Below are 60,948 nucleotides of genomic sequence, written 5' to 3'. Positions count from 1 at the left end.
CTCTAATGTAAAAGTAAGTAAGCAAATAAGTAAGTAAACGAACAAATAAATAAATAAAGCTCTCAGTCGACAGAAAGCCTCCAAAATTATTATATTTTCCCGTTAGCAAGAACCTATGAACGTTCTTATTCAAGAATAAACTGCTTATTTTTTTTTTTACAAGAAAATAGATTAAACAAAGATAGGATATACATGAAAAACAAAACTTTTCAACATCAATCGCACGGAAAGAAACGATAAAATTGCATAATGCCCCTTCCATGTCATATATTGTTTATAATACATACAGTAAGTAAAAATTGAAAAATCGTACATTATGGTTTGAAAATAACGTACCAAATATATTACGTGTAAGTTAACTCACTGACAAGCTCGTTATTTTTCACCGGAAATGTGTCAACATGAAAGTAGTAAGACTGTCAAAGCTGTAATGAGCTTTTGACAGCATTGACAGTTCAAAATAGATTTGAGAAAACTGTAATCATCGCCCGCCAGTATTCACATTCAGTAAATCAAATAAAGGAAACAAGCTGCACCACCAAATATTCAATGTTGTTATAAACGAATTAATGACGTTACAGTTGTTATGGAAACAAGCTGCACCACCAAATATTCAATGTTGTTATAAACGAATTAATGACGTTACAGTTGCTATTGTAAACAAGTTAATCACTCGCACAGATACTTAACAACAGAGGCTGTGAAAAACATTTGCATTTAACGGATTTTTTTACCTGGAAACTTTTCCTAGATGTCATTTCCATTTATAATTATATATTACATGCAAAATTAAGACGCGCTTTCCCCCGAATATTTGGCTGCCAAATTTGCGGTCGTTATCGTAAACAAATTAATGGCGTTGACGCAGATAAGTAACAACAGAGGTGGTGAACAATACTTTCCCTTTCACTTTATTTTTACCTCATGGAAACTTTTCCAAGGTGCCATTTCTCTTTATAATGACCTTCTTATAATTATACGCTGCTTGCTAAATCAAGACATGTTTCCCCTCAAGGCAAACACCTTATTTGAGAGGTATTCATCGTTCGCTCCGAAAGAAACATTACTAATTCGCGAATGTTTTCGTCGCTAACGACCGACAAATAAGACTGAATTGCCAATTGCTTCATTGACAAATCAGCTGTTTTGACACTTGACAGGTGTCTACGACTAGTGCTTTGATAAAGGACCCTCTTTTGGGACATTGATGTTAAAGCTCGATTTTTATTGGGACCTCACTCTCCTCGGCTTCGTTGGTAAGATATAATTTTTTGTGTTAGAACCTAGAACATTTAGGCCTGGGCTAGAAATAGGCCCTAGAACATTTAGGCCTGGGTTAGAAATAGGCCCTAGGACATTTAGGCCTGGGCTAGAAATAGGCCCTAGAACATTTAGGCCTGGGCTAGAAATAGGCCCTAGAACATTTAGGCCTGGGTTAGAAATAGGCCCTAGGACATTTAGGCCTGGGCTGAAATAGGCCCTAGGACATTTAGGCCTGGGCTTGAAGTAGCCCTAGAACATTTAGGCCTGGGCTTGAAGTAGGCCCTAGAACATTTAGGCCTGGGCTGGAAATAGGCCCTAGAACATTTAGGCCTGGGCTGAAATAGGCCCTAGAACATTTAGGCCTGGGCTAGAAATAGGCCCTAGAACATTTAGGCCTGGGTTAGAAATAGGCCCTAGGACATTTAGGCCTGGGCTAGAAATAGGCCCTAGAACATTTAGGCCTGGGTTAGAAATAGGCCCTAGGACATTTAGGCCTGGGCTAGAAATAGGCCCTAGAACATTTAGGCCTGGGCTAGAAATAGGCCCTAGAACATTTAGGCCTGGGTTAGAAATAGGCCCTAGGACATTTAGGCCTGGGCTAGAAATAGGCCCTAGGACATTTAGGCCTGGGCTTGAAGTAGGCCCTAGAACATTTAGGCCTGGGCTTGAAGTAGGCCCTAGAACATTTAGGCCTGGGCTGGAAATAGGCCCTAGAACATTTAGGCCTGGGCTAGAAATAGGCCCTAGAACATTTAGGCCTGGGCTAGAAATAGGCCATAGAACATTTAGGCTTGGGCTAGAAATAGGCCTGAGAACATTTAGGCTTGGGCTAGAAATAGGCCCTAGAACATTTAGGCCTGGGCTAGAAATAGGCCCTAGAACATTTAGGCTTGGGCTAGAAATAGGCCCTAGAACATTTAGGCCTGGGCTAGAAATAGGCCCTAGAACATTTAGGCCTGGGCTGTAAATAGGCCCTAGAACATTTAGGCCTGGGCTAGAAATAGGCCCTAGAACATTTAGGCTTGGGCTAGAAATAGCCCCTAGAACATTAGACTTGGGCTAGAAATAGGCCTGAGAACATTTAGGCTTGGGCTAGAAATAGGCCCTAGAACATTTAGGCCTGGGCTAGAAATAGGCCCTAGAACATTTAGGCCTGGGCTGTAAATAGGCCCTAGAACATTTAGGCCTGGGCTAGAAAAAGGCCCTAGAACATTTAGGCCTGGGCTAGAAATAGGCCCTAGAACATTTAGGCCTGGGCTAGAAATAGACCTTAGAACATTTAGGCCTGGGCTAGAAATAGACTGTAGAACATTTAGGCCTGGGCTAGAAATAGGCCCTAGAACATTTAGGCCTGGGCTGGAAACAGGCCCTATTTAGTCCTGGGCTGGAAATAGGCCCTAGAACATTTAGGCCTGGGCCAGAAATAGGCCTTAGAACATTTAGGCCTGGGCTAGAAATAGACCCTAGAACATTTAGGCATGGGCTAGAAATGGGCCCTAGAACATTTAGTCCTGGGCTAGAAATAGGCCCTAGAACATTTAGTCCTGGGCTAGAAATATGCCCAGGCTAGGGCTGTGGTAGTAGGTTAGGGCTATTCTTATAATATTAAAACTACAGAACAACTCCGTATGAACTGTTACCTTGGAAATTGATTTTTCCTATAAATTTAGTGTTGCTGATGAAGGAGGTGGTGTTGTAATTGTGGTTAATTACTATTAACCTCATATCTACCCAACATAGTTGGGGACCCTTTGGGAACGTGGGGTTTTGGAAACTTTGGGAGAAAGACAGACCGCCATGTTGTTGTTACAGAATGGTTGTTTTTCCACTTGATTTCATTTTCCCCCAACCAAAATCACTGTTTTCCTACTGTGGTCTCAGCTGATATTGTGAGACAAGCATTTCTGATGGAAATGAATAGCATGTACATCAGAATCCATTAAAAAAATTATATTTTCTGACATGTTTTGAGCAAATTAGTACTTTGCTCAAAACATGTCAGAAATACTCTACACAGTAAAAAATAGGAAAATGGTATTTTCAAGTTCAAAATTCAATAGTGGTTTAAATGAAAATACCATTTCTTAATTGATTCAGATGAATATGCTATTCATTTCCATCAGAAATGCTTGTCTGACCATATTTGCAGAGACCACAGTAGGAAAACAGTGATTTTGGTTGGGGAAAAATGAAAACAAGTAAAAAACAACCATATGCAGTGACATAACCTTCATAACCTAACCTAGGATGCTGGGTCCTACCTGACGCAGAAGTGACCCCCCCCCCTCCTGACCAGGCCTGAAAGGTATGTTCCCTCACTGGGGTTCTTCATCACTGGTATACATTACAAAATTTTTGTTGTGCCAGTTTTAGAATTCACAGTGATTTTGAAAGATATTAAAAAGATCTTGGCAACAAATACATCATTTCTACCCTCATACACAAATACATGATGTTTGAATGACCATGTCATGAAATTGAAAAAACCTGGAAACATGATGATGACAGCATTGTGCTTTTGTACCAGTTAATGTTTATGTGGTAGATTATAAAAGTTTATTGTAAAGCACATCATTAAATTTGCAGGGATGTCACATTTTACACCCAGTGAATACAAATGAGAAGAGTAATAACAGAAAAGGATAATTTTAAAAGTGAAACTTCCATATCTTGTTTTTTATTCAGTTCCAAAGGTTTGTTTAGATAAGAAAAATGTATGAAAACTGATGAAAAAATTGATTGAACTGTGTTTGGTATTTTTTTTTTTATAATGTCAACAGGTTGTTTTTACAACAGTGAAACAGTTCAGTGAGTATTTCAGTCAACGACATTTTTTCTTCTATACCAACATCAAAATCTCTGCAAATTATTAATAACAGTTAAAATGAAGGTCGATTGAAATATCCTTGCTTCATGTTTGCATGGTCCCGTGGGTCTATAGTCAGGCCATGTCTATTCACTGAATTCCTTGTGCTAAGGATGATTGTAGTGCTCTTGCAGCTTCAGAGAACCACTTGAGATCAGTACCATATTCTCACATATGTATGACTGGCAGATCATATTCATCTTGCATTTAGGGCAATTGCATAAGGTCAGCGAGATGTTTATTAAAAACTCAGTGTGCTTGGCGTTTGTTTACTATAACACTCAGTTTTTGTATGACAGTGAAACAATTTGATGAGTGTTAAGATTAATTTAAGACATATTTCTTCTTTGCTAAGATCCATCTACACAGGAGGCCATTGAAGTATCTATGCTTCATGTTTTCATGGTTCAGTGGGTCATTAATGGATTCACTTAAAGTTTTTTACACCCAAGAGGATATTTGGATTCTTGATCTTGGAGATAATGACACAATAAACTATGACATATTCATTTTGTTTTTAGAGCAATTACATAAGGTCCTGATGTCTAATCCAGATGTGATGCCTTCCTCCAGTTGCTCATATTTCATTAAGGCTATTTCGTAAATGGATTAAGCCTTACAACAACAAACGCTCACTATTTCTCTTGAGGACATAAAGGTACTGGATCTCCCTGAGGTAAGAGTAGGTGAATGATTATTTAGCACTTTCCAGTTTTTTTGGATACTGATAATTCCAGAATTATTAATCATTGAGCTGGCTAATACACATACGATAACCCAGGGCCCTGGCCCCTGTGCTGTGCTGCCACGTTGCCCAGTGGTATGAAAGGCATTTCCTTATTTGCACCAGCTGAAGAGGACAACTGCATACTACATCATCACCTAGCTGCTGCTTACCGTGCCTGCTGCTCTGAGGAAGGGACATAATAAGCTGCTTAGACTCTTAGCCATTTTGCAGGGGAGGAGGAGGAGGCTCAGCTCACGATCAGGGTATGGGGAAGGGCTGGGCCTTCCGTAACACCTATGATGTGAGCATAAATGCCCCTGAAGGCTGGGCTGCAGTTCCCTTTGAAGACCAGAGGGCCTTGAAAGAGACTGCATAGCAGCTTAGTATACAGACTGCGATTGTCAGAACATTTATTTCCCACAGTTGCCGCAGTGATGAGTCAGTTTTTGTGACAGTAATGTACTCTGTGGAGTTTCAAGTTATGGATGCGTAGACATACTGTACATATAGGTAATTCAAGTAATTTCAGAGTACATGTATTGAACTATGTGAATCCAAGGCATCCATATTCGTTGCTCAACAGTGGCCTCCTTAGAATCATATACCAGCGGATACAAAGAGCTTACTGTATTCAGGTTTGTGTTAAAATTTTTGAAAGGCTTGTAGACCTAGTTATTTTTTAATTTAGGGACCTTGATTTCAAGTAATAAGCTTACATTCCATTATTTCGGGCAACAGTTTGCTACTCTATAATGTCAGATGTGTATTGATTAACCATATGAATATTTACTCTGTTTATTTTTTTATTTCTAGGAGTATGAGGATATGGTAACCTGAATCATGACTAGTAAACGGGAGTTGCTTTCAACTATAGAACATCAGAAAGAACAAATCTTGAAGTATGAAAGCAAATTAAAAGGTAAAGTAGCATATTGATTAATATTTGCAGATTACTAAAAACCAATTAATAGATCCCTTTGATTCAGTTTGCATTAGCTGTATGTCATTTTGATGCACAGCTTCTGAAATTAGGACCTCATTGAATACTATGTGCTTTTCTTTTGTTTTTTCCTAGACTGTTTAAAGGAAAACGTGTGACTTGGTTATTACAGGTATGAGAAACTGAAGAAAGTTATGATGAACGAACTGATAATTAAAAGAACTGTTGCAAGGTAAAGCATTAAGGAGAAGAAGGAAAAGCTTAAAAGTTGTGACAGTTAACTTCACCAAAGTCTTCCACTGCTGAGTTCTTTATTTCAGTATTTTATCCTAAACAAAGAGGGACTTCATGCCTTGTTAAGAGAGGATTTTAAAACAAGGCAGGTAAGTTTATTGCCAACTCAACTAGGCCCTCTATCACTAAACTCTGCCAAGTCACAGGAGAATTTTCTGTCTGGTGTCACCAAAGACAGATTGCTGATAGCAGAGTCACTGTTCAGAGAGTAACACACTTCTGGGTTTAGCCTATATGGGAATACACCGAAGTTGTCCATGTTGGGAACTGCAGCTCTATATAAATTGGTCATTTATATAAAGCATAAAGAGCAAAGGACCAAGCACCAATTCCAAGGCATACCAATTGAAATGTGACTTTGCAGTGAGATGATGTCCTCTTGATGTCAACTCCTCTTTTTTTTTTTTTTTTTTTTTATTGAACCAGAGTTCTGTGTAACCTCCTGCTTCATCTATGAAACCTAGACTCCTAACCTTTGTTATTACTGTAATCTTTTATGTAGTACCATGTTAAATGCCTTCTGGAAATAGAGATAAAGTACTGTACTGTATATCAATTGCTGTACTTTTGTCATGCATACCAAATGTATAAGCATGATCTTCCATTACAAAATTGATGCTTGCTATCTAGAATTAGATTATTTGATTCTAAATGTCTCATTATGTCATCTGGTATGGTAGATTCAAGTATCTTCCAAGGAACCAAGGTCAAAGAATGCCATATTTGGGCTGATAACTCAGTTTCAGATCAAAGCTACACTCTTACTAATGTTAGGATTCTCAAGGTCAAGATTGTCTTGCACACGCTCATTTTAAAATTAATTTATGTGTTACTCCATTAGTTAATGCTAGTGGTTGGTGTTGGTCAAGTTTGGCTGTGCTTCATTTAAGGGGTACTATTCTATATTTTGGGTACATTCACAGTAGGGCTAGTAGTAGTTGTAGGCAAGTGATAAGCTATGTCACTTATGACCCATCTTATTCCCCCTCTCTGAGTCATCATTAGTATTTGACACTAGCCACAAACAGTGAGAAAACCACTGCATTCATGGTTAGCAGCAAATGGAACAACCGCTATATCAAATGCAACTCATAATTTATAACCAATTTAACCAAATGTCTCCCAGGATTTTTGGACCATTCTTATGATGATGTGGCTCTTTTAAGATGACAGATACAAACTTCAGACTTAGAGGACTTTATTGCACTACTAACTTTGCTTCCTGTTTCATTATAAGTAAAAGAAGAGATTTGTCCCATGGTGTGGATAGGTAAGATATTGAAAATAATTTGCTTGTTCCATAAAAACAAACCTTTTATTTTACTAGGATTGCACTTTCTTACCCTATCCAGTTGGCAGGTTCAGAATAATTACTTGCAAGAGGGGAAACCTCTGAGAGAAGAACTCAAGCCTTCTTTTATAGTAGAAGTATAGCACATTACAAATTCCACCTTTCAGATATTAAGTTTAAGTAGTATAAGTGGATCATGTTAACAGAGCAAAAGTTATGTGAAATTTTGTATTTTCATGGGCACAAAATCCTATTTTGAATTGAATTTTTTCCCCAGACATAGTGAGGGCATACAAGGGACTCATAAAAGAAGAAGAATAATTACTTATGAGAGGGGAAACCTATGTATTGGAGAGTAATTACCTGAGAGAAAAACATAACCTTTCTTTTTTTAGTAAAAATGTAGCATAATGCAAATTCTACCTCTCAGACATTGAGTCGTGTAATATAAGTACAGTACTGTAGTTTCTATTTATGGAGCAAAAACTATGTAAAATTTTGTATTTTTACAGGATCAGATTCTATTTTGAATTAAATTTTTCTTTCCAGACGTAGTCAGAGCATACAAAGGACTTTTAAAAGAAAAAGAAGCACTGGAGGCTAGTTTGTCAGCCCTAACCCCTACAGTTTTGCCCGGTGACAGTTCTGATGCTAAAGAAACTGTGGAAGATGGAAATAAGTCTCCAAAGGATGATCCAAATCAAACGAAGAGCGAAAGAAAGGTATGTTGTGGTGGTGATAACCAGCGTTGGCAGTTTGCAGTGCTCTCAGTATATCAGAGTACACTATAATGGTTTGTTAGATAAGGAGAAATCATAATTTTCTAGCCAGTGGAAAAGTTTTCTGGTTCAAACTTTTATAGAAAAAATTACTTAATATGTAGACAAACATCTTTGTAATTGTTTTGAAACTATATGCTGTAAGGTGATATTTGAGATAAGACCAACCTAACTTCTGTGTTGTAATGTGGTAGTACTGCTGATCACATAAATATGTAATTTTTTCTGGATCTCACTTCAGATGTCCTCACAGCAGTATTTTTTTATATGGTAATGTTTTCATCATTAGTTGATGAATATTGAAGCCCTCAAAGATTGACAAGGCTTATTTGCTTGATGAGAGGTTTTTTTTAAGTAGTGTACCTAGAATATCAAGATAGTTTGTCTGTCCCCATTTTTCTGGGAGGTCCTCCTGTTCACAGATGTGCCAGTTGAAGGGTGAGGACCCCACCCTCAAGACCTCCAAATTTCAGGGCTTTTTTCTTATTAGTCAAAAAACATCAGGTCACATTTCTAGAACTGAAGGTATTTTTTCCAGGTCTTCAAGTCTTTATTCCCCATGTGAGAGACAAGATGGTTGGGGCAATAATGTACAACACAATGACAGTAGCCTACTTAAGGAAATAGGGAGGCACAAAATCTGAGATTGTGTCAGTGGGCTGTCACTGTATCTTGAAGTTGGCCAAAAATGGAAATAATCTCAAGGTTTGCTTCAGGAAGATTCAACTCATTCTCACCCCACCACAGCAGGAGGAATTTGGTCCTGGCCTCAGAATGGTCTATGCAAATGAACATCTGTAAGGTTCTTAGTTGTTAGGCACCCTTTTGCTGGATCTTTTTTCAGCTAGCCTCTGCAAGACCCTAAAACATTATTCTGCACTCCCAGACCCAGTATGTACACTTGACAGCGACTGTAGTGGTGCCTTGTTTATTGCAACAATAATGGTTCACCAACCTTTTATTTATACTGACAAACATTTTCATGAGTCTTCCCAGGTGTTAGAAGCTTCTGTGAGCCTTAATTTTGTTTATTTCATAGGAACCTGGATGTTGGGTCTTTCTCTGTTTATATAACTTGAAGAGAAATCTTGATGTTGACTTGGTGCCAAACAGCATTTGTAAGTTATTACCTTAGAGATGTAACTCACAAGTGGTTAGAGTTAGCGTCTTACCCATTAGGGCTGGTAGTAGCAACTGCAGTTGAGGTAAACTCTTCATCTTCATCAACTGTTGCCTACAAGATGTAATAAAACTGAAATGTTGAAGTGGTCATAACCTGATTAAGGATCAGGTTTACCTGCCTTGGCCATTTTAGGTAGTTTCAGTGAGCTTAATTGTGAACATTATCACAGGTCGGTTGAACACATTCTGGTGTTCTGCTCCTAATTTATAAGCAGCCGAAAAAATGTGATCTTCACCTGAAATCTCTCTGAAATGTTAGGTGGAGGAGTTATGCTTGAATCTCTTATGGCCTTTTTAAAAGAAATTTGTCTTTTAACAAGATTTAGACCATTTGTTTTTTAAGTATTTTTCAACTATTTATTGTTTAATTTATTTTTTAAGATACAAGTGAGTTGTAATGATTTGCATAATTTTTAAGCATTATTATGTGCTTATCTGTGTATAGTAACTATAATTATTGTTGTATGTTTATAAAAATGCGTTTATATTTTAATTTTTTCGATAGTGCTGAATGACCTTCTTGGTCCCAGTGCCAGGCCTTTAGGCCCAACTTTCTTACATTTATTCATCTTTGTCACCCCAGTCCTCTCTCATTATACAGTATTATAGCATCCTTGAAGGCACAGACTTCTAGGCTCTTGTGTCAATAAGCCTTACATACCTAATAAGTAGGGCTATAATTTTTCTAGGATTGCCAAATGGCAAAGTAAATTCCTCTTATTTGACTGTGTCATGGTTTCAGTCTTATTAATATGACCCCATGTTTCTGTTGGAGCCATGGTGTGATTGCTTGCCTCAATTATGGGCATTCCAAAAAAGCTGATACTAGTTCCAGTCATCTAAGTCTGGGGTTTTAGCAGCTCAAGCCACCATAGTAGCTGCTGCTTTTGTATGGTTTGTTAAACAAAAGACAGAGGTGTCTGGGATATTTTTGCAGTAAAATTGAGATAAATTTAAAGCAATGGGTTGTATACAAAGAAATCAAATTATTGGATTTTTTTCTGTTGTTCACATAAGGCATGCTACTCTGAAAGTTTTTCTGGTTCATGGTATATCTTGGAAATTCGATAAGCAGCTTTTAAAATTTTGGAGAATAAATATTGGTTGTTTTTGTTGCCTAAAAAGCTATGTTCTTAAGAAATTTTTGGTATAATTACAGAAATGAGCAAGTGTTTTTGTTGTCACATTATCGTTAATGAATAAAAGGAAATACAGTAGATTTGTATTTGTATTTTTATGTAGAACCTTTATTTAAAATGTAAATTTACATGTAAAGAAAGTTTTTACAAAGTCATGGAAAGTTATGCTTTGGAAGATATTTTTTTAAACTTTCAGGATTGTAAACTTTCAGCATTGAGCAATATGATGTTTCATGATTACAACAATTTCATCTTGTAATGAGTTAAATGCTATAATATTGTACTTAAGAATATACACACATCTTGTAATTCATGGCAGGTAAAAATATTCTGTTCATATGTGAAGGTTAGTGAAGATCAGGATAAAGACCAGTAGGAAAGTCAAGAAAATCACAAGAGATGCGTGGTTAAGATCTAGACCCGATGGGATTTCAAGCAGAAAGTTCACAATGCAAAAGAAGAGGGAGAGACCTAATTTCTTTAAATCTTAAATTGGAAGCTCTATGTAAAAATCCTGATGAGGATAAGTTGAATACTTCTTCCATTTTAGATAATTACAGTAGTATATATCATGATATTGTTCAGTTTGTCTTGAATGGTGCTTGTCCTAAATCACTTTTACTTTCAGGTTTTGCTGCACAATGAGGCCATATAGTAAAGATTCTTTAATATGCATAAACTTGTCAGTTCCACAGTTGTTGAATAGAAGATCACTGAAGATGTTTGTTAACATTTACCTGAATGGTGATTATACCCCTGACTCTTGTATGCTTTGCAGGTAGATGATGCAGCAAGCACTTCATCTGAGAGTGACGGGAATAAAGAAGACCTGCAAAAGAAAGTAATAACGTTAACAGCTGCATTAACTACATTGTCATCTGAAAAGAATAGAATCGAAGTATCTTTTCAAAATGACAAAAAGAGACTTCTGGCAGAAAAGGAAAAGGTATGTTGAGCTGTGCTTACGATTAACATGTAACATTTTAAAAATCAACTTTCTTAAATCAACTGTTTCTCAAGTTTTCATCATGGTGTAAGATTTTTGCTGTACTTCATTTTATTACGTTGGTACCTAGAACAACTTTTTAATTAAAAGAAAACAATATTCCCAACTGGGTATCTTGAGTACTTTTGTTCTGTCATGTATCATACTTTAATTTTAAATTGCATCGCTTCGGTAACAGTCAATACCTACTGCACAATCAAGTTGCCCTCAGTGATAATCGTATCATTTATAGAATATCTGGCAGATTATTTGGCTTGGTCATCAGAATTTTAGGGTTATGATTCTTGCCTTAGTAGTAAGTTATTCACCCTGAACAGGGTTGTGATTAGACTGATTAGAGCAGGAAAAACAGGATCTTTGGGAGGTAATGCTGGTCATATGATATGTATGGAACTTTTATGTTGTACAGTGTAATAATTATCTAACTCAAAATTTAACTACTTATTTAAGTAGTAGTGAAATTGATATGTTAGAACTGGTATAGTGCATTCACTTAAGTTGCATATATACATGCATTTCGAAGTTAGCCCTCAATTTATGTTGGTGTTTAGTTCCAAATGGCTTGTAGGTTGAAAGTCACTTATATTCACATGCCTTAAATACAGTGTTTGATGCACTGTACAGGGCTTAGTGCAATCACAATTACTGCTTAGACATTGGCTTTTAACAAATGCAAGTTCATCACTAAAACTTCATTGGATTTCCAGGCTGCCAATTTCGTAAGAAACGCATAAAAGCTTTTCTTCAGTGAGACGCGACATAGTGTCTCCGTGATCTATCCCTGTTTTAAATCTTTTGAGAAAGACCAAAAAGGAAATTGTTTTATGTAGCTTAAGAATACTGCAGCTTCATAAAATGGACAAGATTGATCACAACCTGTAGTTGCTGCCATCAATTTTTCCAGCAAAGTGATTGAAAATCACTGTTTTCTTTTACCATCTTTGAAGGGATATTAGTTATTACAAATAAAAAATATATTTCCTTTTTAATTTCTTGAATTTAGAGTGAGTGAAAGAATTTACTATTCCAACAAGATGAAGTTAATGAAAGAGCCATTAGTATTACCTTCCACGTAGGTATGAATAAAATAAGTTGTGTGTAATAATAGACGCGTGCAAATCTTTGAGTAGATTTTATGTGTCATGTTGTAATTACAGTTCCTTGTAATGGCTATGCTTTCTCCAATTGGCATACATGAACACATGAACACTTGTTTTCAGCTCACCAGAGCCACAAGTGAAACACGTATGGCTCATAATGTAGTCATCAATTGATATGAAACCTGTACCCTTGTATTGTACCTATTCACAGAGTAAAAAAAGTTTTATGAAACAAGTAAATTTTTTTTTATGTTGCTCTTTGCATTGCTTGAAGAAAGCTTTTCAAATTCTGTAGAACAAAATAAAAGACAGTTTTCATATTTCTTACGGAGTACTTTTCAGGCATTCCAAAAGAACAAAAAATAGAATACGAGTTTCATAGGCAAGAAACTTAATTTACTTATGTGCAGGTGCAAGAGGGCAGAGTACTGATTCCAAATTACAGGTGACTACAATATGAGCCACATACTCTTCATTTATGGCTTTGGTGAGCTTGAAATAGTATGTCAATTGGAGAGGAGTTTGAGCTTTCAAAAGAGCTCATGATGACACACAACACTGAAAAAATTTTCAATTTATTAGTGTTCCTTACTGATACATCAGAAGTATTTCATGGCTTAAGTAAATATGTTTCAGTTGGAGAAAGGTCTGCAAGATGCTGTCAGTGCTAAAAGAGAAAGTGAGGCATCTTCTGAAGAAAAGTTGCAGGACTTGAAGAGTCGCCTCATTATAGCTCAACATGAACGAGATCAGGATAGTCTAACAACAGCAGTGATGCTACGGTATGTATTATTTTACTGTACAGGTACTGTACTGATTTTCATTTTTAGTATTGTGCATTGTTTGACATTATTCAAGCTGGCTGATATATCCATAGAATAAGTTTAGGCTCTGTTTTACTTATGCCTGAAGGAGTGTAACGATTGAGCACAGAATTCGAACATATGTGAGAATTTATTATTCTTCAAAAAAATGTTTAAACATTTATATAGAACATGCCTAGGAGTCCATTAACTTGCAAAGCTAAGTCCTGCAAAGAGTACCCTCATGTTCTCATGTTAGAAAAGAAAAGAGCAGAGACAATAGCAAGGCATTAAAGAATGAAGATAGATAAACATATAACCAAAAGTTCAAGGGAGTAGTTATTCATAATTTTCCATGTACGAGGTTCAGTATTGTGATGATTCATCTATGTAACTTTCATTGAGGCCATGAGGAGCATACTCTTTGTTCAATGATTTATTCATTGTCTTCCAGCATGTAGCAATTTGAATGAGTACAGCATCTAAAACTAAAAACTAAAGAAAACTATAAAGTGCAAAGGTCAGTTATTTTCAGTGTAAAATAAAATGCCATTTAGTATTTATTATGAGAGAGTTGTTTTAAAAATGTAAGAAGAATGGGAAAAGCTGTATACTTTATAGCGTATACAGTATGCACCTGTAAAAGATTATGATGGAATTATTAGAGAACCAATATAGAGGGCATTAGGTTTTTATTTATTTATAAATGATTTGTTTAACCAGACCTCTGAACTCTCTTAGGGCGTTATGTTTGATATATAAGATATGTAGGTGGAAGAGTCACCGGTTTAAGTAAGGTTGGGTCTTAGACAAATGAGTCTTTATCTTCATGGATGGAATGATGCATGAAGTCAAAAAAAAAACAGACTTATTGTACTGTACTGTGGTTGTAAATGTGTAGGATGAGAAAATAGCTCGTTAATGGTGCGTGGAATGGTTGATGTTTGCAGGTGACATGGTACTGATTCAAGATACTGGAGAGAAACTGCATTGTCTAATGATGTCAGTGCTGTATTCAGTGAGCTGATATGAAGGTAGTATGACTTATCATTTTAGTTACTTTTCTTGACTTTTTTTAGTGAGCTGGAGAGTAAACTCGCACTGGAGCGCAGTGAGCGTGAAAAATTGAAACTGCTTTAGAAGAAGCACGGCAGAATTTGCAGCAGCCAACAGTACCCCATCGAGCCCCTGAACATTATGAGAAAAAAATTACGGACCTTCAAAATGAGTTGGAACAGGTTAGATTCATAAAAAGAAATTTTGAGGTATGTTTACTCAAGTTAGTTAAGTAGTGGAGTTTATTCTTTTTTTGTATCACTGATATTATTTTTAAAACATCCTTTTCGTGTGTAATATAATTTATATATAAATATTACATGTTTAATTCATTAAAGATATATTTTGTAGGTTAGATCACGTCTGAAAAAAGCTGAGCAGCAGTCTGAAGAACCTCCATTATTACGTAAAATCCAGGGACAGATGGAGGACATGCAGATGCAGCACAGAGAGGCAATTCAGCAGGTATGTTGTGAATAGAATTTTTAATTTCACTTCTACAGCTGTCCCAGACTGAGTTTATCTGTGGGTTATGACTGCCTGCACAAACAGTAAGAAAAAGTTATCAGGAATTGTAATTAAATCAGTTATACAAATGTAACACTGTATACTATATTGGAATTAAGAGGTAAAATTAAATTCAAGTAGGCAGTCCCTGGTTATCGGTTTTCTGAAATAACCAGGTAACTGAAAATCGGCGATTTCGGCATTTTTCGGCGATTTTCGAGTTATCGGCACCAAAAGCGCCGATTTTCAGTTATCGGCAAACTGTATTGGCGCCAAAACCCATTATCAGCGTATAAAATCGGGGATTTTCGGTGCCGAAAATTGATTTTCGTCGCTAGACAAGCCCCATAAAACCGAATCGCTGTTAACAGGCCCGCCGTTAACCGAGCCCGAACCGGGACTGCCTGTAACTATATTTATTGGTTGAGTTACCATGTTCCAAACTGTTTAAGATTAGTATATTTTTTGTAAGATTTACGTGTAGACGATCTATGTGCAGGAGCGAATTCGAGCTGCAGCAGTGGAAGAAACTGCAAGAGACTTAGCTCAGTGCCACGAAGAGCGAGTGGCATCTTTAGAAGCTCGCCTTGCTGATTTGTCACTTACGGTTGCATCTTATGACCGAACCCGGCAAGATGATCTTCAAGCTATACAGAAATTAAAGGTAAATAATCTGTATACTGTAGCTGTAGCCCCAATTTCAACATTACATAGTCACCCTGAGAATGGTTGTTTTAATACTGTAATGATAGGCCTTCCAAATATCAAATTCTTCAAGAAACTTGTACTATAGATCATAATTGACTGCCAGATTGTCAGTCAGGGTATTTTATGTAGGAACCTGCTGAAAGACCTCACAGAAAATGAGGCTCTTTGCGTTAGGCGCAGGTCATTCCTAGGCACTGCTGAAGTTAGCCATCATTGGTTAGCTAAAGTGTAATGTATATCTCTTTGTTTTGTCTATGTTAATTTTGTCTCATTCTGTGTTGGTTAGCTACAGTGTGATGTATATCTCTGTTTTGTCTACATCAATTTTGTCTTCCCATATATTTAATAAACACTGTTTATTTTTGTAGTCCCATCCATGTTTTTATTATACATCTCTTTTAACTTTGTCCTCTTGAATATGTCCTTAGCTGACTGAGATTAAGCCAGCCTTATACAAGCACTGGCCAGTGCCCAGACATAGACCTTAAATAAGATGCAGGAATTAATGTAACAGTAGGCCTGGTGTAGAGCTCTTTACTTAGCCCTACCAAGACTGGTGTCTGGAAAAGTAATGTGGGCATAGGTAACATATGGAAACTCGGCTCTAACTTTTATCTTAAGTGAGAATATTAAATTGCTACTTGGTCTAAGCTATTTGTGATTTTTACAGATGAATAGTTCCTGCTTATTTTTGATGTGATACATTGTGAGTCGTGTAAATACGTCTATATGGTTGTACTTTTATGAACAGATATGAAGCACTTTAAGGCTTAGTCAATATTTTATTGTATACAAATAATATTTGTTCATTGGGTTAACTGCCACTTAACCCTATAGGTAAATGATGCATTTCACAGATATGTAAGATTATTTATGATTTCCCCATGCCTTCACTTACACACATACACACCAGTACACTCAGTTGACCACCTAGTTAACCGATTAATTATAAGTCTATAATTCAGCGACATTACCATCCAGTATTTATAAAGGCACACAGAAAACTACAGCTTGTATGCTGTGGAATTCAAGCTAATTTTGAAGTTGTCATATATTTCTGATGTTACAAAATCTGTACATAGTTAACTGAAAATATGAAAGTTTCTGTAACCATGTACTGTAACAAACACTTATATTTTGATATACTGTACAGGAGAAAGTAGCAGAATTGGCGCAAGAAAACACCGTACTAGTTTCACGTCTTGGACCAGATTCTGATAATAATGATATGGATATAAGTTCACTCTGCCGGCGACTCACCAAGTTAAAAGACCAGTTGATACATGCCAACATTAATGCTCGTCATCCAGTTGACATTGAGAGTATGTATTGTAATCTAATTTAGTTGGATTAGTTTTTATTATATTAAAATAATTTTCATATATATTTAATTATTATTTTCTCAGATATTGAATGTACTGTACTTAAAATTCTGATAAATGTGTGTTGCATAGGTTTGTTCACTAAATCACAACATTATAATAATTTTGTAGTAGCATATGCAGGTAAGTAGAATTTTTATGGATTATTTGATAGTTCTCCTCCATACAAGTGGAGTGTCTGGCATTATTTTAATTAGTTCTCTATTTAATACATTATAGTGCCTGGCATTGGTTTGCTCAGGGATAGTGTAACAGTATTTGGATTAGAATTCTTGAAACATGTAAAGAATGAATTATGACTATATATTTTTATAGAATAATGTTCAGTATAATGGTAAAGTATTATGACTATGTATTTTTGTAAAACGACGTTCTGTAAAATGGTAAATTAAGTGTATACAGTAAGTAGTCGCTGCATAGACTTGTGTTAATGTTACATAGTATGTTTTTATCCTTGGTATGCTAAAGGAACATTATCCCCATGTAAGTTACTAAATTTGCCTTTCTGTTCTTCTTGCCAGTGGTTAAACAAGTCTTTTAAGAATGAAATTGCTTCATACTGATTAAACTACAACCTGACAGTTGGCGATGCCAGGTGACCAACTTGTTTACCTTGTAGCTTATTAAAGAGAAGCCATCTGAAATAATTGCTTATTTGGTCATGGATTTTAACATCTTTTAACATCATTTAGTATAACAAAGTACAGTATATCAGCACAATGTAGTGCAAGCTTTGTTATGTTTAGTTACAGGTTGGTTGTCACTTTTAAGTACTCCTCCAATATCAAAGAATTCTCTCAAAGTTGATCTTGGCCAGAATAGTGCCTTTGATTTGACACAGAATAAAAATGCCTTTGATTTGACACAGTAGTGCCTTTTATTTGACAAAGAATAATGCCTTTGATTTGACATAGAATAGTGCCTTTTATTTGACATAGAATAGTGCCTTTGATTTGACACAGAATAGTGCCTTTGGTTTGACACAGAATAGTACCTTCAGTTTGACACAGAATAGTTCCTTTGATTTGTACATGCTGTTTGCTTTTCATTGGTTTTTTATTTTTGCTCTGTAGATTCTTATGTATACTGCTTTCAAAGTAACATGACATGAAAGACAAACCAAGGAGGTGAGGTATAAATGTAAAGGGAAGGTGTTGCATACGTGTATGATTTTAATGCATCCATCTTCTAAGCTAAGAAAGTCGTTGGTCTGAAGTGTAATATAAGTTTATCAGTTGGAAAGCTGACTTATGCGGGAAATATGGCTAAACAGATTTATTGTATATACGGCACTAAGGAGAGACAAATCAGTTGGCCTCTTCGTCAAAGGAAAGAAGTGTTTGTTTAGAAGGTTCTGCTAATTAATGGCATTGGAGATAACATAACTGTGAGCTAATTAGATTTAATTATTTTTATTTTTTCTTAAACCAAATTATCATTTCTGTTAATATGCTGCTTATTGACAGAAGGTCTATTATAAATGTCCATTACTTGAGAAGTTTTGTTAGAGCAGGAATTTAAGAATTTTTTATGATAAAATGGAATATTTTATACTTGATTTTGTTCAACAGTGCAGTACTGAAATTTTACTTTTGAAAAGTGCATTACCTCGTTTTTTTTACTTAAAATAGTGCTTGTTTGCAGGTATTCTGTATGGAGGAGAAAATCTTCATATTCGATGTCAACAGGAGTATGATCAACTTAAAGAGGAATTTGAAAGATACAAGATTGTCTCAAGACAGCAGTCTGTGTATGTACTTAAAATGTATAAAGCTTTATTGTTATTCCTCCTAGGTTATTGTTGCTACATTTTTTTTAAGAACATTTTCTTGCATTTCTGTAGAGAGCCTGTGTCACTACTTTAAGGATTATGGTCACTGCCTATTTATATTGGTGTTTGTGTATGTTCATTTATTTTTTCTTTATATCTTAGTTTCTTCTCTTTTTTTTCTTCTATATTTCACATGTAGACTTTATATTCTTTGCAAGCTTAAACTTTTAGACTTCCTAAATGAATGTTTGGACATTTTAAACAATATTATAATTATAAAAATAGCTTGATATCATTGCAAGCTTTTAGGTACTATAACTGGATCTCATTGCTGCCATGCAGTTAGTTGGATCTGTTAGGATCTGCATGCTGTAGTTGGATTAATTACTTTTAATGGTCGAGCCAACATTATGTGCAAATATTCTGCCATATTTACTTGTAAGGTTGCTTCTGTCAAGTGATTACAAGTAAATAGTGTCACTGTCCGGTCTGTAAATGTATATAGAGGCAGTCCCCGGTCTACGACGGGGGTTCTGTTTTTCCGCCGCGTCGTAAACCGAAAATCGTCGTAAACAGAAAAATCGTCAAAAATCCTAAGAAAACCGTACTTTTAATGCTTTGGGTGTATTGAAAACAATGTAAACTGCATTTTTATTGAGTTTTTCATCAAAAAAACTCCAAATTTTGATTATTCTACCGTTTTGGAGCCATATTTCTTCCGTCGGATCGAATCAGAACATGCTCCGAAACCAGAAATAATTTCTGATGAATATATTTGAAAAGCGTCGAACAAAGTTGTACACCCGTCGTAAACCGGGGACTGCCAGTAGATTATATAAGATGTTCAGGAAATAAAAGCATTAATATTTAGATGTAATGGAATGAACATTTTCTTCTGTTTTACTGGACTTAGAAGTTGTATTACTGTACTCATAAGGGTTGTTTGTTGACAAAATTTCCGTGATAGTTTGAAAATGAAAAATGTTCCCTAACTTTCAAGATTGTAGATTGTTTCTTGTTTCTGTGTAGGAACACTGGGGAAACGTCATGCAAAGGAGATTGTTCAAAACAATTAGAAGATTTACGTCAAAAAATAAGGAGCCTTACTTCAGCTGCTCAACTCGCTGCAGAATCTCATTCACTGCAAGTAACATCTTTACATCAGGTAAGTACAGGAATTTTCTTGATTGAAGACTGATTCTTTATGTTACAACAACCCCATTTCACATCTTCCTACAAGTATGCCATCTCACAGTTGCACCCTTTGTTTTTGCATCCGAAAAGTTTTCCCATAATTCGGTTTTTAATTTACTGATCTCTGTTTGAGATGCATTTCCTTTTACAGCATCTTTTTATCTGTATTTTCCTTTTTTACTTTCTCCATTAATTTTACAACTTCTGCCATTTTTTCCTGACCATTTTGTCAGCCCAGTAATGGTCTGTCTTGCCTCCATTTCGCCAGAGTTTTATTTCTCCTTATCATTGATTCTTCAAGTTCTTTCTCATGTATACTTCACCATCTGTACATGACTTATATTCATGTTTCTTCACAGCAAATACATACTGAAATTCTCATTGAGGTTATTTTGCACTCGCCATTTAATTAAAGCTATTATCCTGTGTAGCTCTGTGGGTGTGAATACTTAAATTCATTAAAGGAAAAAGGTGGACTACCCACTGAGTTTTCATATTTTCTGATTTGATAACACTGGTAATCAGTATTTTATTTAGACTTGTCTCTTGTAAATAATAACTCTTCTTTAAAGAATGTCAGGTTTGTTGTGAATGATTTAATGTTGATAGTCTTACGAATGCAATGAAAGACTAGTACTGTACTATCATCAGTTGTTGTTATTTTTAAAAAGTGGTTTAACCAGACTACTAACTCATCCAAAAATAAGTGAATGATGATTGTGATTTTGACATACTGTGTCATGATATTTGGTATAGGCACATAGTAATAACTGGTTGCCATACTTGTAAATACAGTAGCTTAGTTTTCATTTTATTTGTTATCAATTTTCCTCCAACAGGAATTGTCTTCCCTAAGGGGTGCACATGACAATCAGGTGCGACGAATGGAAAATGAACATCGAGCTACAGTTGCAGCAATGGAACAGCAACTTTCAGTGCAGCAACAGCGATCATTAAGTACACTGAGTGAGCGGGATGGTGAAATTCAGCGTCTCACTGAAAAACTGCATCAGTTGAGTCAAACACCCTCTCAGGTAATTTTTGTACTGTATATTCTCCCCTTATCTGTAAGAGTTTCTATTTTTTATTTATAGATTTCTTTTTGGCAGGATATACTCTTTCAAATGAATACTTATTCTTTGGAGGCGTGAATTTCAAGTCAGTAGCCCTTGTAGACTTGTTCCATATGACTAGAGGTTTAATCATCTGAATAATAATAACAATAGTAATAATCATATATCATTTGAATGATGCCCAGTAATAATTTTTTTCCTTTTCTGGTATCTGTGAGTATCTGTTAGAATAGGTGAGTAAGAGAGAATATAAGAAGTGTACACCACAGTATTTGAAAGGATGTGCAGAGCTGAGAATTCATTCTCTTCAGGGCAGAACAGTTTGACTCTAGCAAGAGAGGTAGTTTAATCAGTTTTAAACCATTAAGCACATGAAAGTACAGTACTTGAATGTGTATTATATGTCTGGAGCATTTCCATATTGGAAGGAGTGAGCTTCCTGGGACAGGAAAGAATGGTCACAGTTAGAGAACCAGTCTCTGTGCTTTGCAATTGTAGATGAATACATATGCTGTTGTAAATAGGATATGAGAAGGCTTTTGCCATCTGTAAAGCCCCTTCCACATTAGGGGCAAGTGCATGGCGGGCAGACACTGTTACCAATTTTGGGTGGAAGGTGATCACAAGTGTAGATGACGTTATAGATGAGGAAACCTACCTGTCCCTACTGCCTGCCATGGACTGTTTGATATGGCAACACTGTTTAAAAGTGAGAGAATTACTGGCAAATCCGAGTGCCTGTTGTATCTTTCCCCGTCGTGTGGAAGGGGTTTTAGTTGTCCAGAAAGGGCATTTACTCTCAACATCAGAATGATTTATGATATGGAGGAAAGAAGTAAAGATGCATTTTTTTGTGAAGGTATACAGATGCTAGAAGCTGTAGGTAACTGCAGTCCTTGCTTTTTATCAGGACATGAGGGCATTGTGACTTGTGAGCAGCCAGCCTGTCAAATAGGTGGATGGGATCTTGTAGTTTTTCCCCGGGATTGGAAAAGAATAATCATAGTTCTTTTTTAAGTTTATTTTTTATCAGAAAGTTAAATTTTCTTCTGCCAGTTAATTAATATATTACAGGTGAAATTTCCATAATCATGTTATTTTTCTTCACAGAATGGATTAGGCAGTTACGAGGCAGCTGCTGCTCTATTAACGCAAGTAAGTGGTGGCAGTGAGGGACCACTTTTACACCACTTGGAGGAATTAGCAAGGAAAGATCAAGAGATATCTCAGCTGAGAAGAGAGAAGAAACATGTTGAGACAACTATGAGAGAAGTACAAATGGCAGCTCTTGTCAGACAGCAGGCACAGCAAGATACCATTGAGGTTTTAGAAGAGGAAGTTGAAAGGTGAGATATTTATATACACAATTTTATATACGTACTGTGGTTTGAAAAGAGTTGTTTGATGATTCTTTGATTTTTGTATGTAATTTATCACTGATTAGTGTTCAAGTCAGAGTTGAATTATTTATTTTTTTACCTTTTCTGTAGCTAATGTTTAGAGAAATTTTTTTCATTAAAAAATAGTTTTGTATAGCCTTATGCTTTAGTTTGTAGTGAGGCAGTATATGTGTAGATATAAAAAAATTGAAAGGGATCCCAGTAGCTTAGGAAAGTAAAGATTTCCCCATGAGTGTAAGAACCCCCTCAAACCTATCATTTACCATACTGAGCATAAAAGGTTCAGTCTCAAAAGGGACAGGTTTTTGCATCTACTGTTCTGGGCAAATGTCTTTTCTTTTTTTCACTGTAGAACTGTTTAAATTCAGATATTGCATATCAGATGCATAGTCTGATAAAACCTGATTTAGTTGCAAAGCTTCAAAAGGAAGCTCAAAGGGATATTGTGAAATAGCAGCAAACAGAGGTAAGGTTCCCTTCATGAGGATAAATGTGTAATGGTGTCTTCTCTATCAAAGGAAATAGTATGTCAATTCCAAACCACTGGAACCACTGTTGTTTAATCTTTGAGAATTGAAGCATCTGGGGACAATTGTAGCTGCAATTTGGGGTCAATACAATTGATTGGTTTGCCATGGAAAATTACTGGAAAGTAACAAGGTATTAAACAAGATAAAGAATTAGGAGACAAAGAAACCTTTGAGACAATTAAATGTGTATACTAACCTGGGCAAGTTATGGATAAGTTAATTGAGATAATTTTGATGCGTATTATCTGAATTACACTGCACTAATTTTGATAGTTTATTGAGGGTACTGTCAGTGCATCACACAATGTGTTGAAACACAAAAAAACAGACATTAAGGCAATCAACGTACTGCAGTAAAAAAAAAGAGCTTGTCTGGCTGCTGTCAAGACCAAACGATTGGACATGAATATAATCACAATGTATACTTATTCACTCCCATATGGGGATAGTACCATTTCTCTCTCTCTCTCTCTCTCTCTCAGAACGTTGCAAATCTAATTAAAAACTCAATCATCCCTGTAGGCATTATTAAAGGTTCTTGCAGCGTCCCTTCAGCCCCTAGCTGAAACCTCTTTCATTCCTTGCACTGTACCTCCGTTCATATTCTCTATCTTCGATCTGGCTTTCCATATTCTCCTGACAGTTGTTTCATAGTGCAACTCATAGGTTTTCCTCCTGTTCCGCCTTTAAAACCTTTTTAGTCCCAGTGCTTTTCCTCTGACTTAAATTATATGTTCCATTCTACTTATTCACTCCCTGATTCACAATGTAATTGCTCAGAATTCACATGAAGATTCACTATGAATTCATTCATCCAAAGTTGATAGGCTCATTCTCCAAATGGTACTGAGAGATCAGGTTACAGCAGGACAGGTGTCCTCAATCTGATCAATGGTTGGTGACGATGCCACATTCCTGGTCTCACAAGAGAAACCTGCTTGTAAGTTCTGCAAACAATGAAAACAATTCAGTATATGTACCTCTTAGCAGGAAAAGATAGTGGTAGTTTGTGAACTGTGCTGTCAAGGAGATTATAGAGAATTTTTTACCACAAATTTACTTTTAAATAATTATGCTTATGGAGCAAATAATGATGCTTAGGTGAACAGTTTTATACCAAATGATCATAGATGCAGTTTCAGCCATATATGGTCCCTGATGTAGAGTGCAAAATTTATTGCCATATCTTTTTCTGGCTTTTACCAAATATCCTTGATGTGACAGCTGTGGGAGCATAGTGGTGTAGGAGCTTGGTGTCAAAGGCACACATTTGGACTTGAAAGTGTTATGCCACTATACTGTATGTCCTTATATGTCCTCCTTCTGGCAACAGACAGAAAAACAGACAGAAAATGTAAATTTTGCATATTTTTGGTCTCATATCACAGAGCCATTCTTGAAATATTTTTACATACTTTTACCACATAGGTTGCTCTGATTCCTCATACTTCAGTTCTTGTTCCATTGCCACCAAGACATATTGGCTGGTGTGTCAGCATTCAGCTGTATTTTTAGTTTTTATTATTGTATTGCAGTATTATAAGCATACAGTATAATATATATTGTAGTTGTTTGTCTGTATTATACTGTATTTAGTATTCAGCATTATTTATGTGTACTGTAGAGTGATTGATGTGTTATTATGAATTTGTAAGATGTTGCTCAAGGGGTACTTGTGTTTGGTTGATCAAGTACTTTGGTATTTGTTCTCTTGGCCTAAAGTGTTTTTGTGGAAAGGCAGAAACCACAGTGCTGGAGGCAAGTCCTTAGTTTTGAGGAAGTGTAGTTTTTGCTAATTCTTGCTAGTATGGATACCATTCCTGATACTATAATGAAGTTTCCCAGTACAGATTTACCTTATCATAATTTTTTACCCCTTATGTTTGTAGTACAGTACGTACACACTTTAAACTGTACTTGTGTTGATTTTATTTTTTTTACTGAGTACATAACCTGTCTTTTACAATACTGTACTGTTACACAAAGTACACTGTGTAATATATGTTCCACTAGATTACATTTACCAATGTTGATGCAGAATGTTTACTATCCATCAGTGTACTATTGTATTCTCACTAATACCTGTACAGTATAGGAAAACTTTGCAAAATGTAGTGAAAACATCACATTAATTAGGGTAATATTCAATTTCAGACTCAGGCTTGGTTTAATTTGTACTGTAACCCTTTTTCTGTTGTTCTGTTAGTTTGTGAAGTAGTGTTTGCAATCCTCTTTTTCAGGTACCGAAGGAATGTTTCCAGAGAAGGTGAAAACTTGGAGTATCTCAAGAACGTAGTTCTCCAGTACATGACCAGCTCTGATGCAGATTCAAGACAACTGATGTTAAATGCCATCGCTGCTGTCCTCAAATTCACTGCTAAGGAAACGGAAAGTGTCAAGAAATATAATGCTCTCTGGTGGTGGCAGCCAGCGCCAAAGAGTAATTTAGGTGCAAAATCATTACGGTAATATGTTGTGCCTTGGGGAGTGATATGGTTTTGCACTTCCATGATACTGGTTATATGCTTTAAAAATTTTTGTAGGTTCTGAGGAAAGTCTGTGCTCTCATTGTATTCCACATTCCAATTTTAAACACCGAAGAGTAAGGTTCTTAAGTTACTGTGAATATTAGTAGTTAAAATATGTATTTGAGTGGTATTGCATTGTGGGTTAGTAGATTGTCTTCCTTTATTCAAATTTGTCATTTGTTCCTGATTGCTATTCATATGATGCAAATAGTGTATGTGGAAAGTGAGACATTTGAATGTGACAAACATTCAACCGTCTCGGCCTCAGTTTCACTGTGCCAAGTGGAGTGCCTTGTAGATCATGTTTGCATCATCTGTGTCTGTTCTTGAAACAATCATATAAATTTGATTTCCCAGTAGTTCTTTTATGAAGGTATGCATGATTTAGATTTTGTATTTTTTATCCAGTAGTTTCTTTACAAAGACAGGCATAAATTAGAGTTGTTTATTTTTTAGCACTGTAGGTCATTTTTGGAAATGTGCATGATTTAGAGGTTGTGTTGATGTTTAATTTTACCGATATTTCTCTTCTTTATTTTCATGAATTTTAACATGTTTTTAATTTCTTGGTGAACAAGCACATTCTTTAAACTTGCAATAATAAATTGATTCAGTGACAAATTTTAGATATGTATTAAACTTTCACTTTGATAATTGAATACAATCTTAATTTTGCTGGATTGGAATGACTGAGATCAGCTAAAGTCAGGTGCTTTCTGTTATGTATCTTTTCTTTAATATATCTTGAGATTTTTAACGTGAATTTCTTTGACTACTTTCTTTAAATCTTCAGCTGAAAAACCCTTATGGACAGATCAACAAACTATAAACCCAGAAGAGCCCCAAAGGGAAATTAGAGAGAAAATTAAACAAAGAAAAAAATAAGGTCTAGCTTTATTGCTGATAAGTCAGGAAGGCCATCTGACTGGTTTCATGTGAAGTCTTAACTCACTGCAGCAAGACTTTTTCACTGATGTTGTTATCACGGAAGGCATAAGTACAGGCAGTCCCCGGTTTACGACGGGTCCGGCTTACAACGTTCCGAGGTTACGACGCTTTTCAGATATATTCATTAGAAATTATTTCCCGGTTTACGACGCATGTTCCAGGGTTACGACGTGTCGTACACCAATCTGACGGAAGCAATAAGGCTCCAAAACGGCAGAATAATCAAAATTTGGAGTTTTTTTATGAAAATCTCAGTAAAAATGCAGTTTACATCATTTTCAATACTCCCAGAGCATTAAATTTTGGTTTTCTTAGGATTTTTAATGATTTTTGACGATTTTTCGGTTTACAACGATTTTTGGCTTATGACGCGGCGTAAGAACGGAACCCCTGTCGTAAACCGGGGACTGCCTGTAGTTGACAGATTTCCATTTTGCAGTAAACATATCAGAAATAAATGTAAATGGAAGGCCATTAAGTAACTGAATTCAGTCTTATTGAAAAGTGAAAAAGAAGATGAAGAACCCCCCGTGTAAGGCAGTACTGTATTACAGCTAGAAACTGATGAAGCCTTTGTAAGGCTTGACATCCAAGGTGATGTGATGAATATATAGTAGCAACGTATAACACTTGTTTTCTTTGTAAATTTATTTAAGATTATTTAATCTTCTTTATTTAGTTTATAGTTGTTTATGTACAGTGCTGAAAACTAATTAGACCCGAGAGATAGGGCTGCATATGCATCAGATAATAAGAGAAATACAAGGTGTGTAAATATAGAAAGCAAAAACCATACCTAGTCAAGAATGAATTTAGAAAAATGATAACTTCTGTACAGAAAAATGCACAGAAAGAAAATCTCCAAATTAACTGTAAACATTTTAGAGGCAAGGGCATAAATATGAAGGACTGAACAATTGACCAATCACAGATGATACAGTAGACAAATCTTTGATTATGGAGAAGGGAATTACAGGCAGTCCCCGGTTTACGACGGTTCCGGCTCACGACGTTCCGAGGTTACGACGCTTTTCAAATATATTCATCAGAAATTATTTCCCGGCTTACGATGCATGTTCCGGGGTTACGACGCGTCGTACGCCGATCCGACGGAAGAAATATGGCCCCAAAACGGCAGAATAATCATAATTTGAAGTTTTTTTTTATGTAAAACTCAATAATAATGCAGTTTACATCGTTTTCAATGCACCCAGAGCATTAAAAGTAAGGTTTTCTTATGATTTTTGACGATTTTCGACGATTTTCCGGCTTACGACGATTTTCGGGTTACGACGCGGCGCAAGAACGGAACCCCCGTCGTAAACCGGGGACCGCCTGTAGTAAGAAAAGTGGTTTCAAAACCTCTACACATCACTTCCAAACTAAAAAATGATGGTCTGCTGGCTGGATGGTTGCCCCTACACATGTACTTCCTGTGAATTCTGGGTTCCAAGTAAATAATAACATTACTTTTCTTGTAGTCTAGTTTATACTGTAGTTATAAGCAGTAAACAATATTTGGAAGGTGGGCATTGATATAAATGATGGTCTCTATGGATGAAATACTTTTACCTTTAAAACCTACATTTAGTTCACAAAAAGACTCAGCCTAAGTCATGACCTAGGTAGGAGGAATGAGCTGCAGCTGGGAACCAAGAAAGTGATTTAAAGCTCATGGCACTGAGATTACTAAGGAGCTCAAGGCTCTGAAGTGAACAGGGAGTTGTAAAGCAAAAGACATACTTTGCAACAGATATTAAAGTAGTGTCCAACAATGCGAGTCCACACAACACTTTGAAAAACAAGTGAAGCAGGGTAAAGTGGCACTTCAACACAACGGATGGTTAGGGGGTCTGCCTCCCTTAATAAGTCCCTAATAAATAACAAAATCCTTTATGTAACAAAGATTTGCACATAGCCTACACAATACAGCACCCTGAAGCAATGCCTACAGTGTACAACAGTTCAATGTTAATTAATTACTAGCTTATCTTTACAGAGATTGTAATTTTCATTAAATTCAAGATATTCACTTGCTTACTAAATTTCAGAGAAATATCTGCAAAATGAAATGCTTCCAAAAGTAAAAACATTGTGGCACTACAGTAAAGCCTAACAAAAACTAGGCGAATGCAGTAGTTTACTGGGTTTACTGTTTCCTGGGTATCTCTGTATCATCGGATAAAGTAATTTTTATTGACATTTATTTACTGGATCCCCATTCACAGTCCAGGTCTTGGACCACAGTGATTCTATATACTGTACAGTACTTTAACTGTCACCTCCAAGTGTGCAACCCTGGCTAGTTGCAGGCCCAGGACTCTAGTCAAATTCACCTTTTTGTCATAGTACTTGCATATTCCAATAGTGGTCTGTGCTGGGCATAGACTACTACTACTTGTACTTTGCTATGTCCAGCCCCTGTCAGTTAATTTTACTTTCTGACTGTGTACCAGACACAGTACAATCGACATGTTCCAGGTATCAGTTTTTTTTGACACTTGTACAGCTCCAAGATCAGTGGTCCATTAAATTAACATAATTGATGCTTCACAGTTACATGTTACCTTGTGTACTAGCTGGTAAAACTAATGCAGTCATGTGATGAAGAATTAAATTTTCTTTGGGAAGGTCTGGGATGTATTGTACTGGAGCAAATCTCTCAAAAAATATTTCATGTTTTTCTCCAGGTTGAAGAGTCTGTTCTCAGAGATGCTTATGGATTCATGAGGCTAAGTGTCCTGTTGAAATACATGAGCAGATGTGACAGGTGAGCCAATGCTATCTTATGAACCTTAATAAAAAATAAGGAGCCATTTTCAATGGAGAGGTTTCAGGAAGGTGAAAGATTACTATCTTTTGTCAGACATTTTAGGATTATGCCTGGGCGAGGTTAAGTTATTGAATTCAAATGCTTGCTTGCTGGTGACTGTGCAGTATTCAAGGCTGTTGCTGTAGCATTTTAATGGTGTCTGTAATTTTTTAAGAAAAGGAAAACCTTGCTTACAAGCTAAGTTAGCCTCTGCTAAATATATGAAATGCTTGTTCCTTTTCAACTTCTTAGTAACCAACCCTTGTTGAGCTAAACAAAATGTCATTAATTACCATCCCCTTTTACTCATATATGGAGAATTTTTTTAGAAAATTGGAACACATACCATACTCTGATCCATAGTGAACACTTCTGTCACCTATTTTTTGGGGTGGGGATGTAATGGCCATGATCATGAAAAATAGTTTATCTAGTGACTGCTTATGTTAAGGTGACAAAATGCTTAGCAAATCAAGTAGAGCTGCAACCATCCTATTTGTTTCAGGCACATTATAAACTAAAGGCACAATTTATTGACAGTACATGTGTAACCTTCAGGCACAAGTTATTGCTAGTACAAGGAACTGTCCTTTTTGTTTCAAGGACACTATAAGATTTAGATATACTCGTAGGTTGTTGACATCTCTTCAGTATATGTATGTTTCTTGAAAGAGCAGACTATTCATAGCGATCTAGACAGCCATTCATTTCAAGAAATTCGTGATGCTTTTCTAGGCAAACAACCATTTAGTCTGAGAAATCTAAAACATTTACCTAGGGCAAATGAGAATTAGAAAAATGGTGTTCAAAGCCTTGCCCTAAGTTGCAGGCATATAAAGATTTCTATGGCAGGAAGAAAGAGGAACCTAACAAAACCAATTTTCATTGACATTCTTGTTCTTTCGATTGTCTGTCTCTAGGTGTGTGATCTTGACAGAGAATAAAATAGCTTTTTTCATGAGAGCACTCCTAGTTAACCATTTTGAGAGCATGCCTAACAATTCTTCCACTGGTATCTGGTAGTTGTGTTCAGGAAGTTCTTGATATCTTGCAAGAACCAACCCTTGTTCATAAACTGGAAGACAAAAAGGCATTGGTTGAGTTAATCAGTTCCTATTTGTTCCAATTGCTGTACTGAGTAAGGGTGAGCCTACACCACTAGTGGATCCAAAAATATTACATGATAGACATACGCACACACATTATATATTTGTGTGTGTGTAGTACTATTTCAGTAGAAATTATGAAATGGTCAGCAATCACCTGTTCTGTCAGAAAATACCGAATCCATTATTATTATTTAAAAATAATAGATTTTTTCCATTTTTACATCTTTTATATCTAAATCTTCATGGGGGGCATAGCCCACCCGCTGGAAGAATTTACACATGTAAAGTAGTTTTAGCTCACCCCAGCTTAGTAATTTGAATAGCTAAGAATGTCATACTCAACTGATGCCTTGCTGTCTCATCCAACTTATGAGCAAGGAACATTTCTTAGTGCGCACTTTTCGTGCAAAGTGTTCCATTTGGTACTTGGTTACAGTGGCCGCTAAGAGCGTTTTGGAGAAATCCTGGAGCCAAGACTGAGTCCCAAGTCCGCTAATGGCTTTGCCACTGTTAAAGGTTACTGCTCAGATCCAGGCAGCTTATATTGCGGCCGACTGACGCCGGGCCGTGAGAGACAATGGAATTGACTGTGACCTGAGGTAAACAATAAACAATAATATGCATGAACCAAATTACAATACAAAACATACAGAGCTACAATATAGATACAGTCTTGATGCCTGTGAATGAAGAAACATGTGATACACAATGTGTTTCGTATAAATACCATAAAGTAAAAATGATTAAAATGACCTGGCACGCTTTATTTTGAGCTTGAAGAAAACGGAAGTCACCAAAGAAAACAAGCTCAGCGGAGACTTAGGCGCCGCCGAAACACTATCCTGGCGCCGAATTGGTGACTTTACAGACTCAGTGGTCATTTTGAAAACACTTAAGAAATTTGTATCATGACAGACCTCAGAAATGGGAGTGTTAGTGAAAAATGAGGAAATTCAGGAGTTAAATGTCTGATTGTCAATTAAGATGAGGAATAACAGACACATTCACGCCTGTTCACTCCATTTTGAAGAAGTCGGAGTAATGTATGCATACACAAATACTGTAGCAGTGTAAAACCGGAAATAAAATGTTTTAGTTCATTAATATCTAAAAAGGGATGGAAGAGAATTTGACGTCCCTTATTTGTATCTATGGGATTAGAGCAGCAACTTCCTTATGTATTCAGTTCCCGATATTGACCTTTTAAATTGTCTCACATCAAAATGCGTAGAAAATGTGACATATATCTCACAGAAAATAGCGATGTGTTAGGCCAAACTATTACAAATTTACATATGTCGCAACTTATCAATGTTATAAAAGACCCTGATAAACGGAAGATACTAATTATTTGAAAACGCTCATATAATACATCACTTCTAAATGGGCAGCCACTGATGGTGAAAATGACAGTAGCCTACCTTGTTAAAAAGCTTTTACGGGTAAAGGGCTAAACAGAATATCATCTAAAGCCATCCATATTCGGGGTTTTTCTAGATCATGACACTTTTGTTGAGAAAATGGTAACCATTAAATCACTGTTTTCACTTTGTATTTATGATCGAGATTCATGGAGGCCCCTGGAACCCATGTAAGAGAACGTAATGATTCCTAGATTTGGGCTAGGATAAGTTTAATCTAGTATAACCACTCCGTGTCAAACATAAACATGGAAAAGACTGAAAACAAATTATTTGGAAGGTTCATAGCCAAAGTTCTTGACTAAGTATAGGAGATTGGAGGCAAAGGAAGTTAAGTTATGCTTGGAGATTTAACATTTTTGGGGGGATGGAGTTTAGGTAGAAGCTAAAGACAAGTGTATGTTTAAATTTCATTTTCAAATTAGATAAAGAGACTGGCCACATTAGTCTAAACTTGAATTTAACTGTGTATTGTACTCTGGCAATAAATAAATCTAAATCACGTGTCATTAGTACAATCATCTTATGATGATGAAAGTGATGATGCTGATTCAACGAAACCACTGATTTAACATCTTAGTAGATATGGAAAACATTATAAACAATGCTAACGTTCTCATACCACTTAGCAACAATTGAAGTTGTTTAGGAAAATAAGCTTGGTGTCAAATATATTGATGAATATTGTTAAATATCTCAAATCATCAAGTACAAAGGTATATATACATAGGCACAACAAATCATTGAGTCGGGACAAACTTTGTCGAAAGTCAACCTCGCACCACTTACTGATTTTTTTCATATTTTATGAAGGGCAATCACAGACATTTCATTTCTCATGTGTGAAATTGTTCGATTTTGCTTTACTTTTTTTTTTTTTTTTTTTTTACTAAATTCCAACTCAAGAGAACCTGTATTGGATATCATTATACAAAAATATCTGAGAGATTCAGCGTTATTAATTATCTAGTTCCCTTATAGTGTCATTTCGTTCCTTTGTACACTCAAAATTATTAGATATATGACGCCTTCTATCAAGCAAGCTTTGTAAATCTTTTAGTGTATTGCTGATTGGTAGGTCATCTTCATATTTTAAATATTTTACGTTTCTGTTGTTAACCCAATCTAAACGATCTCTTCCATATCCAGCCACAGTTTTCATTGTGAAATCCATGAGAAAAGCAAACAGCAAAGGTGACTTAACATGACTACCAAGGAACGTCCCACCATTTACTGCACATTCGCTTAACGCATAAATATCGTAAGTGGGCCTCCGACCTACCGAGAAGCCCAAGGTTAGATAGCGACCAATTTCTTGGTATTGGCGCGTATGGTACCTCTTCTATCAATGAAGAAAAAAATCGCATGACAGTTACTTAAAAACGTTTTACTGCCTGTGCTTTAAACTTAAGATAGACTCGATATCAAAATTTTAAAGTCTCTGTATCAGAGCACTGTCTCAAACAGAATAGTTTACAATAGCAATCCGAAAAACTCTGCTTCTGCCTGGTTTTAAATCCCCTTTGTAGATTGTCTTGAATAAACATCAGTCCTCAAGGCCATCACAGGCGCCTAATTAGCTTTCATCCTACGTGCATGTAGGGTATCACGAAGGAAGTGCTTAGAGTCAATGTATTGCATCAATTGAAAGGTTTGAAGGTAACATGGAAGATACTGGAAAAATGGAAATCAATCATCGATACCATCATGAACCATATGGCACGATTTTCGCTCACTTTATTAATATATAATAACGGGGAAAACGCAATAAAACGTGCAGAGGTATATTTTATAAATGGATTGTACAACTTACATAGGTTGTCGGTTGTGCATGAATTAATATATCGTACAATAATAAAAAGATAACACGATAGAGGAACGTTCCAGCGAGTCCATAATACTATCACCTTTGGTAACCCATAAGATTAACATAGCACGAGACGGAACCAAATTTTGTGAAAAGAAGCCCATTACTGGGAAATATATGTAATATATGACGTGAATTCTTGCGATATATTAAAAAACATGACGCAAACTCGCGTGATGTTTACTTTTTACGACGTGCTGACGCCTTGTCCGATTTGGTTCCTTGCCGGAATATTAAAGTAACGCCACATAGCTCTGAATCTGCCGTAAATTTCACATTACCGAGTGAATAGAAATATACGAAATATGAATAGAAATACAGAACAGTAATATTTATAAGGATATTTTAAATTTATGAATCGGCCTCCGGCGATGTTTACATTTGACGACTTGCTGACTCACTGGTCGATGTTTTAATCCTGCCCGCTTCGCATCCGTCCGTCCAGGTCCCTGACAGGCAGTCAGACGAGGTCAATCGCGTCACCTGACCCGAAAATAAGCTCTGGTCAAGATGAATCCGTTCAAGAAACCTACTGTCAAAGGTGAGTTGTCCGTTTTTTGACGTGGGCGGCTCTTGAGGGGTTTAAAGTACTCCTAGGTGAGTGTTAGGCGTAGAGAAAGCAGGGCGGCCTACCTTAATGTTTACGATTGATCGTTGTCGTAACGTAGGTCTGTCAGGGGTTGCTACAGGACGAGGGGCCGTGCTGGCATAAGGCCAGCTCGATGATAAACATAAGCTAAGGTTGTTTGACCTAATACCCCCATACTGTCGTCGGCTAGGGTATTTTCCTCCATAGTTTGAAAGTAGGTTTAATGATTGGGCAATCCTATAGGCTGTAGGATTTATTTAGTTTAATGCCTGACGTATATTATTGAGGATAGTTCAGTGTACAGCCTTAAAACACAGGCTAGTTTAAGCAAATGTAATTTATCTTGAGAATGGTGTAGCCTAATAGCCCAGAGAAACTATCTCATGCAGAGCTCTTCCTTAGAATCACCCTTTTGTTTATGCTTATTATACTAACCGTCTTGAATTAACCATCTTGAATTACCCGTCTTCTTTTGGTAGAACTATATTGTAGCTCCGCGGCGCCGACTGCCTTCTAACTTAACATTTTCTACGGTTTTTTGGTTGCTAATTATGAATTTACCTTTAAATTTTGGCGCTCGAGTGTAATTAACCTGTAATTAACCCCTGGAGTCCATCCGACAAGGGGTTTCCATACGCGATCTTCACAACACAGAGCACGGTCACGTCTGTTTCGAACAGTTCACATCCTGTCCGGCAAGTGCAATAACTTGTTAACGTATGCCCCCGGCCAGTACTAAACACGGCGAAGGGACATTCCGTTTGGCCAACAACAAACAGATGCACCACCGGTATCAGAACCCCTAAAAGTGGTAAAAAAAAAAAGTTGAAAAGGTAAAAACAGGCATGGAGCTAATATATAGAATTACCATTTTTTTTAATGCTCATCCCCAAGGGGTTGTATTAAACGTGACACCCAGTTTTCCAAGTTAACTGGTATTTTTTGAGGTTAAGGGCCTGAGTAATAATATGCAATTTTACCCAAACTCCTAACTACCCTAACTCTGAAGGGTGAAGATATGGTTTCTCACTTGGTTTGCCCCACTGTTAGGTATAGGTTATTGTTAAAGGTTAGCTGATCATTTAGGCAAAGATTGGTATGAATATTAAATGTCAGAATCACATCAAGAAGTACCAGGAAGCCATAGCCTGTTTTACCAGTTTCATAATGAATGGGGTTGTCTGTAGCCACAAAATAGCTTGCTTCTTGACAGTGAATAGGCTTTGTTGTTTCTTATGTTTTGACGTGAAGGCATAAGCACGACTTCTCATACGTTTAGAAGCACAATTTGTAATGCATATTGCAAAAGAATGACTTGTGTAGCAAAACTGGAAGTATACATCTAGGCTAGAATCACAGACACATAGTAGATGAGGAAAAGAATATTCTAAAACAGCCTACATCATACACATATGCACGACTGTATAGTATTGTATCCTACTCTAAACAGAAAGACCTGTCAGTATGGGAGTGAAGGGGAGCAATAATTACACTTGGTGTCACAATAATATTAAAATAAATTGAACCTTAAATCTGTTAGGCGGTTACTCATTTCCAAATATTTTTGCATGGAATGAAATCATCTCAGATTCAAGGGGAACACTCATTTCATTGTGTTAGTGTTGCAAGAAAAACATCAGCTAGGCCATCTGGCTGTCATAAGGAAAATCTGGGATTGCAAGTGAACCAGCAACTTCCATTGTTTCTTATTAGTGCATTGTGAATTTTATTGAAAATTAGATGTTCATTCACTGCATGGGTGGTTTTGTTTACTGTATTAAGGTTCAAACAGAAAATAAAACCATTAGCTGTAAAAATAAAAAAAAAAAATAAAAAATGATAAAGTACTTCATGAAGTAAATATTTATTTGGTGGACCAAAAAATGTAATGAAATTGTAATACTTTACTGTAGTTTTATACAGACACCTCATAGAAAACCATTATTTAAAGACTCATATAAATGAAAAGCGGAATATGGTAAAATTCAAGAGAATGATGGTATATCTTTCTATAATGTTTGTTTAGAGATAAACTACTTTTTGTACATTATACTTACATCATTAGCCTAACCCAACCCTACCCATATACCTAACAGTTTTGGGATGACCACAGTGGACAACCAGGTTTTTCTGCTTGGGAAAAATGTTGTAGAAAACTTTGCCTTGTTGAAGGATGTTGCTGTACAGTATTACTTTGAAGGGATACATAACACCTTACCTAGGATGCAGCATCGTACCTGCCTAGGCAGCCCCACCCCTCCCCCACCTTAGCGAATGCTAAAACTTGTGGCAGTAGCATTTATATGGATCCCAGCATCACCTCCTGGTAGGGGGATTAGTGCCATCATTGCACTGCAGGCATTATTTAAGGGTCGGTGCAGCGTCCCTTCAGCCCCTAGCTGCAACCCCTTTCATTTCTCTTGCTGTACCTCCGGTCATATTCTGTTTCTTCATTCTTAATTTCCACCTGTTCTTAACAATTGTTACATAGTCCAACTTCTTGGCTTTCTTCCTTTTACACCTTTAAAACCTTTTTGCTCAGTTTCCCTTTCAGCAGTGAATGACCTTATAGTCCCGGCGTTTGGGTGAAATTGTTTATTCCGTTCTAATATATATTCCCAGCATAGCCTAACCGAACCCAGGGCTGCACATCTGACCAACCCCAACCCCTTTAATCCTCTCTTAAGTGTTACAGTTTTACATTTACAAGGGTACATCCTAAGACGCAGTTATAATTATTGGGAGCCAAATTGAACAGAGATGTACCCATAAAGCCCACAAAATAGTTCTTCCATTGTTCATAGGGAGGAACTCTACTTTTGACTTCCTTTTGTAGTCATCTAGTATTCTTGTTTTCTTAAAAATATCCCATAATTGTTTCATCATCTTTTTTATAGTGTTATAAGATGGAGTTGTGTCATGTGAATTTGTAGTCACTAGTGGGGTGCTACAGGGGAATGTAATGTCACCTGTGCTGTTTGCCTTTCTCGTGGATTTTATAATAAAAAAAAAAGTGGTTGGAGATGGAATAAAGGTATAAAATAATGATAGAAACTTGATCTGCTCAGAATATGCTTATGGTGCTGCTTTATGAAATATCACAAGATTTACAGAGCTTGCTGAATAACCTATATATTTAGGGAGGTGGGAATCATCAAAATAAAAAAAAATAATGAGAATAGACTATGAAGTGCACAGAAGGATGAAATAATGCTAGATATAGAAGGGTTAATGAGGATGAGTCTTTCAAATCTTAAGTAACAGTCATATCCAGTGCAAGCTGAATATAGGAAAAGAGGAAAATATTGGAAATGTTTGGTTGAATAAGATTTGGAAATCAGCCACAGTACTCTAGACAGAAATTGCTTGCAAAAGTATGCAAAATTAATGTAGTACAATTTATATTGCTATATATATATGGACTTGACAATGAAACTAATATCCAAAGGTGTTTTTTTTATTTGAGAATAAAACTTTAAGAACAATGTTAGGAGCCAGATTACTAGAAGGAAAATTATGGAAATTCTATATACAGTAGTTTCAGCTGGACTCCTGATGGCACAAGAAGAGTTTGAAAACTGAGACCTACTTGGGTGAGAATATGAGACAGGAGGATAGAGTCAAGTGGAGATGTTTGGAAATGAATGCACAGGAAAGTCAGGAGTGGCAGAATTTCTTATAAGCCCTTTGCGTCACATCACATTAGATCTGACGATGATGGCATCCGAATCACAAGACTGATGCAGCCTGCTGTAACTTACAGCAATCCTTCAAATGATTAGACTTTGCTTATCAGCTACATTTTTTATGTTTTGCCATGCAGCATTTTCAGTCATGATGCATTTTAAGAACAAATCTGTTAAACTGAGTGTAAATGAAATTTGAGGCTAAAAATTACTTAGAATTGCAGTTAAAAATGGGAATGCTCAATGTCTGTACGTAAGATAAGAGAAATACAGTGATAAGATAAAAGATAAGATGGTCTGTATGTTAGTAAAATGCATATGAGAATAATTTGTATGACTGACATAAAAAAAAATCCATTTAAATAGGTTTATTGGCATAGGCACAAACAAGTAAGATAATCAAGATAAGGTGCTTTATGATCAGAAAACTCAACATCCTGTCAACCATTCTTACGTATTACCATTCATTATTGCCAGGAAGACTGGCACAGTTTAATAGTAAATTGAGTGAAAGACCATTAGAGTAAGGTAAGAGTGACATCATGGCACCTCAGAACACTATAAATGTCGATGCTAATGAATGGCAAGCAGGAAATCCTCCTCCGATGTAAAATTGTAACGCAGGATTAGTGAAAAAGTGTTTATTAGAATGAAATTTATTTGAAAATTAAATAGTATTTCATTTATATATATAAAAAATAAAGCAGTCTGAAAGACAACTTTTTTATATATATATATATAAACTTCTAGGGTGTACAGTACATTAACTCTGATGGCAACACACAAGGAAAACAGGGAGATATGGCTAAAACAGTGACACACTGACAGCCTCCTAAATACTGCATACATTTCTACGAGTTTCCCCTAATTGTTTTTCTGTTACTGTCCAGATGGTGGGCTACACAACCACCAACCACAACTGTCATTGTGGGATGCACTAGCAATATAAAACTTTTACAGGGGAGCAACCAGTTCCTTCACTGATTGTATTAGTGTAGTACAGTAGTCTTATTGATAATAAAAGCCTTTATATAGTAATTTTGTATCTCAGCATTTAAAATCAAATGGATAACCCCAACTGGAATAAGGGATTTTCCCATAAACACAGCTACATGCACTTCCTCAACTGCCAGTACAACACAGTATCAAAAGACAAGAGATATTTTGTAGATTACTCAGTAAGAGGAAAAAATTTCTGCTCTATGTCTAGGATAAAAACATTGCAATTCACAGAACTTTATTATTAGAGACAGAAACAAGAATATGAAATAATGAATAAAAGCACTGTATGTCTTGGATTGACAAGAAAACTTCTATTATATAGTAATACAATACTAAAATTCAGTATGTACAGTATGAATAAAAAAAATACATCAAAGATCACCTAATTAATTACTCAATAGCTGAACATTAGAACTTCAAGAAGCAAAACTCATCAATTGCCTAATCAGTTAATTGTACAATATAGAAGTGTAATTTCACTCACATTTGGAAAAAAATAAAAAAATGTGCCGAAGTTTCTTTGGTGCAATCAAGTTTTCTGTAGAGCTTATAATCAAGGCCACCAAAAATAGATCTATCTTTTGGTGGTCTCGGTATAATGCTGTATGAGCCGCGGCCCTTGAAGCTATCCACGGCCCAGTGGTGGCCTGTCCTATATCGTTCCCAGACCCACAATTATGGCTAACTTTAACCTTAAATAAAATAAAAACTACTGAGGCTAGAGGGCTGCAATTTTGTATGTTTGATGATTGGAGGGTGGATGATCAACATACCAATTTGCATCCCTCTAGCCTCAGTAGTTTTCAAGATCTGGGGTGGACAGAGAAAGTGCAGGCAGACGGACAAAACTGGCACAAGACTTTTCTTTTATAAAAAACTAAAAACTAAGATCAAGTAAGTGGTCTGGGCCAGATATAGGTACAGTTACAAATAAAGATGAACTTGCTACAGCACATCATAACTAATTTATTTATCTTTTTTTATAAATGACCAGTCCAAATATATTTTTTTTTTATAAAAATATGCATGAAACAAGACAACTGTAGGTACAGGAAGCCATAAGAACAATAACCAGATTTCTGATTACCATAAGAAAGCTTGTAGTCGAGCACAGTAGTGTCATTACCTGGAATAAATAATAAAAACTCTGTACACAGCGAATCATACAATAAGTGTGTGGTGTTACAATGACTAATCAGCATTTTTTTCCCTCAAGTTCAGCCATGTACTGTATCTCAGTAACTACACTAATATATATGGAGATTAAGGTTAGCAGTTATTGCATTTCTCATCATAGGGGAGGTAACATAGTTTCAGTATCTGTACTACAATTTTAAAGTCATGTTACTAATACAGACTAAAAACATCATAGAATGTCTCAGAACACTATCAAGTGGAACACCAGATATGATGGTTGTAGGATATCTAAAAAATAACAACACACTAGTACTCTGAAGAAGATCGAGGTATAGGATCTCGAGTCTTTTGTGTTACTCAGTGGTAGGTACATTTGGTTTCATAAAACATTTCATTCCAGTTGTTGTAATTGTGTGTCATTTATATCATTATTACAAATATGCTATTCAGTTCATAGATTAGTGGTAGTTACTACATAATTGCAATGCATATTACACTCTATAATATTAAAACCCTTAGAACAGATGAAGGCCAACGAGAGAGTGTTGCGGAAAACAGGACGCGATGTAGAACGAGACAGGAGGGAGCTTGAAAGAGAAGAGAAACGTCTGGAACTTGAAATTAAAAGACTTGCCAAGTCACCCGCTAACAAGGATGCTGTCAAGATGTTGGCCAAGCAGCTGGTTCAGATAAGAAAGCAAAAGACCAGAACGTATGCAGCAAACAGTCGGGTAAGATTTAAAGGAAATCGGTCCCTTTTTGGTTATGCATCACATACAGTGGTGTTAATGGTATATTTAATGTTGTATACCAGTCCTGAAGATTAGATTTTATCTTTAATTTTATGTGAACATAAAGTGAATAAACCTGTTTTACCTATATTATTTTTCAAAATCAGGTTTGACCACATTGCTCATAAGTTTACTCATTTAAAGAAGTAAGGACTTGAAAACTCATTCTGTATTCTAAGCCAGTTATCTAGTTACTATTATTTCACTGTCAGTGTGTTTGATGTTATGATATTGTCAGGATATCCAGGCAAAGATAGGGTCATCTATAATTGGTTAAAAATTGAATGTTGACAGTGTAAGTGTCATGTAGGTGAACTGTGACTGTTTTAGTAGCTAGCAGGTTACACTTACATGGGTACCAATTTTTTTTATTTTTTGCATTCATGATTTTTGGGGAAGCACAAGGATTCTTTAATTTTATATTTATCATACTGTTTCTTTTTTATTTTAAAATTTAGTCAATTTTGGTTGTCAGCCTAATTTTAGAAAGTAAGTAACCAAATTTAGTGTAATATAATGCCCTGTGATTTTGTACATATGCCAGTGGTTTAACAGTGAAGACAACAGCGTCATTGATGTATTTTTGTAATTTTTGTATGGCTGCTATTTAGTGGGCCGAGTGTTCTTAGTGTTACTGCATAATACGTGCCTGGCTGGCCGTAGTTGGGAACTCTCAAGGCACCCTCTGGTTACGTCCACAATCCCTGTGTGAATTAAGAGGAAGTGATTGTGAGAGAGATGATTTGTAGTGAATGTTGATTTGTAGTGAATGTACCACTAATTCAGATGTAACCTAAGTGTAAGTTGTTGTGGATGATTGATCTCTCTTGGCCTCAGAATTGTAGACAGTGATTTACTCAGAGTTCACCCTCCATGCTTGTTCCCTCATGTTAGGAGTAACTTTGTGTTGCTGTAAGTTTCCAGATAACTCGGGATACATAGAGCTCAAAGGGACTCTTTTAATGTCAACAGTTACTAAGGTAAGCACTGCAGTCATCTGCAGATATGCACTAACCTAAGCTTCTGAATATAGACAATCTCAGCAGATTGAAGAGTATCCAGGGCATTCTGTGTAGGTGGGACCACAGTTACGAGTGAAGAAATCATGGTTTACCCAACATGTGTAGATAAGACAGGCCCAAGGGTTGTTTAGTTCTGTGGTTTGATATTATCAAGATGGACTGAGACACCAGAAATATCTTGGCACTGCATGGGTACAAAAGCTAATGAACTTTCCAGAGGCAAGACTGACTATCATGGAAGTAACCAAGCTGTTCTTGTTGTCAAGTACAAACCAGGAAGGTTCCAGTGCTTAGACCTGGTGGCTCAGGTTACTGACTTCCCTGAGTTGTAACCCACAAGGAACAAGTTGCTGAAATAGCCCCACCTACACAGGTTCCATCACAGGTTTGACTCCCTCCAAGTTCAGTTTTGGAGATTATTCAGAATACCTGTTTGGTGTATGGAATGGAATGCTTCTGTACTTGAAGCCTCTGTTCCTTTAATAGTAGACATAATATTCCTTGGATCCTAAGCATTGTTCTTATTGGCCATTAAAGGATGTATGTCAGACCTGTCTCAAATAATGCCAAGTCAAGGAATAGATGTGGACGATGCAGGAACTTGCTTAATCTGATATGCATTTTAACCATTTTGACCTAAGTTTGACAGTCAGTCCTCGGGTGGGACTTTGCTCTAGTATTGAGAAGTTTAACCAAGCCTCTTTTAGAATTCTGTGGCCAAGCTTCTCTCTGGGATATACCAGTCAAGATTGTGTTCCCACTAAGCTTGTTGGACATTTTACCAATACACTTTGGCATCATGAAGTGATTTTCTGCTAGACTTTTAACATCAGAGAACTTAGAGGTTTCTAAGCATGGTCATTAACAAGCCCTGTTTTTGAGGAACACTGTGACCTTGCTCAGGCATAGTGAGGAGTATCCAGAGAAGATTTACCACAGCTCCAAATTGAAGTTCATGCAATCTTTACTTTTGGGCCTTCAAGCATATTATTGAGTTATGAGCCACCCTCGGGGAGAGTAAGTGACATCACTCCATTTTTACAGTTCTATCTGAAAGACAGTGTTTTCCTTTGGTCCCTATAGTTTCAGCAGGAGGTGATGTTCAGAAGTATAGGATGGGAAGGGATACTACTACTACTACTACTACTACTATCTTGGCACCCTTTAAGAGCTTAGGAAGCAAATCAGCAAACTGTTGGAGAGTTCTCAGGCTTGTGGATCCTATCCCTCTGCTAAGTACAAACCACTGCTTTACCCGCCATCCTTCTGGAGGCCCTTATTGGAATGCCCCAACTCTGACTGAATTCCTTCAGTGACCTCTTAAAGTGAGACTGCTACCTAGATCATAAAATTGCACAGTCTGAGGGAGCTTCCTCTCATCATCCATCATGAATAGTGATTCAATCATTGTATGATTAATGGAATGTAATAAACAAGCAATGTTTTTTAAAAACATTTTTATACAAACCCATTACTATGTCCCCTCCTCACATCCCTGTACTCGTGCAGTCCCCAGTATAGCACAGTGGAATGAGTAGAGATGCAATGGCTGTATGGAGCAGGTGTGTTGCTTTCAGGATAAAAATGCAACTGGGATTAGTTACATAGAAAGGGCAATGTATGATTGATGGGTTTGCATGATCAACATTTTTTTATCTAAAAAATTACTGTGTTATGTTGGACCACATGTTATTTTTGTAGTCCTGTTGTATTTTAATAATAGCTGATGATCATATAGTGATATTTGTAAGAATTCACTATTTCCCCTCAATGTTTCCCTACAGATTTCATCTGTGTCTGCCCAGCAAAAGGCAATGCATGCTAATGTAAAACTAGCAGATGCTATGGGCACCACTACAAAAACTATGGCCAATATGAATAAAATACTGAAGCCAGAAGATGTAGCTAAAAATATGAGAGATTTTGAGATAGCTTCTGCTAAACTTGGCATGACTGAGGAAGTTGGTAAGTATTGCACTCTTGTGTTTGAAGTTAGTTATTAGCAAGATAGGTAGGCTGTAGGTATGGAGAAGAGGTGTTCAGAAATCAGTGTGAGCAAAACCAAGATTATAGTGGCGTAAAGGAGAAGGTTTTGTTTGAGAAGAAGCCATGTAGTTGCTGTGGGCGAGGTTTATTGGTTAATTGAATACAGCAAATGCTGTTAGAGCAGATATTAAGGATTAGAATTGAAAAAGGAAATACAGTAATGTACTGTGGTGAAGAAATGAGGAGAATTATATGATTCTGAAGGTCAGACTTTGGTAGAGTTAAAGAAAAAAACATTCAAATTTGCTGCTTGTATGGCTTGAGTTTAAGGTTACATAAAAAAAATTGGTTTTCCTACTTTGGGTGAAATTGAAGACAGACTGTGGTGCTACTAATTCAAATTCAGATTCAGAACTTTATTCATATGAACATAACTAGTATAAGTGTACAAAAATATAAAAATATAAGTATTGGTAAAATAATTTATTCCTTTGTCCTTACAACAAGATAAAATCAGCCAACGCAAATAGTCTAAAATTTCTTCCAGCAGTACAGAATTTAAGATACATGAGCTAAAATTTTCTGTACAGTCAGTAAATTTTTTATTACTAATATTTTCTGTTCCTCTCCTGAGATCATTGGTTTGTGTAATTTCTTTTTAAAATAATTTTTGCATATATTCAAAAGGTTGTTATTATTTACATTTAGAGCATTTGACATAAAAGAAAGGTTTCTATGCATTATAGATTCTCTGTAATAAAAATTTTTCAAATGAAATTATATTAATGCTGACAGATAAATATACCTACTTGAAGAAAAATCTATGCATTATATGTAAAATTTAGAAGGATGGTGTCAAAGTTAAAATTAATGCTAGTGGGGATTGTAAATTCTTTTCTCACCTTGGAAAAGTACAATATATTTAATTTCCAGTGATGTACGTCACTGCTGTTTATATTAATTTCATTGTAAATTTCTAAGAAAAAAATAGTAACAAAGTTATTAAAAATAATTTTTATATCAGTTTGTGCTGGAGGAGTTTGCATTATGGTATTGGAGTCCTCAGAATCTTGAAGGGCTAATTTATTTTTCTAGTTTTCACCTTATTGAGAAACACATCCTTAGTCCAGCCTGCAAACCTTGTTTATTCAAATCCATATCTTCAAAGGGACTAAATTGTTTTGCATGCTTCTTGTGTTGCTTTGCATTATACAGATTAAATTCTTTGCGTTTATATTCAGTAAGATTTGCAGGGGCTTCACATTTGGTTAATCTGAAGGCCAAGTGCCTGAAAGCATTGAATTTGCCTAAAGTTTTGCCTCAGTCTAGTTCACCAATTATAAACAAGTTTTGCAGTTGTGCTCACACAAGGATTTTTCATGAGTGATGTGTTTATCTTTACCAGCTATCAAGAAAATTTAAAAATGCAAACTAATTCATATGCAAATCCATTAATCATATACATAACCAAATACATCCTCCAAATGCTCCCAGGTTCATGTCTTTCAGTCAGAAAGTAAAGAAGGAAGTCTAAGTTTGCACTCTCTGAATCCTTGGGTAAGTTCCAAAAAGCTGAGTATGAGGCAGTGAGATTCGAGGAGCTTGAAGGAGGGACCTCATATGGTTAATGGGTTTTAGAAAATGTGTCTTTCTGTGGCTGCTCTCCCACATCATCAGCAAAGTTGGAGAGTAGGTTTAAAATATTGGGTTGTGTGTTAAAAAACACCTATATGCAAAAGATTTTAGTAATCTGTATGTGTCAGCAAGTACCTATCATTTTAAATTCAAGCAACAGTAAGTTAATTTAATAGGTAATTGAAGAAATATATATGCAGGAAGCTTGTCACACCCTGCGCTGTCTTTATCTCAATTAATATCTTCTTAAGCTGATTTTTTTTATAATACAGTACACTGTAAAACAGTTGTGGCTGGCCATTTAAGGCATAGGCATATGTATAATTGTAAGTGTTGGGATATTAAAATTTAACATATGTTTAAGAATGCTGTTTTGATATGTGCTAACAGCTTTTATGTTTTACAGTGAATGACACATTGGATGAAATATTTGATGAAAGTGGAGATGAAGAGGAAGGAGATGCCATTGTAAACCAGGTTCTTGATGAAATTGGAATTGAGATTGGGGCAAAGGTAAGCAATTCTGTATTTTTTTTTTAACATCAGGTACCTTGTAAAAAGCATACTTCGCATGGACGCATGGAGAGAGTATGCCGTATTATATATTTTCCTAATTGAAATTGTAGTAATATTTGTCATCGACAGAATTAAGCCATATATATGAAAACTCTCATTTCACCAGTGCTCATTTTCTATGAAGACACCAAAGGTGAATCCAGTAAAATATTTAGAAAAGAACATTTCATTTGACATCATTTGTTAAAATGTTAATGAATAGTATTTGTGCCATCTGAAATTTTTGGGATAAAAGAAAGTAATCACTTGACCAGAAGACTTGTTACAGTACATAGTATATACTTTTTCCTACATAATTTGCATTCATTTTAGAGAAGAAGAAAATCTGTTTATTCCACTATGCCCATGTGTGAAAATGAAATAGAAATAAAACATTAGAAAAAAAATCAATAAAATTAGAATACAAACCTAAGAAGTAAAAAAGAGGTTGGGGTATTATTAGAGATGTTCAGGGCATTTGATCAGAAGAGTTGGGACTGATTTTGCAAGAGAAATGAAAGTGTGCCAATCTGTGAGAAGGTCCAGAAGTTCACAGAGACAGATCGTACATTGGGAGTTTAACTAGTGGGAATTCAGGCAAAAAATACACTTGAAAAATGAAGTGTCTTCAAGTATTTAAAGGGAAGACCTGAGTTAACACATGAGTGATGGTGATCATGAGCACAAATATAAAAATAAATATAAAAATTTTTAAGTAATAAAAGTTCTGAAATAAAATATCTGTAGAATTAAATTTGCTTGATTGTATGTTCATGCAGAGATACTTGCTACCTAGACTGGAGGACCATAGTACAGTCTCTATACCATATCCCAAGTTTTAGGATATTCAATTCCCACCATGTGAAGTGACTAAATACAAACTCTTGAGTTAACATGCTACAAAAAGAGGCACAGGCACTTTAAAAAATATAGATGATCAAGCTTAAATGGAGGAAATACATTGATACCCCATGTACCTGAAAACAAGAAGCATAAATATTGTAATGTTGCACATTAAAGTAGTTGATTAGATATTGGATACATTTTTCATTTCGTTGCTGCTCATCATAAAACACTTGCAAACTGTAGTCAAACAAGTTTATGCCACTGAGTCCTTTTTCCTTACAGGTTTTCCTTCACAGCCCATATTAGTAAACAGTAAAAATCTTAAGAAAATCTGTGCTTTGTGTATTGAAAACGATGTAAACTGCATTTTTATTGAGTTTTCACTTAAATTTTGATTATTCTGCCGTTTTGGAGCCATTTTCCTCCATCAGATCTGGAACTTTCTTTTTTTGATGAATATGAAACTTTGGATCATTTATATTAAAACTGATTTGTTGGAACTTTCTTTGAGGTAAACTTTCATTTATCTAAAACTGATTTTATTTTCATGTATTTGGCTATTTTCCAGGTGGCTTTCCAGGTGGCTGGGGCTCCCTCCGCAAGAACAGACGCTCTGGGAGAAACAAGTAGTCGTAGAGTTTTGACAGACGAGGAGTTAGAAGACTCTCTTGCCAAACTCAGAGCAACCTAGGGAACATGTCACTGTTCACTGGTAACTTGAAGCTTTTGTAAATTTATTGTATGTGTAAACAAAGCAGAAATTTATTATATATATATCAAGCAGTCTGTGCTTTCAAACTGTTATGTATTTCTAGAAGAGGGCTACCAGTCTTATCTAGCATTTACAAAGTATATAATTATTAACCCACTTGATATGAGTAAACATTTTTGATCAGGAATTAGTTTTGCATTGATGATTTAAAGATGAAAATACAGTATTGAATGAATGAAATATTGACATTTCCTTGTCAATTATGGTTTCCTTATGGCTCTTCATTATTTTCTGTGTTAAATATGTTAAGGTATACTGATGTTACACAAGAAGGGACATTATGATACTGTATTAATATTTTGAGAGGTTTCTCACATTACAAATGGCAGTATAATTTAAGCTTTAATATAGAGTATTTTGACATTCTTTCACAATGTTAGTTGACTTGGTTTGAAGTACTGGTACCCAGGTAAAATTTAAAAGGGCCCTGTTCTAAGTCAACAAAAAATTATTGTGTTAAAAATAAGATAGTTTTGTTTGAGAGAACAAGATTTTACCCAAGAAATAAATTTCTACACTTCACAGTTCAAGAATTTTATTGTAAAATGCTGTGTTCCTGTAAACTTTTGAATGCTGATTCAGAAGCAAGAGTTAAATACATGTGATAGCTAGATGCAGCAAATGCATGTAGCACTTAAGTGCTAATGTAGTGAATTTCAAATTACCAGTATAACTAATGCCTTTACCATACTTCTGTAGATAACTTGCTTACTGAATCATTTAATAATTCTCCCTGTATGACTGTGGAACAGTTTACAAGGCAAAGTCCAGTTCTGCACCAATGCTACTCGATGATAATTGTCTGACGATGAAAAGTAAATGGCTTACATATGTACCTTCTGTGCTAGTTCTCATGTGGTTTGTGAAGTTTTTTATATTAATCATGTAATAAACCATAAAAAATAGTCTTGTTTTCCCTAACCATGGCATTGTCATTCTTTCAAATCTGGCAAAATTTATATATACTGTACTGTATCAGAAGCGAAGTCTTTCTGTCATTTTATAAGAACATACAGTATTCACTTTAAACATTTCTTTTTTCCTTTTACTTAAATTGATGTAAACAGTATTAAAATGTTTTAAACATCAATTACACACCTGTTTTGGTACAGTCTGCATAGTTTTGTAACAATTACAGTACTTCATGAATTAAATTTTCAAATTACTTTTTTTATTCACAGTTACTTTCCAACTCACTGTAGACTGGGGAAAAGTTGATTTTATTAGTAACAGCCTATAGAATTTCCCAGACTTAATGTAATGACAGCCAGTACCAAAAGCCCTTTGAATAGGTAGGGGGATCCCATGGATACTAGTGAAAGTAAAACTACCATGGCCAAGGTTCAGTGAAAGTGAGCATGGAAAACACTGTAACAAGGTAGGAAAGCGTAGGGAAGTGGTAGAGAAGCTGGCAGGAAGAAACGTGAACATGAGACTACAGGAGGTTTGGTATAAAGGAACAAGAAAGGGTGCAATTGGCAGTGACAAAGAAATACAAATTTTGGTGAAGTGAATGCCAGAAAGAGTTGGCATATCAATCAAACATGACACGACAAACTAGATAGAAGTGGAATGAATAACAAAAAAGGTTAATACTAGATATAAACGACCCCTGTAAAGAAAAGCATGTAACATTTACATACACGCCTAAAACACAGGCCAAAAGATGTCACAATTTCGTAGAAAGGTTACCAAATGAAAGGGGAGCAACAATTGTCAGTATACAAGTAGGAGGAGAACTGGATGTTGAAGCAGAGCTGGTGGTGAGGCTGTGAGGACAAGGATCAAGAGAGAGGAGGAGTAATGTTTTCCTGCATCAGTCAATGACAAAAGATGCTGGACGCAGTAACTTGGAAACAACAGAGGAAGAGTTAATGTGTGAGAGCAAAGAAATATTGTACAAGTACTGTTTTATCAAACAAGGAATGATTAACAAATCACAGTCTACAAAATTAGTTGATAATCAAGGAAAGAAAGACACTGATGAGAGAGTAAGCCCAAAGAATAAAACCAAGGCAACTGAGAATTATAGGAGTCAAGGAGGAGCATAATGGAAAAATGCAGTATAAGCAAATATTGAATAAAAAAAAATTGGAATGTGGACACTACAGAAAGAATCCATACTAAAGCAGCAGAAGTGTGATGTATCATCTAGGCTAATAAATATAATGCTGTGGTGGAATAAAGATGTAAATACAAAAGCTTGATGAAATAAATAATAATGATAGGGATGTACATAAGAAGGGAGAGCAAAGCATGGCAGGTGGGACGGGCAAATGCAGAAATTTGAGAAGAATGAAAAAACCTTTGGATTTAAATAACAAAATAAAGACAATACAGTATTAAAAAGTTGGGAAGATAAAAGCATTTATCTGAAAACCTAGTGAACAGTGATGAATATGAATTGAAAGATGTTGACATGATAAAGGGACCAATTGGGAACAATGTATGAAGAAAACGGGGAATGGAAATGCTTCAGGACCATCAAAAATAACTAGCAATTGTTGTAAGCATCTGAAGAACTAGTCATTAAGGAACTGCCCAGAATACTGTACTGTACAGCCATACTCATGTGTGATGCTACATGACTGCCAAGGATTCCACTCAAAATTCAGACTGGCAACTATAATGCTGCATATTTATCTCATATTTGAATTCAAAAACATATTTTTAAAGCTATCATATAAACCACCTCTAAGAAAATATTTCATATAGCCAAATATCAGAAACGGAGACAAAACATTTCCAAAACTTTCATTCACCCAACAGCGATGCATACAAAAAAAAAAGTCTTCATCAAACCTAGGTTCAAATGTAAAAATAATAAATATCAAAAGATTTTTCATAACATTTGATATTGCTTGCATTGAAACTGTAAAATTTTGAATACTGTAGTCCTATTTGATTATTTTTAAAATGAAAATATACAAAAGTACTGTATTATTTTAGCTAAAATGCATCCACTGATATCAACAGGTGGGCGGGGCCTGTGTGAAACAACCATTTGAATGGTGGTAACAAGAACCAGCTGGAAAATAGGTCTACAATGTGCAAAGACAATGAAACGATCTTGAAAATAGTCATTCTAACTTTTTGTCAATGGAATATTTGGATTTTCATAAATAATAACATGACTTCAGTTATGTTTCTTAACCAATTCAAAAATAATGGTTCCCTAGCAAATATTTGCCTCTGCAATTATACTTCTGTTAAGCCTAAGATTTTGTTTTCTTTACTTGCTAAAAATAGTTTGAACACAGCCTAAAACTTTGAAATTCAAAGAAAATTTTTTTAATTCATATTCCCATTTGGAAAATATTATGACTTGAGCTTATTAGGTCTACAGTTATGTGAGTAGAGGTAGCTACTATGACCACTCAGAGTAGTACTTTAAGAATGCTGGCTTGCCGTCACTCCTAACCTTATCACAATGTGCTTTGAGCTAAGCAATGTATAAAAACAAAATCAGTTCATGACACAGATTACAAATTACAGTATACCAATGCATTAGAGAGCATATTACACCCATACACAAAATAATGTTAACGGTGAATTCACAAATTTATCAACATACATGAAACACTTTGACAGTACAGTACTGGAGAAAGGTGTCAAACTTTCTAAATCAACAACCGTCAGTTTGGTTTATGCTTGGAACTTTACTAGAATCTGTGTATGCAATTTGGCAACTACTGTAGAGCTGAGGTTCCATGCAAAAAAAAAAAAAAAGTAGATCTTACTTGTATTGTAAGACTACTACAGGTATTCCCTCTACCTCTGGATTTTCTAATATTTTTATACATGCAGTCTACAGAAAGCATTGAATCCAAAATGGAAATGAATGAAAGCATTCTCTTCAACAGCAATTCGAGCTTACTGTACAAAGGTCAGCACTAAACTTACTTCTTCATGGCAAAGTAGCTTAGCCCTGTCCTCAGTCTTCCTACCATTGTGAAGTGGAATTCCAGCTACAAACAAAAATATCTGAATTAATTTCTGTGGCGGTATTCACACCCACAAACAACACAACACGCAACACTCACCCTGATCTTGGTTGCTGGAGATGGATAAGGTCCAAATCACAGCACACACCCACGAAACAAAAAACTTAAACCAACCCTCCACCAACAACGAACCAACAAAAAAAAGAAGAGACACATGAACCATTAATGTGGTCCCAAAAAACAGACGAACTCCCGTTCACTTTCAAATTGGACCTCAACTGCTACTTCCCCAAAACCGAAAAACTCCCGACAGACCGACAGACAGACAGACAGCGCCGAACTCCAAAAAACTCCAACAACCGAACAAACTCTCACTCTCTCTCTCTCTCTCTCTCTCTCTCTCTCTCTCTATCTCTCTCTCTCTCTCTCTCTCACAAAACATTGGGAAATGCTAAATAAAAACAAATTTCTTCATCCCTCATAATTTCAAATTCCAGTTGTCAATGAAAATCATATTCAAATCTTTTAAAAAATTAATAAATTGAGATATTACTCTGGCCCTTACAATAAATAAACCTCATGAATGTAAACAGTAGATTGTATACACTATGTCTGCAGATTATGTGAAGTCATTTCTTTGCTGAAAGTTTGATTAGCATTAAGGAGAAGGCACTAGAAAGACTCATCGAGCAAATGATGGCACAAAATCATAAAAAAATCGGTAGTAAAGACAGGGTTATGTATATAAAAAGATTTTAACAATTATTTCCATCTGTCAATGCACTGAAGGGATCTACAAAGGTAAGCAGAAAAGGTGGGCGCTAGCAACTGCTATACTGTTTGAAGATAACTTAGTGTTGAAAACTTAGGAAACCTTATAAATATTTACAAGATGGAGTGGAATGCAGAGGAGACTGAAAATCTATGTAGAGTCAAATAAAATGGGAAAAGGTTCATTTTGGGTTAGAGGGGAAGTCTTTGGAGGAGAAAACAACTTTATATCTTGGCAACATCTGGATTGTGAAGCTTATATTGAGAGGGCAGTAAAAAAAAAAAAACAGACTGAAGAAAAACAAAGGAAAAATCTATTTCTGGAGAGGGGCCCGTGTCACCCGGTGAAATAGTCCATTCAGCACTTATTTCTAGGTAATTCCGTTAGATACCAGAAAGCTAAATGAAATGCTGGAGTTACTACCCCAGAGCGAGCTCCACTAGATGGAGTCGTTATGGAAAAGGGTGAACTACAAAACACGAACCTTATCCTATAGAGATTCCCAATGTCAAAAGTCCCAACGAGAGGTGCCGATACAAGCCCATGCACTACTCATGCTGGACTGTATATCACTAACATTCCATGTTAGCACCCACCTCACTAGAATGAAGTTTATCAAGGGAGGGAGAGAATGAAAAACAGGGTGGGTCACGGTGACATGGGCCTCTCCAGAAATAGATTTTTCCTTTGTCAAAATCCTTTTTCTGGATCGGGGTCAGTGAAATAATAACAGAGAAATAAACATCATTCTTATGCTATTAAAGACTTAAATAGAAACGTTGAAATCTAAGAGAATTCTACCCTGAACATTAGTAAGGTCCTCTAAGTTCATGTAATGAAAATAATGTAAGTGGTCATTGACACTTGGTAAATCAAAGAATCCTAATAAATCTATAAATCAAAACTATTACAACTCAAGCATCAAGCCTGGACTTCTATGTGTCTGCTCATATCATTACTTACAAAGAGTATTTCAGTACCATATATCAATCTGGTGATACTGTACTGTCAAATCACACATTCAGACCTTCACATAGTTTGCCTTTAATTAGACCAAGGTCAAGTTAAAGAAGATAGATAGCTAAAGAAAAAAGAAAGCATGATAGAAATGGATCAAAATTGCAGGCTGTGTTTGTGAAAAAAACAATGCCCTCACCACTAGCAAATTCCTATTTGACCATTGACCTTTATGTATCACCTAGTGGAGTTTCCATGGGTGATCGATATGATGTCTAAAATATGAAAAATGGATAGAGATCTCAAAGATTACGATAATTAAGCATACGTTAAATGACCAAAAACTTGGGATGAATCATCGGATTTCTCAGCAAATCCTTCTACATATGAGTGACATTATCTTCCGCTTTTCTTCCAGTGCTGTATTTGTGAGTACTACTCTATGCAGCTGAGTCGTGGGCACTTACAAATAAAACAGGGGAGGTTCTGAAGAGGTATCATTATAAAACATAAGGAGTACACTGGGAGGCTCATAAAAATCAAGAAGTTACAGAAACATGTGATGCTTTAAAGCTAGAAAATAGACTAGGATTCCAAACACTGAGATGATTTGAACATGTAATGAGAAGGGATGAGAATCAGTTTGTCAGAAAAGTTGTAGTTATGGCAGGAACCAGACAGAAAGCAGTAGAAAAGGCACAGACAACATGAAGGGGTACACATAAGGACATAAACCATTTGTGATTTTCAACAGAAATTGAATCAGAGAGAAGTCATTTCATGTCAAAGCCAAATCTACCACAAAAACATTAACAGTGATGATAAGAGGTGGGGAAGTAAGGCCACAAAATTAATGTAAATACAAGCAGAAAGTAGACAAAATGTGGACAAAAATGGAGAGACCTAATACTAAATCTAATCTCTTAATTATGACAATCATTACTTTATTAGTTTTTGCTTTTATGAATTCATGAACCTATACTGAAACTATAACTGACAGCAAAGATACAAAATATTAATATTCTTTGTTTCATTAATACAATACCTTTTAATGTATGTATGTTATATGCTAGGAAAAGTGATGTTACCAAGAGTGTAGAAGTTTATTTACTGGTATTAAATGAATGAATTTTCAAAATGTTCTTGGAGAATTCTCACCTGTGGTGAAGGTCCCTAACTCATTTTATGTGACTTTGATGCATCTGACTGAGCAAAAGCAATCTTTAGCCTTCTCACCAGTTATGGGCTTTAACCCAGAAGTGATGAAGTCCCCAGTCCCTAGGAGAAATCTTGATAACCCAGCCCCAGCCATAATAATTTTTACAAAACTTTCACCAAGACTTCTGCAATACAGCTAAGTAAGTATGTCTACAATCAATGATCAGTAGTGTTATAAACCTATTTATAAATACAGGAGGCCTATATGCATTGTAAATGATAAAGATACATGTCCAAAATGAGGAAATATAAAACAAAACTTTTTCTTTGATACATTCAGTGTCTGGTCCTTTTTAAATTATTTATTAGTTTAAACATTCCACTGTTCCTGTTTTCTGTACGAGATACATTAGTGTATCTTAAGCTCATATTGCACCAGCCACTAAACATAACAGTATGTAAGAGGTACCTTGTAGTAATACATACTGTTTATGCTCTGACAGAAGAAATCACAAAATTCTCAGTGGGCAAAATTTTTAATGCCACAAAATTTTCCAATTATAAATAGCTAGTTAGTTCCTAATTAACAACTCACTTAAACAACCTCAATTTACAACTTCAGGGAAGAGCTCAGCTCATACAAGAGATGACATCATCCTCTGAAAAAAAAAAAAAAACAGTGTGAGCTGGTAATAAGTGGCAAACCACAAATAAGCAGTGCTTTCTCACCAAGCTGAGTGCATATATACACCTAAGTTGGCACTGCTGAAGAGCACAAGCTGGTTACCTACTTTCATGGGCAAGACCCTGATGTGTGCAGAAGGTAGGGGGAGGGAACCAAAAGATTTGGTGGTACAGAGGGTGGAGTACTCTTCTTCAAAGAAACCAGTGGTTATCTTTTATCCTTCATCTGTTGATGCCAAACCTCTCCACTGTGAAGGATACCAGCCAGCAAGTTACTAGCACCAATGCAGAACAACAAAACTGGTTACACTAACACCAAGGATGCAAAGTGGCCAAACACCTACTTACATTCTTCACACCTTTCATTCTCCATGCTTCTTGTTCAAGCCCATATCACGCAAAATCCACTGACACCATACACACAATAAAAAAGATGAAAGAAGTTTCAAACTGATGGTTGCTCAGAGCACAGCAAGATGTCCTTGCTGCAGCCAAAGAAAAAGGTTTGATGATGGTCAGTGAGTTGTCACTCACCCACCTACCACCAGTTAACCACTTTGTTACCAAGTTTCAATGATCAGTCCCAGCACATGCAGGTGATGGTCTGTATTCCTGTAGGAACAAATACAAATTACAGTATACATGGTACTTTAAAAATCTGGTATTTGTTCCTACAAGAATACAAATCATCACCTTTTATATAGGATACTTACTCCTTAGGTGGGAGGATAAGCCCCCAACTGATTAATGAGTTGAATCTGCACCCAGAAATGCTACGCTCCTGGTAAGCAAGGGACCAACATCTCAAACTTCCTACACAATTCTGCATAGGGATGCAAGACTGATAAGGAGAGCATAGTACTACCCTAAAGATAGGGTAGCACAAGCTGGAAGAAAGGCAGTACTGTACAGTACTTGGGCCAATCATAAACTGATGGGGTCAGATGATAGCTTTAGCACAAGGGCACCCATTGTTAAAAGTGAGATCTGAGGGAGCCACATCTATGAGCCAAAGCTCTGCAGTAGGATGCCCATTTGTGAAGTATACCTGCATAGTGGCCTGTCCAGCACTTCCTCAGCCTGACAGCTTTGCAGAGGAAGAAAAGAGAAGAGAGGAGATGAGAGGAGAGCCAGTCGCACAACCATTCAATCTCCAGCGTTATGCTACTTAAGTGCCTTTGCTGAGATGCTTGTTTCTTTGTATGAGAGGAGCTTGGAGACTACACAACCTGTTGAGCAGCCACCACAGGTCCTATGGAGGTGTTCAAGGACTTGTGGGTGATGCTCCTAAGGTAAAATGAGGTAAAAGTAGCCTGGTTCCACCAGACACCTGCCTTCCATACCAGTGAAACTGAAAAGTTTCTCTAAAGTGCTAGGGAAAGCCAATGCTCCTGGGTTTGGGAGTTCTCATCCAAACTGGACAACCATCTCCTTCGCAAGACAAGCAGAAAAGGGTACTCTTGGACACCTTTTTGTTCCTGAAAGTACTACAGTGTGACAAATTTAGGAAGAGACTCTTGCCATTGTTTTGGGTCAATGCAGTTTTGCCATATGTGTCATTATGCAGTACCAGACATTCATCTTTATTACAAGTTAAATCAAGAAAATGGCAGTTCCTGACATTTATATTTTCTAACTGAATTTTATACATCATCATTATTATTAATTTCCCTTAAATGAAAATCAAACTCCTAGAAACATGTTGTGTTTTGAAGAGTGCTGCCAATATTCCTGTCAACTTACAGACAGGTCACAAAGAAAATGAGGATTATTCTTTTAAGCTAACACCTTTAAAAGGTCACTGCTGAAAAAAACCCAAGCACAGTCAATCACAGAAAACTATCCAAGACATGTTCTGCCTGGAATAGCCCAAGAAATGACATACAATGTTTACAAGCACAGTATTTAAAATGGAATATCAATCCAATATATAACTTCTAATAAGCAGTTCTAAACACTACTGATGCAACAAAGTTGAGTATATCAACTAATTTTTGCATCTGCAAGGAAGCTGAAGAGTCTGAAGAGCAATGTGAAACTCATATATTTAGTAAAGATTTAATTGCACTTACTGTATGGAAAATACAGGAATGTGACAAAACAAAGAATCATTTATAAAGTGTTGAGTTAAAAAAATTGGGTTTAAACTTAGCATATGAGAAGTAATAATAAAAATGCAAATAGAAGACATAACAAAGATGCTATATAGAAACATCATGAAAATAAATAACAAATACATTAGTACTAAAGATAAAAGCATAAATAATTGAAGTATCATAGGTCTGAAAGTTTCCACATTATTTTTTGTGCTTTTACATATTGAATTTCATAAGAAATTACATATTATGTAAGAGAAAATGCCATTTATTGTGAGCAATTTGTGGTATACAAAACAATCATAAAAACATTTTGTCAGATGATTAAACCTGAATTTTCAAGGTCAATTTAAGAACAGATTTGAGTATTCCCAAAGGAAAGGGGCTTCTCTTGACACAGGTAGATTTTGAATGATGGGGAAAAAAGGCAACAAGGTTCTGACAAAGGAAAACTACCAGTCTCTTCATAGATTTATTGGACTACACAAAAGAAACCCCAGCACTCTCACCTAAGAGGTCAGCTTCTCATTTGATAATGCTGCGGGCCTATCACTGAGCAGAAATCCTCACATGTGGCTTCCCACTAATAAATTCTTAAAGGAAGGAAACCAAAAAATCTCAAAACCTCTTGTCAGAAACTGATGGGTTCTAAGTTTTCACCACACACTCATGAACAACTAGAAAATGAGGAACCCCAAGCCCTGATAGTGCAGGACACAAGAAAAAAAGGCTGTGCAACTAATCAGCAAGCTACAAACAGACTTAAGCTAGCAAAACAATCTTGAGTGTTCTTGATCTGAGGCCTCTTCAGAGGGCTGTATGGCATAAGTTGAGCTGTAGAGGATAAGAGTCATGCCTCATTCAGGGCAGCTCTACCAAGAAATAGCAGTTCATGGCCTTCAGTTCGAAGGGTCAAGGCAGAACAACAGGCTTCACTGCATGGACTGTGAGGAGATAGTCTCTACAAATGTGGATGTGTAAGTCTGCAATCTGCAAAGTTGTTCCAACCTGAGAAATCCCCATCTGTGACACCAATCGGAGAAGATGGTTCACTCTCTGGAGCACTTAAGTCAAAGCAATCTTAAAACATGTGGTTAACAGAGGAGAGTCCACCAAAGGGGAATCACTGGGTTCCTTGGGCAGGGGAGCTAGATGATTAGGATGCTACTCAGCACTAATTCTAACAAGCAGCTACCAAGATCATCTGAGACCTAATGTGACAAACACTCAGTGGATCAAACTGACAGGTAGAAAGGCAAACATATTCGGATTGCCCTAGGGGTTGCTGGGCATTGTTTTTCATGGGAGCCTGGGGGTCTAAAATGGGAGATCTGACTGTTGTCACTTGTCAACACTAAAGAATGACCATCAAACAATCTCAGAATGTTGCAGCTCTCTGCGACACAAAGCACTCACTAGGAGGTTCCCACTGTCCAGCTACAACAAAAAGTCCTCCCTCACTCTTGGCTCAAGGGCATGATGTGAGAGGAAAAGTTATTTGAGGCTGCCCAATGCTGCTTCAGTTACCACCGACATGAGAATTGGTGGCAGTGCCCAAGAGGCACACACTTCTCCAAGGATGACAGGTGACCAAGGACAACTCGTCTACGCCAAGGAAATTCATTATTACCTCCCAGACCTTGGTGAAGCAAGACCTTGATAAAAGTTCTTGCTGCTGCTGTCTCTGTCAGCATGACCTATATTTGTCACCTTCTTGGGCATACAATCTGACACTTCCCAGTTTACTGTGGTCCCCAGGTCATGAAAAAAGGCAAGGTGATCTCTACTCTGGATCAACTACAAAACTTGTTACACTAACTACAAGAATCAAACAGCTCCTCATGTCCTTCAAACCTTTCCTTGGCTGAACATCAAATGAAAGCACCATACAAACAATAATAATAAAAAACTAGGTTGGTCAGAGCTAAGAAAGACGTCTTGACTTGACCATGGCCGAAGAAAAAAGGCCCCCTACTGCAGGTGAGTGGGGGTTTGTTACCACTCACTCACTCACTTAGCTCCAGTTAACCAAATTGTTACAGTTTCATGATCTGCTTCCAGCTCACACTTAAGAATACACCAAGCTAAAATGAAACAGTTTGTATTTCACTTTGGTGTTTCAACTAACCAAGACCCAGCAACCTGCATTAGGTTAGGATACAACCCTGTATTTTACTATAATTTATAATGTTTTTCTAGATCAGAAAAGGTTTGGGGCTCCAGGGGGCTGCTCCATCAACCAAGTAGGCGATGTCCCACCCACCTTAGTTTGCATTAGTTGGGAAAGGGGTATTAGCCTGAATGTTGAGTGAAAAGTTGCAAATTGAGCAATTGTTGTGCGTCATGGGTGATATTTTACCCTATTTTACTGTAAACCATTGTTGCATTTTCAAAATGTAATTTTCCTATATCATAATGTGTGATTTGAGGGTTTCTAAAATTATTTTCCTTAACAAATGAGTACTTTTGGAGACAGTAAACCCCATCCTTATATCCTACTATTCAGGGGCCCACAGTGTTTCCCACTGGGTTTTTAGGGTGGAGAGAAAACACAAAACATGTGAAATGAAATGCAAGGACCTTAATCCTATTGATAATTCTCACTAAGATTAAGCTAAGTTTATGGACACTTTCAAAATATCAATAAGAACTAGGGTAAGGACCTAGTACCCTAGGCTAGATCACTGCTATTGACACTATGTCAGAAACATTCACACACAATAAAACATCAGGACAAGACAGTTTCAAATCCAAAACATGACTACAGTTTAAAGTAACATTTTACCATGTAAGATTAGGTTTATGATCCATGTAGCCCAACTGTCCTTGCCATGTCATGTTTTAGATTATTATTTTTCTGGTAATTATTGCCAATATCCACCATGGAACTAACTTTTTAGGTATTTTTGTGGAAGATGCATTTTTTACCATTCCAGTTAATGGAATTCACTATATTGTTTTCCTCTCACTAAAAATATCCCAATTTCAGTATTTCTAAGCAAGAGCTCCGCACTTACTATTACCTTGAAAATTGATTTTTCATATATTTTAGTATTGCTGGTGAATGATGTGGCGTTGCTTGTTGTCGGGCAATTATTATTAACCTCATATCTACCCAAAATGGTTGGGGACCCTTTGGGAACGTGGGGTTTTGTTAACATTGGGAGAAAGACCGATCCGCCACATTGTTGTTATGGAATGGTTCCGCAAATGTGCAAGTCATCAGGGAGCCACATGTTCAAGAAGGGATTGGCTTAGGAAACCTATCATATGCAGAACCATACTCCAACCTAACCTAACCTGCTGTAGAAGGCCATGTTACTTAGCCAGAACTCCACTTTTTACCAAAAGTTCCCCTATAATACTGCGCATGCGTGATAGCATTCCAGGATGGCCAGCATACAATAACACATCAGTTCTGAGTTTAATTGCAGGTTAATTATAGTTGACTGACAAAAACAGTAACAGCAAAAATAACAGCTTGATAAGCAACTGAAATATATAAAAAGTCAATTTCAAAGGTAATACCCCATGTGGCATGGTTCCAAAGTTCCATAACCACTATGTTCCATACAGCGTGAAAGGGTAATTTTATAAGTTGCCAACCATATGAAATTGTA

The 60,948-nt window shown here is 36.3% G+C and overlaps 2 protein-coding genes across 3 annotated transcripts; both read left to right on the top strand.

The window, feature by feature from the left end:
* Positions 1-1,098: 1,098 nt before the first annotated feature.
* On the top strand, positions 1,099-26,296 carry LOC136840688 (GRIP and coiled-coil domain-containing protein 1-like). Its single transcript, XM_067107410.1, is given in 15 exon segments — positions 1,099-1,256; positions 5,670-5,775; positions 7,931-8,103; positions 11,260-11,427; positions 13,224-13,369; positions 14,470-14,513; positions 14,516-14,628; positions 14,798-14,911; positions 15,453-15,617; positions 16,815-16,983; positions 18,688-18,793; positions 19,844-19,979; positions 20,848-21,042; positions 22,192-22,427; positions 25,252-26,296. Coding segments are annotated over 14 exon segments (2,073 nt in total). The 5' UTR covers positions 1,099-1,256; positions 5,670-5,696; the 3' UTR covers positions 25,481-26,296.
* Positions 26,297-33,912: 7,616 nt separating this feature from the next.
* CHMP2B (Charged multivesicular body protein 2b) lies at positions 33,913-48,622 on the top strand. 2 transcript variants are annotated; one of them, XM_067107409.1, is made up of 5 exons: positions 33,913-34,237; positions 40,635-40,841; positions 43,708-43,888; positions 45,951-46,057; positions 47,526-48,622. In XM_067107409.1, exons 2-5 carry the CDS (start codon positions 40,635-40,637, stop codon positions 47,634-47,636), a joined length of 606 nt encoding a protein of 201 aa, XP_066963510.1. In that variant the 5' UTR covers positions 33,913-34,237; the 3' UTR covers positions 47,637-48,622. The 2 variants fall into 2 exon arrangements, with proteins under 2 accessions (XP_066963510.1, XP_066963509.1); XM_067107408.1 differs by having other exon boundaries at positions 33,922-34,237; positions 40,630-40,841.
* The last annotated feature ends 12,326 nt before the right edge of the window (positions 48,623-60,948 follow it).

The sequence above is a fragment of the Macrobrachium rosenbergii genome, chromosome 8, assembly GCF_040412425.1.
Source record: "Macrobrachium rosenbergii isolate ZJJX-2024 chromosome 8, ASM4041242v1, whole genome shotgun sequence".
In the NCBI taxonomy this organism is placed as follows: Eukaryota; Metazoa; Arthropoda; class Malacostraca; order Decapoda; family Palaemonidae; genus Macrobrachium; species Macrobrachium rosenbergii.
The sequence above is the reverse complement of the archived record's forward strand: the minus strand, read 5'-3'. Positions and strand labels throughout refer to the sequence as shown.

What these genes read in the sequence shown, in the direction of transcription:
- CHMP2B (XM_067107408.1), top strand. Translation starts at nt 34,207, where the DNA reads ATGAATCCGTTCAAGAAACCTACTGTCAAAG. An exon ending in CGTATGCAGCAAACAGTCGG is followed by an intron (nt 40,842 to 43,707) that starts GTAAGATTTAAA and finishes GTTTCCCTACAG; the next exon opens with ATTTCATCTGTGTCTGCCCA. An exon ending in GAATTGAGATTGGGGCAAAG is followed by an intron (nt 46,058 to 47,525) that starts GTAAGCAATTCT and finishes GTGGCTTTCCAG; the next exon opens with GTGGCTGGGGCTCCCTCCGC.